This window comes from Oncorhynchus keta, chromosome 28 (genome assembly GCF_023373465.1).
Source record: "Oncorhynchus keta strain PuntledgeMale-10-30-2019 chromosome 28, Oket_V2, whole genome shotgun sequence".
Lineage (NCBI taxonomy): Eukaryota > Metazoa > Chordata > Actinopteri > Salmoniformes > Salmonidae > Oncorhynchus > Oncorhynchus keta.
In genome coordinates, this window is record NC_068448.1 from 67742861 (window position 1) to 67814949 (window position 72089).

The 72089-nt window shown below is 42.1% G+C and overlaps 1 protein-coding gene and 1 long non-coding RNA gene across 2 annotated transcripts; both read left to right on the forward strand.

Annotated features, from left to right (window-relative positions):
- Positions 1-38725: 38725 nt before the first annotated feature.
- Positions 38726-41902, forward strand: LOC127913005 (uncharacterized). Its single transcript, XR_008084347.1, has 2 exons — positions 38726-38900; positions 41026-41902. It is a non-coding gene; the product is annotated as an uncharacterized LOC127913005 (long non-coding RNA).
- Positions 41903-59306: 17404 nt separating this feature from the next.
- On the forward strand, positions 59307-61508 carry LOC118373707 (class E basic helix-loop-helix protein 22-like). Its single transcript, XM_035759917.2, has one exon. The coding sequence runs from the start codon at positions 59726-59728 to the stop codon at positions 60551-60553; it is 828 nt and encodes a 275-aa protein (XP_035615810.1). The 5' UTR covers positions 59307-59725; the 3' UTR covers positions 60554-61508.
- The last annotated feature ends 10581 nt before the right edge of the window (positions 61509-72089 follow it).

Sequence of the window (72089 nt, forward strand, 5' to 3'; positions counted from 1 at the left end):
CCCCAGCCCCTCGCCCCTCCCTCTCAAATCAGGTCTTTACCATGCCTAGACCACCCTCCCCCTACCAGTGTGACACACATACACACACACCCCACTGCCTTCCTGCCTGCCTGAACCATCAGAGAGCCACTGCTTGTGTCCATGTGTATTGTGTCAGATAATTCTGCAGCAGCAAATCAATAATACAACAGTACATTTTATTTAAATAAACATTAGCGGCCTACTTAATTAATGAAACCTCGTCTGCAATTTGTCAGTGTCAGGAGCACAACTCCTTGATGTTGGTATGAATATTCCTTTTTAGACAATGAGCCTCTCTGACACTATTAGTGCTCATTGTATCGCTAGCTCCGTTTTCTCCCCCTCGCTGTATGAATCTGTGCAGGGCTTATCGAGTGCAGCCTGTACAGCATAACCAGATTAATATAAGTTACCGTGTGGCCGAGGTCAATGAGGGCTGGTAAAATGAATGTGGAGGAAACACAGTGAATAATAGTGAAGGGAATATCTAATGAGTTATGCGCCATAAAAGCCACCTGATCAAATGTTTGGGCAACTTCAAAGAACATACATCTAAACACTACATGACATTAACATCAAATCAATATCGGGACAGTCTACGCCCATAAGCCATAATGCAGTAGCGTTAATAACCAAGAGGGTTATTAACACAAAGATAAATAATCACGACAAGTGTAAAACAGCATTGTACATGGTAATGTTAGATGACATTCTGGAGCCTGACCTGTCCTTGCCTGTTTACCAGTGTACTTCTGGCCTACATTCTATGATTCATCCATTTTTCAGTGGCTATATGTGACTTTCGCTACGACGCTGCAGTACAGCTAAAGTCGAACCACAGTTCATTCCTCATACAGTCTCTATGGAGACAGAGCAGAGTTGGCTCCTGACAGTTTATCATGTCACGTTATGGGAATGTGTGTTGCTCTGCCTTCAGAGAGATGTGCATGTACTCACACACACGCACGCACGCACGCACGCACGCACGCACGCACGCACACACACACACACACACACACACACACACACACACACACACACACACATCAAACAGAAATAAGCATTTTTTTGTGAGACTCAGTAACTGCAAGTGTCACAGTGATATTGTTGATGCATGATGTCAACACCTGCCAAGGTGACGTATGATCACCTGCCACATCAGATCAGCCTGTGTTCCAACAGGACCAGGCTGCACCACAGATAGTTAACACCATCCACATCCCTGTATCTGGGACACCTGAACTAGGCCAGTCTGATCCACTCCTGCTGCACATCCCCCTAAGCCTGGGAGACCCGAGAGAGGGAGAGAGGGGGAGAGATAACGAGGGAACGGGAGAGAGGAGGGAGGAAGCGGGGGATACAGCAGCACAGCATAGCAGCCTTAAGTGTGCTATCATAGGCGTCTCTTGTGCCTGCCTGCTTTATTTGTGGTAGTCAGGTTAATGAGTCCACCAGCCCACTTCATGTTGAGATGCCTGTCACAAAGAGTTTCCTCATTAGAGCTAGCCTGGCACGCCGCTCCCAGACAAAGGCACATTCACTACCAGCTGAATGCCTCCACTGCTCCTCAATACTGCCAGCCTGGAGGGCCCTGGCCATGCCATACCCCCCTGCACACGTCCTGCTGGCGCCTGGCCAGGACAGAGTCACCCTCCAACCCACCATGGCCTGGCTCTGGTTCTGCTTACCTACCTGTCTGGCAAGTAGCCTAGTGGTTAAGAGCGTTGGGCCATTAACCGAAGGTTTTCTGGTTTGAATCCCGAGCCGATTCTGTGACAATAAAACGTTGATGTGCCCTTAAGCAAGGCACTTAATCCTAATTGCTTTGGTACGTTGCTCTGGATAAGAGTATCTTTCAAATGACTAAAATGGATGGCTGGTGGTGTGTATTAAGGAAAAGGAAGACACTGTAGGTTGTTAGGTTTAGAGAAATCTGAGCAAACTCTGTTACAGATATCATTGGTAATACTGTAGTATATTTGACTATATTATTATCTCATTATATGCACCATATACTGAACACCTTACCAATACACACACCATGTACTAGTCCAGTGTATAGGTGTCAGGGTTAGGGTGAATTCTATTTCAATTCCAGTTCATTCCGAAACTTTTTTTGTAAGTCGCTCTGGATAAGAGCGTCTGCTAAATGACTTAAATGTAATGTAAATGAAACTAAACAAGTTTAACAAGAACAAAATGTTCTTCATTGAAAAGTATTGAAGATAATTGGAATTTCTGTGTACTTCCTGAATTGACTAGAATGGACTCCAACCCTGGCAGGTGTTACCAGGCCCGGCCAAGGCCGCATTAATGACATGGTAGGGGTTACCAGGCCTGGCCGCCTATAAGGACCTGCTAGGTGTTACCAAGCCCAGCCCCTTATAAGGACCTGCTAAGTGTTACCAAGCCCAGCCTCCTATAAGGACCTGCTAGGTGTTACCAAGCCCAGCCCCCTATAAGGACCTGCTAGGTGTTACCAAGCCCAGCCCCCTATAAGGACCTGCTAAGTGTTGCCAAGCCCAGCCCAGGCCCCTATAAGGACCTGCTAAGTGTTACCAAGCCCAGCCCCTATAAGGACCTGCTAGGTGTTACCAAGCCCAGCCCCTTATAAGGACCTGCTAAGTGTTACCAAGCCCAGCCTCCTATAAGGACCTGCTAGGTGTTACCAAGCCCAGCCCCCTATAAGGACCTGCTAGGTGTTACCAAGCCCAGCCCCCTATAAGGACCTGCTAAGTGTTGCCAAGCCCAGCCCAGGCCCCTATAAGGACCTGCTAAGTGTTACCAAGCCCAGCCCCCTATAAGGACCTGCTAGGTGTTACCAAGCCCAGCCCCCTATAAGGACCTGCTAAGTGTTACCAAGCCCAGCCCCCTATAAGGACCTGCTAGGTGTTACCAAGCCCAGCCCCCTATAAGGACCTGCTAGGTGTTACCAAGCCCAGCCCCCTATAAGTACCTGCTAGGTGTTACCAAGCCCAGCCCCCTATAAGGACCTGCTAGGTGTTACCAAGTCCAGCCCCCTATAAGGACCTGCTAAGTGTTACCAAGCCCAGCCCCCTATAAGGACCTGCTAGGTGTTACCAAGCCCAGCCCAGGCCCCTATAAGGACCTGCTAAGTGTTACCAAGCCCAGCCCAGCCCCCTATAAGGACCTGCTAGGTGTTACCAAGCCCAGCCCAGCCCCCTATAAGGACCTGCTAGGTGTTACCAAGCCCAGCCCCCTATAAGGACCTGCTAAGTGTTACCAAGCCCAGCCCCCTATAAGGACCTGCTAGGTGTTACCAAGCCCAGCCCCTTATAAGGACCTGCTAAGTGTTACCAAGCCCAGCCTCCTATAAGGACCTGCTAGGTGTTACCAAGCCCAGCCCCCTATAAGGACCTGCTAGGTGTTACCAAGCCCAGCCCCCTATAAGGACATGCTAAGTGTTGCCAAGCCCAGCCCAGGCCCCTATAAGGACCTGCTAAGTGTTACCAAGCCCAGCCCAGCCCCCTATAAGGACCTGCTAGGTGTTACCAAGCCCAGCCCAGCCCCCTATATGGACCTGCTAGGTGTTACCAAGCCCAGCCCCCTATAAGGACCTGCTAAGTGTTACCAAGCCCAGCCCCCTATAAGGACCTGCTAGGTGTTACCAAGCCCAGCCCAGGCCCCTATAAGGACCTGCTAAGTGTTACCAAGCCCAGGCCCCTATAAGGACCTGCTAGGTGTTACCAAGCCCAGCCCCCTATAAGGACCTGCTAGGTGTTACCAAGCCCAGCCCAGGCCCCTATAAGGACCTGCTAAGTGTTACCAAGCCCAGCCCCCTATAAGGACCTGCTAGGTGTTACCAAGCCCAGCCCAGGCCCCTATAAGGACCTGCTAAGTGTTACCAAGCCCAGCCCAGCCCCCTATAAGGACCTGCTAGGTGTTAGCCCAGCCCAGCCCAGGCCCCTATAAGGACCTGCTAAGTGTTACCAAGCCCAGGCCCCTATAAGGACCTGCTAGGTGTTACCAAGCCCAGCCCCCTATAAGGACCTGCTAGGTGTTACCAAGCCCAGCCCCCTATAAGGACCTGCTAAGTGTTACCAAGCCCAGCCCCCTATAAGGACCTGCTAGGTGTTACCAAGCCCAGCCCAGGCCCCTATAAGGACCTGCTAAGTGTTACCAAGCCCAGGCCCCTATAAGGACCTGCTAGGTGTTACCAAGCCCAGCCCCCTATAAGGACCTGCTAGGTGTTACCAAGCCCAGCCCAGGCCCCTATAAGGACCTGCTAAGTGTTACCAAGCCCAGCCCCCTATAAGGACCTGCTAGGTGTTACCAAGCCCAGCCCAGGCCCCTATAAGGACCTGCTAAGTGTTACCAAGCCCAGCCCAGCCCCCTATAAGGACCTGCTAGGTGTTACCAAGCCCAGCCCAGGCCCCTATAAGGACCTGCTAAGTGTTACCAAGCCCAGGCCCCTATAAGGACCTGCTAGGTGTTACCAAGCCCAGCCCCCTATAAGGACCTGCTAGGTGTTACCAAGCCCAGCCCAGGCCCCTATAAGGACCTGCTAGGTGTTACCAAGCCCAGCCCAGGCCCCTATAAGGACCTGCTAGGTGTTACCAAGCCCAGCACAGGCCCCTATAAGGACCTGCTAAGTGTTACCAAGCCCAGCCCCCTATAAGGACCTGCTAGGTGTTACCAAGCCCAGCCCAGGCCCCTATAAGGACCTGCTAAGTGTTACCAAGCCCAGCCCAGCCCCCTATAAGGACCTGCTAGGTGTTACCAAGCCCAGCCCAGGCCCCTATAAGGACCTGCTAAGTGTTACCAAGCCCAGGCCCCTATAAGGACCTGCTAGGTGTTACCAAGCCCAGCCCAGGCCCCTATAAGGACCTGCTAGGTGTTACCAAGCCCAGCCCAGGCCCCTATAAGGACCTGCTAAGTGTTACCAAGCCCAGGCCCCTATAAGGACCTGCTAGGTGTTACCAAGCCCAGGCCAGGCCGGTATAAGGACCATATATAACAGGCAGTAGGAGAAAGAAAAAAGCCCTGGCCCAGAGCCAAGGGAGCTGCATAGTGTACAGACTTTGAACTGTACTGAAATGTACTGTCACTGTACTGAACTGTAACTGTACTGAACTGTACTGTCACTGTACTGAACTGTACTGAAGTGAACTGAACTGCACTGTCACTGCCCTGAACTGTACTGAACTGTACTGTCACTGTACTGAATAGTACCATTATTGTACTGAACTGTTCTGAACTGTACTGAACTGTACTGAACTGTACTGTCACTGTACTGAATAGTACCATTATTGTACTGAACTGTACTGAACTGTACTGTCACTGTACTGAATAGTACCGTTATTGTACTGAACTGTTCTGAACTGTACTGAACTGTACTGAACTGTACTGTCACTGTACTGAATAGTACCGTTATCGTACTGAACTGTTCTGAACTGTACTGAACTGTACTGCCATTGTACTGAACTGTTCTGAATTGTACTGAACTGTACTGTCACTCTACTGAATTGTACTGTCACTGTACTGAATTCTACCGCCATTGTACTGAACTGTTCTGTACTGTACTGTCACTGTCACTGTATTGAACTTGGTCACTGATATTTGGTCACTTCTCCAAACAATCATTTTTATTTAATATTGATTAATTATTACAATAATGAGGCTGGTCGACCCCCCACCCTTCAGAGTTGGACCGAGTAACCTAACTTTAACACAAATGCAGAGTACTATATATAGCTGATACTAACAATGCTTAGTCATGATTGGTTCAACCCCCATTATGCTGATTGAGGCATCATAAGCCACTCTGGCTTCATCCTGTCATTATCTGAACGTGGGTTGTTGTCTTAAACCCATTTTGAGAATTCTCTCAACTTAAAAGTACATTTACAAGGTTTTAAAATACATTTCTTCCGTTTAGATCTTAATGAACATGACCCAGACCAGCATTATGATTCCACTATGTATAAGGCATCGCCTATGGACTCTATTGGCCAATAACATAAACCTGCTATAGTTCCTGAGCATTATCATTAAACATTTACATTTGGTAATGGATATAAATCACTTAGATTAGGATCAGTTTCAGTCTCAGGATCAGAGTTCACCCCTCCATTCACCAAGGCATGCTGAGAATAGTCTCAACACAGTACACAACTTCTATATCCATATCATAATTAGCATTACAACAATCAAAACAATCAATCCATAATACATTCATTGCGCCACTCATATAGTTATTATTAACATACTAAAACTTACTCAAATAAATCAGTCAGTTTTAAAAATCATTCAGTTTACAAACCATAATTCAAAACCCAATTAATTATCCTACCAAAAATGTAGAATGACATTGCTCTGTGATTCACATTGGTTCTATCACTCAAAATTAAAACCCTCAATTTAACATATATCAATACTGGCAGAATGTACATCCATATTAACATACAATATTTTCACCTTATAATTAACCCAATTACCACTCTCATCCGGTTTATAATTACAGATCAGTATCTCAATGCATTTTTAGCCTAAATCACCATAAATTCAGCAGTGTAGACCTCCCCATCAACCTGATACCCCAAATAACAATTTTAGACAAGTCTAAGTCAATTACGGGCACAGTTGACCAACCCCCTCCCTTCTCCGGCACGCAATCTTCTGGCATTTCTTCATTTTTCTTCTTCAGATAGCTTCACAGTTCAAAGTGGATGGCCCATGATAACATCCCAATTTCAATGTCTCACCTGAACCCCACCACAACTCCTATTATGTCTTGTCCATTTGCCAACCAGTATTCCAGCAACAGGAGAAAACTGGATGCTGTACACTGGTTGCTGGCTCCGACTCAGGTCTCTCGATAGAGGTGGTGCAGGATAGACCCATAGTGAACACCATTTCTTCAGCCAGTTAGAGGGGATTTTGAGGTCCACACCCTGTTCGGTCAAATGATCCCTTTCATGCATCTAGATACCATCTCCACCATAACCTCAAGAAGACAAATCAAAACAACCATTCAGTTCAGTTCATTTCTGATCCAGGAAATCAAGACAAGCATTGACTATATGACAAATTATTACTTCTACCAATATTCTTAATGCACATTTCTAAAACAAATGTTAAAGAAAATAACACGTTCTGTTGAAACAACTTTTCCCAAATGAGCTTAATTGAGGTTGACCTACCTCACACGATCAACCTCATAGGATCAGGAAATTGTCCCGATCATCCAGCAGATCCAATCTGGTGAGATTTATCCAACTGAAACAGAACAAACAATGCAACAATACACTCCTTCCTATACAGTGGGGCAAAAAAGTATTTAGTCAGCCACCAATTGTGCAAGTTATCCCACTTAAAAGATGAGAGGCCTGTAATGTTCATCATAGGTACACTTCAACTATAACAGACAAAATGAGAAGAAAAAATTCCAGAAAATCACATTGTAGAATTTTTAATGAATTTATTTGCAAATGATGGTGGAAAATAAGTATTTGGTCAATAACAAAAGTTTATCTCAATACTTTGTTATATACCCTTTGTTGGCAATGTAAGGGATTTCCTCCTCTTCTTCCAAAGAGGAGAGGCGAAAAGGATCAGAGGACCAATATGCGGCGTGGTAAGTGGTTCTTTTTAATACGTAAAGGTACACATGAACAACTGACTACAAAAACAAGAAATGTGAAAAACCCCAAACAGTCCTATCTGGTGCAGACACAGAACAGAGACAGGAACATCAGGACACTAAGGACAATCACCCACGAAACACTCAAAGAATATGGCTGCCTAAATATGGTTCCCAATCAGAGACAACGATAAACACCTGCCTCTGATTGAGAACCACTTCAAACAGCCATAGACTTAACTAGAACACCCCACAAAGCTACAATCCCAATACCAACACACCACATACAAAAACCCATGTCACACCCTGGCCTGACCAAATAGATGAAGATAAACACAAAATACTTCGACCAGGGCGTGACAGGCAATGACAGAGGTCAAACGTTTTCTGTAAGTCTTCACAAGGTTTTCACACACTGTTGCTGGCATTTTGGCCCATTCCTCCATGCAGATATCCTCTAGAGCAGTGATGTTTTGGGGCTGTTGCTGGGCAACACGGACTTTCAACTCCCTCCAAAGATTTTCTATGGGGTTGAGATATGGAGACTGTCTAGGCCACTCCAGGATCTTGAAATGCTTCTTACGAAGCCACTCCTTCATTGCCCGGGCGGTGTGTTTGGGATCATTGTCATGCTGAAAGACCCAGCCACGTTTCATCTTCAATGCCCTTGCTGATGGAAGGAGGTTTTCACTCAAAATCTCACGATACATGGCCCCATTCATTCTTTCCTTTACACGGATCAGTCGTCCTTCTCCCTTTGCAGAAAAACAGCCCCAAAGCATGATGTTTCCACCACCATGCTGCACAGTAGGTATGGTGTTCTTTGGATGCAACTCAGCATTCATTGTCCTCCAAACACGACGAGTTGAGTTTTTACCAAAAAGTAATATTTTGGTTTCATCTGACCATATGACATTCTCCCAATCTTCTTCTGGATCATCCAAATGCTCTCTAGCAAACTTCAGACGGGCCTGGACATGTACTGGCTTAAGCACGGGGACACGTCTGGCACTGGAGGATTTGAGTCCCTGGTGGCGTAGTGTGTTACTGATCATTCACTAGGTCCCCCCGTGTGGTTCTGGGATTTTTGCTCAACGTTCTTGTGATCATTTTGACCCCACGGGGTGAGATCTTGCGTGGAGCCCCAGATCGAGGGAGATTATCAGTGGTCTTGTATGTCTTCAATTTCCTAATAATTGCTCCCACAGTTGATTTCTTCAAAACCAAGCTGCTTACCTATTGCAGATTCAGTCTTCCCAGCCTGGTGCAGGTCTACAATTTTGTTTCTGGTGTCCTTTGACTGCTCTTTGGTCTTGGCCATAGTGGAGTTTGACTGTTTGAGGTTGTGGACAGATGTCTTTTATTACAAGTTCAAACAGGTGCTATTAATACAGGTAACGAGTGGAGGACAGAGGAGCCTCTTAACTTCTTGCGACTCCAAACCCATATCCGGGAGCATCATCATAGCCTCAAGCTCATTACCATAACGCAACGTTTCCTATTCATGAAAATCGCAAATGAAATGAAATGAATATATTGAAACACAAGCTTAGCCTTTTGTTAACAACACTGTCATCTCAGATTTTCAAAATATGCTTTTCAACCAAAGCTACACAAGCATTTGTGTAAGAGTATTGATAGCCTAGCATTCAGCAGGCAACATTTTCACAAAACCAAGAAAAGCATTCAAATAAAATCATTTACCTTTGAAGAACTTCGGATGTTTTCAATGACGAGACTCTCAGTTAGATGGTAAGTGTGTGTGACCCTTTAAGAGACTAACCCATACTCATAACCAGTCAGTTGTGTGGGCCCCTTTAAGATACTAACCCATACTCATAACCAGTCAGTTATGTGTGTCCCTTTAAGATACTAACCCATACTCATAACCAGTCAGTTGTGTGTGCCCCTTTAAGATACTAACCCATACTCATAACCAGTCAGTTGTGTGTGAGTGACCCTTTAAGATACTTACCCATACTCGTAACCAGTCAGTTGTGTGTGTCCCTTTAAGATACTAACCCATACTCATAACCAGTCAGTTGTGTGTGTCCCTTTAAGATACTAACCCATACTCATAACCAGTCAGTTGTGTGTGCCCCTTTAAGATACTAACCCATACTCATAACCAGTCAGTTGTGTGTGCCCCTTTAAGATACTAACCCATACTCATAACCAGTCAGTTGTGTGGGCCCCTTTAAGATACTAACCCCTACTCATAACCAGTCAGTTGTGTGTGTCCCTTTAAGATACTAACCCATACTCAGAACGAGTCAGTTGTGTGGGACCCTTTAAGATACTAACCCATACTCATAACCAGTCAGTTGTGTGGGCCCCTTTAAGATACTAACCCATACTCATAACCAGTCAGTTGTGTGTGTCCCTTTAAGATACTAACCCATACTCATAACCAGTCAGTTGTGTGTGAGTGACCCTTTAAGATACTAACCCATACTCATAACCAGTCAGTTGTGTGTGTCCCTTTAAGATACTAACCCATACTCATAACCAGTCAGTTGTGTGTGCCCCTTTAAGATACTAACCCATACTCATAACCAGTCAGTTGTGTGTGAGTGACCCTTTAAGATACTAACCCATACTCATAACCAGTCAGTTGTGTGTGTCCCTTTAAGATACTAACCCATACTCATAACCAGTCAGTTGTGTGTGCCCCTTTAAGATACTAACCCATACTCATAACCAGTCAGTTGTGTGTGCCCCTTTAAGATACTAACCCATACTCATAACCAGTCAGTTGTGTGGGCCCCTTTAAGATACTAACCCCTACTCATAACCAGTCAGTTGTGTGTGTCCCTTTAAGATACTAACCCATACTCAGAACGAGTCAGTTGTGTGGGACCCTTTAAGATACTAACCCATACTCATAACCAGTCAGTTGTGTGGGCCCCTTTAAGATACTAACCCATACTCATAACCAGTCAGTTGTGTGTGTCCCTTTAAGATACTAACCCATACTCATAACCAGTCAGTTGTGTGTGAGTGACCCTTTAAGATACTAACCCATACTCATAACCAGTCAGTTGTGTGTGTCCCTTTAAGATACTAACCCATACTCATAACCAGTCAGTTGTGTGTGCCCCTTTAAGATACTAACCCATACTCATAACCAGTCAGTTGTGTGTGTCCCTTTAAGATACTAACCCATACTCATAACCAGTCAGTTGTGTGTGAGTGACCCTTTAAGATACTAACCCATACTCATAACCAGTCAGTTGTGTGGGCCCCTTTAAGATACTAACCCATACTCATAACGAGTCAGTTGTGTGTGTCCCTTTAAGATACGAACCCATACTCATAACCAGTCAGATGTGTGGGCCCCTTTAAGATACTAACCCATACTCATAACCAGTCAGTTGTGTGGGCCCCTTTAAGATACTAACCCATACTCATAACCAGTCAGTTGTGTGTGAGTGACCCTTTAAAATACTAACCCATACTCATAACCAGTCAGTTGTGTGTGCCCCTTTAAGATACTAACCCATACTCATAACCAGTCAGTTGTGTGGGCCCCTTTAAGATACTAACCCATACTCATAACCAGTCAGTTGTGTGTGTCCCTTTAAGATACTAACCCATACTCATAACCAGTCAGTTGTGTGTGTCCCTTTAAAATACTAACCCATACTCATAACCAGTCAGTTGTGTGGGCCCCTTTAAGATACTAACCCATACTCATAACCAGTCAGTTGTGTGGGCCCCTTTAAGATACTAACCCATACTCATAACCAGTCAGTTGTGTGGGCCCCTTTAAGATACTAACCCATACTCATAACCAGTCAGTTGTGTGGGCCCCTTTAAGATACTAACCCATACTCATAACCAGTCAGTTGTGTGTGAGTGACCCTTTAAGATACTAACCCATACTCATAACCAGTCAGTTGTGTGGGCCCCTTTAAGATACTAACCCATACTCATAACCAGTCAGTTGTGTGGGCCCCTTTAAGATACTAACCCATACTCATAACCAGTCAGTTGTGTGTGATACTAACCCATACTCATAACCAGTGACCCTTTAAGATACTAACCCATACTCATAACCAGTCAGTTGTGTGGGTCCCTTTAAGATACTAACCCATACTCATAACCAGTCAGTTGTGTGAGAGTGACCCTTTAAGATACTAACCCATACTCATAACCAGTCAGTTGTGTGTGTCCCTTTAAAATACTAACCCATACTCATAACCAGTCAGTTGTGTGGGCCCCTTTAAGATACTAACCCATACTCATAACCAGTCAGTTGTGTGGGCCCCTTTAAGATACTAACCCATACTCATAACCAGTCAGTTGTGTGTGCCACTTTAAGATACTAACCCATACTCATACCCAGTCAGTTGTGTGTGAGTGACCCTTTAAGATACTAACCCATACTCATAACCAGTCAGTTGTGTGGGTCCCTTTAAGATACTAACCCATACTCATAACCAGTCAGTTGTGTGGGCCCCTTTAAGATACTAACCCATACTCATAACCAGTCAGTTGTGTGGGCCCCTTTAAGATACTAACCCATACTCATAACCAGTCAGTTGTGTGTGCCACTTTAAGATACTAACCCATACTCATAACCAGTCAGTTGTGTGTGAGTGACCCTTTAAGATACTAACCCATACTCATAACCAGTCAGTTGTGTGGGTCCCTTTAAGATACTAACCCATACTCATAACCAGTCAGTTGTGTGGGCCCCTTTAAGATACTAACCCATACTCATAACCAGTCAGTTGTGTGTGTCCCTTTAAGATACTAACCCATACTCATAACCAGTCAGTTGTGTGTAACCAGTCAGTGACCCTTTAAGATACTAACCCATACTCATAACCAGTCAGTTGTGTGGGCCCCTTTAAGATACTAACCCATACTCATAACCAGTCAGTTGTGTGTGCCCCTTTAAGATACTAACCCATACTCATAACCAGTCAGTTGTGTGGGCCCCTTTAAGATACTAACCCATACTCATAACCAGTCAGTTGTGTGGGCCCCTTTAAGATACTAACCCATACTCATAACCAGTCAGTTGTGTGTGCCACTTTAAGATACTAACCCATACTCATAACCAGTCAGTTGTGTGTGAGTGACCCTTTAAGATACTAACCCATACTCATAACCAGTCAGTTGTGTGGGTCCCTTTAAGATACTAACCCATACTCATAACCAGTCAGTTGTGTGGGCCCCTTTAAGATACTAACCCATACTCATAACCAGTCAGTTGTGTGTGTCCCTTTAAGATACTAACCCATACTCATAACCAGTCAGTTGTGTGTGCCCCTTTAAGATACTAACCCATACTCATAACCAGTCAGTTGTGTGTGCCCCTTTAAGATACTAACCCATACTCATAACCAGTCAGTTGTGTGGGCCCCTTTAAGATACTAACCCCTACTCATAACCAGTCAGTTGTGTGGGTGTCCCTTTAAGATACTAACCCATACTCATAACCAGTCAGTTGTGTGGGACCCTTTAAGATACTAACCCATACTCATAACCAGTCAGTTGTGTGGGCCCCTTTAAGATACTAACCCATACTCATAACCAGTCAGTTGTGTGTGCCCTTTAAGATACTAACCCATACTCATAACCAGTCAGTTGTGTGTGAGTGACCCTTTAAGATACTAACCCATACTCATAACCAGTCAGTTGTGTGTGTCCCTTTAAGATACTAACCCATACTCATAACCAGTCAGTTGTGTGGGCCCCTTTAAGATACTAACCCATACTCATAACCAGTCAGTTGTGTGTGTCCCTTTAAGATACTAACCCATACTCATAACCAGTCAGTTGTGTGTGAGTGACCCTTTAAGATACTAACCCATACTCATAACCAGTCAGTTGTGTGGGCCCCTTTAAGATACTAACCCATACTCATAACCAGTCAGTTGTGTGTGTCCCTTTAAGATACTTTAAAATACTAACCCATACTCATAACCAGTCAGTTGTGTGGGCCCCTTTAAGATACTAACCCATACTCATAACCAGTCAGTTGTGTGGGCCCCTTTAAGATACTAACCCATACTCATAACCAGTCAGTTGTGTGTGAGTGATACTAACCCTTTAAAATACTAACCCATACTCATAACCAGTCAGTTGTGTGGTGCCCCTTTAAGATACTAACCCATACTCATAACCAGTCAGTTGTGTGGCCCCTTTAAGATACTAACCCATACTCATAACCAGTCAGTTGTGTGTGTCCCTTTAAGATACTAACCCATACTCATAACCAGTCAGTTGTGTGTGTCCCTTTAAAGATACTAACCCATACTCATAACCAGTCAGTTGTGTGGGCCCCTTTAAGATACTAACCCATACTCATAACCAGTCAGTTGTGTGGGCCCCTTTAAGATACTAACCCATACTCATAACCAGTCAGTTGTGTGGGCCCCTTTAAGATACTAACCCATACTCATAACCAGTCAGTTGTGTGGGCCCCTTTAAGATACTAACCCATACTCATAACCAGTCAGTTGTGTGTGACCCTTTAAGATACTAACCCATACTCATAACCAGTCAGTTGTGTGGGCCCCTTTAAGATACTAACCCATACTCATAACCAGTCAGTTGTGTGGGCCCCTTTAAGATACTAACCCATACTCATAACCAGTCAGTTGTGTGTGCCACTTTAAGATACTAACCCATACTCATAACCAGTCAGTTGTGTGTGAGTGACCCATTTAGTCAGATACTAACCCATACTCATAACCAGTCAGTTGTGTGGCCCCTTTAAGATCCCCAGTCAAGATACTAACCCATACTCATAACCAGTCAGTTGTGTGAGTGACCCTTTAAGATACTAACCCATACTCATAACCAGTCAGTTGTGTGTGTGTAACCCTTTAAAATACTAACCCATACTCATAACCAGTCAGTTGTGGGCCCCTTTAAGATACTAACCCATACTCATAACCAGTCAGTTGTGTGGGCCCCTTTAAGATACTAACCCATACTCATAACCAGTCAGTTGTGTGTGCCACTTTAAGATACTAACCCATACTCATAACCAGTCAGTTGTGTGTGAGTGACCCTTTAAGATACTAACCCATACTCATAACCAGTCAGTTGTGTGGGTCCCTTTAAGATACTAACCCATACTCATAACCAGTCAGTTGTGTGGGCCCCTTTAAGATACTAACCCATACTCATAACCAGTCAGTTGTGTGTGTCCCTTTAAGATACTAACCCATACTCATAACCAGTCAGTTGTGTGTACTAACCCATACTCATAACCAGTGACCCTTTAAGATACTAACCCATACTCATAACCAGTCAGTTGTGTGGGCCCCTTTAAGATACTAACCCATACTCATAACCAGTCAGTTGTGTGTGTCCCTTTAAGATAAGATACCAGTCAACCCATACTAACCCATACTCATAACCAGTCAGTTGTGTGGGCCCCTTTAAGATACTAACCCATACTCATAACCAGTCAGTTGTGTGGGCCCCTTTAAGATACTAACCCATACTCATAACCAGTCAGTTGTGTGTGTGCCCCTTTAAGTAACCCTTTAAAATACTAACCCATACTCATAACCAGTCAGTTGTGTGTGCCCCTTTAAGATACTAACCCATACTCATAACCAGTCAGTTGTGTGGGCCCCTTTAAGATACTAACCCATACTCATAACCAGTCAGTTGTGTGTGTCCCTTTAAGATACTAACCCATACTCATAACCAGTCAGTTTGTGTGCCCTTTAAGTAACCCTTTAAAGATACTAACCCATACTCATAACCAGTCAGTTGTGTGGGCCCCTTTAAGATACTAACCCATACTCATAACCAGTCAGTTGTGTGGGCCCCTTTAAGATACTAACCCATACTCATAACCAGTCAGTTGTGTGGGTGACCCTTTAAGATACTAACCCATACTCATAACCAGTCAGTTGTGTGGGCCCCTTTAAGATACTAACCCATACTCATAACCAGTCAGTTGTGTGTCCCCTTTAAGATACTAACCCATACTCATAACCAGTCAGTGACCCTTTAAGATACTAACATACCATAACCAGTCTGACCCTTTAATAACCAGTCAGTTGTGTGGGCCCCTTTAAGATACTAACCCATACTCATAACCAGTCAGTTGTGTGGGCCCCTTTAAGATACTAACCCATACTCATAACCAGTCAGTTGTGTGTGCCCCTTTAAGATACTAACCCATACTCATAACCAGTCAGTTGTGTGTCCCTTTGTGACCCTTTAAGATACTAACCCATACTCATAACCAGTCAGTTGTGTGGGTAACCCATACTCATTCAAGATACTAACCCATACTCATAACCAGTCAGTTGTGTGAGAGTGACCCTTTAAGATACTAACCCATACTCATAACCAGTCAGTTGTGTGTGTCCCTTTAAAATACTAACCCATACTCATAACCAGTCAGTTGTGTGGGCCCCTTTAAGATACTAACCCATACTCATAACCAGTCAGTTGTGTGGGCCCCTTTAAGATACTAACCCATACTCATAACCAGTCAGTTGTGTGTGCCACTTTAAGATACTAACCCATACTCATACCCAGTCAGTTGTGTGTGAGTGACCCTTTAAGATACTAACCCATACTCATAACCAGTCAGTTGTGTGGGTCCCTTTAAGATACTAACCCATACTCATAACCAGTCAGTGGGCCCCTTTAAGATACTAACCCATACTCATAACCAGTCAGTTGTGTGGGCCCCTTTAAGATACTAACCCATACTCATAACCAGTCAGTTGTGTGTGCCACTTTAAGATACTAACCCATACTCATAACCAGTCAGTTGTGTGTGTGACCCTTAAGTGTCACCCTTTAAGATACTAACCCATACTCATAACCAGTCAGTTGTGTGGGCCCCTTTAAGATCCCTTTAAGATACTAACCCATACTCATAACCAGTCAGTTGTGTGTGAGTGACCCTTTAAGATACTAACCCATACTCAAAACCAGTCAGTTGTGTGGGCCCCTTTAAGATACTAACCCATACTCATAACCAGTCAGTTGTGTGTGCCCCTTTAAGATACTAACCCATACTCATAACCAGTCAGTTGTGTGGGCCCCTTTAAGATACTAACCCATACTCATAACCAGTCAGTTGTGTGGGCCCCTTTAAGATACTAACCCATACTCATAACCAGTCAGTTGTGTGTGCCACTTTAAGATACTAACCCATACTCATAACCAGTCAGTTGTGTGTGAGTGACCCTTTAAGATACTAACCCATACTCATAACCAGTCAGTTGTGTGGGTCCCTTTAAGATACTAACCCATACTCATAACCAGTCAGTTGTGTGGGCCCCTTTAAGATACTAACCCATACTCATAACCAGTCAGTTGTGTGTGTCCCTTTAAGATACTAACCCATACTCATAACCAGTCAGTTGTGTGTGAGTGACCCTTTAAGATACTAACCCATACTCAAAACCAGTCAGTTGTGTGGGCCCCTTTAAGATACTAACCCATACTCATAACCAGTCAGTTGTGTGTGCCCCTTTAAGATACTAACCCATACTCATAACCAGTCAGTTGTGTGGGACCCTTTAAGATACTAACCCATACTCATAACCAGTCAGTTGTGTGGGCCCCTTTAAGATACTAACCCATACTCATAACCAGTCAGTTGTGTGTGCCCCTTTAAGATACTAACCCATACTCATAACCAGTCAGTTGTGTGTGAGTGACCCTTTAAGATACTAACCCATACTCATAACCAGTCAGTTGTGTGGGCCCCTTTAAGATACTAACCCATACTCATAACCAGTCAGTTGTGTGTGTCCCTTTAAGATACTAACCCATACTCATAACCAGTCAGTTGTGTGTGTCCCTTTAAGATACTAACCCATACTCATAACCAGTCAGTTGTGTGTGAGTGACCCTTTAAGATACTAACCCATACTCATAACCAGTCAGTTGTATGTGTCCCTTTAAGATACTAACCCATACTCATAACCAGTCAGTTGTGTGTGTCCCTTTAAAATACTAACCCATACTCATAACCAGTCAGTTGTGTGGGCCCCTTTAAGATACTAACCCATACTCAAAACCAGTCAGTTGTGTGGGCCCCTTTAAGATACTAACCCATACTCATAACCAGTCAGTTGTGTGTGCCACTTTAAGATACTAACCCATACTCATAACCAGTCAGTTGTGTGTGAGTGACCCTTTAAGATACTAACCCATACTCATAACCAGTCAGTTGTGTGGGTCCCTTTAAGATACTAACCCATACTCATAACCAGTCAGTTGTGTGTGAGTGACCCTTTAAGATACTAACCCATACTCATAACCAGTCAGTTGTGTGTGTCCCTTTAAAATACTAACCCATACTCATAACCAGTCAGTTGTGTGGGCCCCTTTAAGATACTAACCCATACTCATAACCAGTCAGTTGTGTGTGTCCCTTTAAGATACTAACCCATACTCATAACCAGTCAGTTGTGTGTGTCCCTTTAAGATACTAACCCATACTCATAACCAGTCAGTTGTGTGTGCCCCTTTAAGATACTAACCCATACTCATAACCAGTCAGTTGTGTGGGCCCCTTTAAGATACTAACCCATACTCATAACCAGTCAGTTGTGTGTGTCCCTTTAAGATACTAACCCATACTCATAACCAGTCAGTTGTGTGTGTCCCTTTAAGATACTAACCCATACTCATAACCAGTCAGTTGTGTGTGAGTGACCCTTTAAGATACTAACCCATACCCAAAACCAGTCAGTTGTGTGGGCCCCTTTAAGATACTAACCCATACTCATAACCAGTCAGTTGTGTGTGCCCCTTTAAGATACTAACCCATACTCATAACCAGTCAGTTGTGTGGGCCCCTTTAAGATACTAACCCATACTCATAACCAGTCAGTTGTGTGGGCCCCTTTAAGATACTGACCCATACTCATAACCAGTCAGTTGTGTGTGTCCCTTTAAGATACTAACCCATACTCATAACCAGTCAGTTGTATGTGAGTGACCCTTTAAGATACTAACCCATACTCATAACCAGTCAGTTGTGTGTGTCCCTTTAAGATACTAACCCATACTCATAACCAGTCAGTTGTGTGTGTCCCTTTAAGAAACTAACCCATACTCATAACCAGTCAGTTGTGTGTGCCCCTTTAAGATACTAACCCATACTCATAACCAGTCAGTTGTGTGTGTCCCTTTAAGATACTAACCCATACTCATAACCAGTCAGTTGTGTGTGTCCCTTTAAGATACTAACCCATACTCATAACCAGTCAGTTGTGTGTGAGTGACCCTTTAAGATACTAACCCATACTCATAACCAGTCAGTTGTATGTGTCCCTTTAAGATACTAACCCATACTCATAACCAGTCAGTTGTGTGGGCCCCTTTAAGATACTAACCCATACTCATAACCAGTCAGTTGTGTGTGTCCCTTTAAGATACTAACCCATACTCATAACCAGTCAGTTGTGTGGGCCCCTTTAAGATACTAACCCATACTCATAACCAGTCCGTTGTGTGTGCGTGCTGGTTTGTGTGTGGTAAACCATATCTCAAAAACAAATTTAAATGGACAGGTCTTATTTAATTTGGTAACTCCTCTTTACCACCGAATCCGGATACCTTTATACCTATAAAACTGCTGAATTTCACTAACCCCTCTCCCAAGACCATAGCCACAGGAAACATTTCAAATAGAGAGAAAATTACTATACCCATTCTCTTGGAAGAGAAATGTCCATTTCTTTAGCATTCACTATTCTAATATAATAATCAGTAACTCAAAGGTTTTAACTCCAAACAAAACATGATAATGATAAGTCCATTGTACTCCCTCAAATCATGAATCGATTGTTTTAATGTACCCCAATGTTTATGTGCACTTTATTTACCATGCAACATGTATCTCTCCACCGAGTCTAACAATTCACTCCCATATCGTATTATATGAATGGTCTCTCTTTTCCATAAGCATGTCAAATTATCCTGGTATCATTACCAGACCAATGTCCAACAACATACGTAATAGCTGATTCACCTTAGATTGCTCCTGTTAACCTTTCTTTAACTAGGCAAGTCAGTTAAGAACAAATTCTTATTTACAATGACAGCCTACCAGGCCAAACACAGACGACACTGGGCCAATTGTGCGCCACCCTATGGGACTCCCAATCACAGCCAGATGTGATGCAGCCCGGATATTCAATACTCATTTCAATCTACATTAAACAGATTATCATTTTAGAATACATTAACTTCCCGCTCAAATTCACTGGTGTTACCTAACTATAAAACCAAGAAACTGTCAAAGAATGTTTGTCATACCTCTACTTCAAATGTCCCACTGCCTGCTCGCTGTCAACCGCAGCTAATCTTTTTACAATCTCAAGGCTCAATCCCTCTACTCATCATTTAGCCTTGTATTGAGAACTCAGTTTTTCCAATTACTAAAATATTGCACCATTAGAGTGCTATCAACAATAAAAAAAAACACTAATAACATATTACCATTCACAAACTATCAACACTCATTAAGTTTACATCAATCCTTCTTATCAATATTCATTTATATTTTGAATACCAACCTCTGCTGGATATTTCCTTTCTGCTTCACACTCATTAAACGTCTATTATTTTAAGATTAACCTGTAATGCGCCAAATGTAGAAAATACATCAGCCAATTCTTACTCAATCCAAACAATTCACATTCAGAATTATATATTTATATTAGCACATTTTTTCAAATTCGAGCCTAATTGGTATAATGCTCGTGTGCTTCTATTAGTGTCTTTGTGGCTTTGCTATAGTGTACCTCAATACATTTATTTCCACTCCTCTCTCCTCGCGGTTTAAATATATGCCAATCTTTTTCTGAGACTATCTCCCAGATCCTGTAGACAGTCATATACTGCTTTAACCTGATCTCTAACAAATGATCCATAAAAACCCTACGTATGTCTATGTATGGGTTGTTTAAGTTGCATCTCATATTTCCAGTATTACTTTATAAAATCTCTAGTCATCGATAATGCACACATACAATTTCTCATTAAAAATTGTTTTATGTCTTCACAGAATCAATATATAACGTAGGAAATCTTAGGTACTCACATTAATGAATCCCTCCGTTTCCAACCACTCTTCATACACTCACTCCCAGCGGAACCCAAAAACGTTAGTTTCTCGGACGCTGCCCTATGGGAATAATGCTCAACGGTTCTCTAGTCTTCCAGAAATGATAGAATAACATCTAGCACTTAATAAAACACCCCGCGATATTCTATGATGGGCAGTGTTGAACGGAACCCCAAGATAACGCTCCATATCAAAAAATCAGCTTCCAAACATCAGATTGACACTTACAGTTGAAGTTGGAAGTTTACATACACCTTAGCCAAATACATTTAAACTCAGTTTTTCACAATTCCTGACATTTAATCCTAGTAAAAATTCCCTGTCTAAGGTCAGTTAGGATCACCACTTTAAGAAAGTGAAATGTCAGAATAATTGTAGAGAGAATTATTTATTTCAGCTTTTATTTCTTTCATCACATTCCCAGTGGGTCAGAAGTTTACAACACTCTACTCAGCAAATTGGATGCAGTCTATCACAGTGCCATTAATTTGGTCACCAAAGCCCCATATACTACCCACCACTGCGACCTGTATGCTCTCGTAGCCTGGCCCTCGCTTCATATTTGTCGCCAAACCCACTGGCTCCAGGTCATCTATAAGTCTTTGCTAGGTAAGGCCCCGCCTTATCTCAGCTCAATGGTCACCATAGCAGCACCCACCCAAACCAGAGGAAATTTCTCCAAAAAGTAGGATCTTTGTCCCTATGTGCAGTTGCAAACTGTAGTCTGACTTTTTTATGGCGGTTTTGGAGCACTGGCTTCTTCCTTGCTAAGCGGCCTTTCAGGTTATGTTGATATAGGACTCGTTTTACTGTGGATATTATCACGTTCTGACCTTAGTTTCTTTGTTTTGTCTTTGTTTTAGTTTTAGTATGGTCGGGGCATGAGTTGGGGTGGGCAGTCTATGTTTGTTTTTCTATGTTGGTTTTTGTGTTCGGCCTACTATGGTTCTCAATCAGAGGCAGGTGTTGTTAGTTGTCTCTGATTGAGTATCCTACTTAGGTAGCCTTTTTCCACCTGGGTTTCGTGGGTGTTTATTTCCTGTTTAGTGTTTTGTCATTCACCTTCCGAGACTGTTCGTTTGTTGTTTTTGTTCAGTGTTTATTTTTGCCTCATTAAATTATGGACACTTACCACACTGCGTTTTGGTCCTCCGATCCTTCTCGCTACTCCTCCTCAGAAGAGGAGGACGAGATCCCTTACAGATATAGATACTTTTGTACCTGTTTCCTCCAGCATCTTCACAAGGTCCTTTGCTGTTGTTCTGGGATTGATTTGCATTCTTTGCACTAAAGTACACTCATCTCTAGAACTCTACTGAACTTTACAGTTACTGTACTGCACTGTACTGGACTGTACTGAACGGTACTGAACTGTACTGTCACTGTACTGAACTGCACTGTCACTGTCACTGTTCTGAATTGTACTGTCATTGTACTGAACTATTCTGGACTGAACTGTCTCTGTACTGAGCTCTACTGAACTGTACTGTCACCGTGTCGAACTGAACTGTACTGCCACTGAACTGTACTGTCACTGTACTGTCACTGTACTGAACTGTATTGAACTGTACCTAACTGTACTGAACTGTACTGTCACTGTGCTGAACCGTACTGTCACTGTACTGTACTGTACTGTCACTGTGCTGAACTGTACTGGCACTGTGCTGAACCGTACTGTCACTGTACTGTACTGTATGTACTGTACTGTACTGTGTACTGTACTGTCACTGTACTGTACTGTCACTGTGCTGAACTGTACTGTCACTGTACTGTACTGTCATTGTGCTGAACCGTACTGTCACTGTGCTGAACTGTACTGTCACTGTACTGTACTATCACTGTGCTGAACTGTACTGTCACTGTACTGTACTATCACTGTGCTGAACTGTACTGTCACTGTACTGTACTGTCACTGTGCTGAACCGTACTGTCACTGTGCTGAACTGTACTGTCACTGTGCTGAACCGTACTGTCACTGTGCTGAACTGTACTGTCACTGTACTGTACTGTCACTGTACTGTACTGTACTGTCACTGTGCTGAACTGTACTGTCACTGTGCTGAACCCTACTGTCACTGTACTTTCACTGTAGTTTTACCATGCTGTACTGAACTTTACTGTACTGACCTGTACTGGCAATGTACTGCCACTAAACTGTACTGAATTGTCCTGAACTGTCCCTACTGAACTCCACTGAACTTTACAGTTACTGTACCAAACTGTACTGAACAGTACTGAACTGTACTGTCACTGTACTGAACTGTATTGAACTGTACTATCACTGCAGTCACTGTTTCTGCATTTTGAGCTGCTACACCTGCTGAATCTAACCCCTTCCTTTCGTCCTTGTCCGCTAAAACCTTTCTCCTACACCCATCGTATCTTCCCGCTTCTCTCACTTCTGCTAGAGACATCCTATAACTTCTACCTCCCTCTCTCCTACACCCATCGTATCTTCCTGCTTCTCTCACTTCTGCTAGAGACATCCTATAACTTCTACCTCCCTCTCCTACACCCATCGTATCTTCCTGCTTCTCTCACTTCTGCTAGAGACATCCTATAACTTCTACCTCCCTCTCTCCTACACCCATCGTATCTTCCTGCTTCTCTCACTTCTGCTAGAGACATCCTATAACTTCTACCTCCCTCTCTCCTACACCCATCGTATCTTCCTGCTTCTCTCACTTCTGCTAGAGACATCCTATAACTTCTACCTCCCTCTCTCCTACACCCATCGTATCTTCCTGCTTCTCTCACTTCTGCTAGAGACATCCTATAACTTCTACCTCCCTCTCTCCTACACCCATCGTATCTTCCCGCTTCTCTCACTTCTGCTAGAGACATCCTATAACTTCTACCTCCCTCTCTCCTACAACCATCTAAATGTGTCCATTAACCCATTCCTTTTCTTAATTCAAAGCCATCCCAATGTTTTGTTTAATCCTTGTTTTCCTTACTACTGAATGTGCATGCGTCGGTTAAACACTCTTCTTCTTCAAACCCGCTTCTGTGTCAGATATTGTCTTAGAAGAAAAGGTGTTATCTAGAACCTAAAAAGGTTATTTGGCTGTCCCCATAGGAGAATGCTTTGAAGAATTTGTTTTGGTTCCAGGTAGAACCCTTTTCACAGTGTTCTACATGGAACCCAAAAGGGTTCTACCTGAAACCACAGAAGGTCCTACCTGGAACCAAAAAGGGTTCTCCTATGGGGACAGCAGAATAACCCTTTTGGAACCCTTTTTTCTAAGAGTGTAGAACAATTTTCCTCCCTCCTATGCTCCCATGCTTCACCAACCTCCCATTGTTTGCCTTGTTACATCACATTTAGAAAGGTATTTATTTTCACCCTGCCTATAATAAAACAGTTAATTACACTCTTAGAAAAAAAGGTGCTATCTAGAACCAAAAGGGGTTATTTGGCTGTCCTCATAGGAGAACCCCTTGAACAACCCCTTTTGGGTCCACGCAGAACCATTTTGGGTTCCATGTAGAACCCTTTCCACAGAGGTAAAGGAACCTAAAAGGGTTCTCCTATGGGGTTCTCCTATGGGGAGAGCCGCAAAACCCTTTTGGAACTTTTGGAACCGTGTAGGACCTGCAGTGACTTTCCTATGAATTATCAGTAGACAGGTTCTGTGGAGGACTACTGTCTGTGACACACACCAGGCTGTTATCAGCCACCAACCAGGTGCACCACTTTAATAGGAATCTTGCAAGGCATCCTGGGAAGTCGGCCATCATCTTGAAGTCCTATGGTCGCCTTTGCTCGTCTGTGCTATTCATAAAATTACGTGTATCACAGCTGCATGAGTGCAGCTCTTTTGAAATCAAATCAAATTAGCAGAGGAACTATAATTTTTTCAGACATGTACAATTGTGTGGTTCAATATAGAGTAGATTATAACACATTTCCTTTCCTGTATTTAATCTTTTTGCATTACTCTAATAATTTGTTTCACATAATCATATGAAACATAATGTGTGTACTACTATAATACATGTTTTTATGTCCTCAGAATCTGTATGGTTGCAAAGCGAAACATCACTGCTGTACAATATCAGAATCTGTATGGTTGCAAAGGGAAACATCACTGCTGTACAATATCAGAATCTGTATGGTTGCAAAACATCATTGCTGTACAATATCAGAATCTGTATGGTTGCAAAGGGAAACATCACTGCTGTACAATATCAGAATCTGTATTGTTGCAAAGCAAAACATCACTGCTGTACATTATCAGAATATGTATTTTTGTAAAGCGAAACATCATTGCTGTACAATATCAGAATCTGTATTGTTGCAAAACATCACTGCTGTACAATATCAGAATCTGTATGGTTGCGAAGCAAAACATCACTGCTGTACAATATCAGAATCTGTATGGTTGCAAAACGAAACATCATTGCTGTACATTATCAGAATCTGTATGGTTGCAAAACATCACTGCTGTACAATATCAGAATCTGTATGGTTGCAAAACATCACTGCTGTACAATATCAGAATCTGTATGGTTGCAAAGCGAAACATCACTGCTGTACATTATCAGAATCTGTATGGTTGCAAAACGAAACATCATTGCTGTACATTATCAGAATCTGTATGGTTGCAAAACGAAACATCATTGCTGTACATTATCAGAATCTGTATGGTTGCAAAACATCACTGCTGTACAATATCAGAATCTGTATGGTTGCGAAGCAAAACATCACTGCTGTACAATATCAGAATCTGTATGGTTGCGAAGCAAAACATCCCTACTATACAATACCACACAAAACACAAGCCAAACAAGACAACAGCATAATACAAAATCTAAGCCTATAGTTATTTTATGTTACAAAATGTTTAAAAATGTTTTCCTTTATTTGCATGATTCTCAGTGTTCTCCTCACATATACCTGATATTTATACCACAATCTACAGCACTATTTCCTAAACCTGTGAACTAATCCAAAAGACATACATACTGTATATACACAGAACACACACAAAACACACTCATGATTCGTGCACATAGCTACATCACTACATCTCCTAAACACAGGAGAAAACTGTTCAGCATCTCACAAGGCATTGATGGGGTCAGGGAGTTAAATATTTTCTGCATAGGCAGTTCTCTCTCTCTCTCTCTCTCTCTCTCTCTCTCTCTCTCTCTCTCTCTCCTCTCTCTCTCCCTCTCCCCCTCTCTCCCTCTCCCCCTCTCTCTCTCTCTCTCTCTCTCTCTCTCTCTCTCTCTCTCTCTCTCTCTCTCTCTCTCTCCCTCTCCCTCTCTCTCTTCCTCTCTCACCCTCTCTTTCTGCCATACTATTTATAGACTGGGCAGAAACAGCTGAGCTGACTGCAGTGATGTCACTTGGTGCTGATGGAATGCTTTGTTCCACAGCGTGTGCACATGCCACCTGGGTCTGAGGCTGAGGGAGCTGCAGGGAGAAGGGAGCTACGCTGTGGGAGCCAAGATGGACGACAGTTTTCCTTGCCATGTTATTGGAGTCTAAAAAACCCAATGCTACTGTATCTACAGTATCTGATGTGGTTAGGTAGGCAGCTCACTGAGACCTGATTCCACAATCCATCTACTCCCTTATGAAAGCACTGACTCATTTGTCTAGAATGTATTTTTGCTCTCACAAAATGCATATTTATTTGATGTAGTGGTTTAGAAATTCCACCATATAGACAGCGATGCCAAGGTACCACAAAAGACACCATTTCACTCATTTCAATTGGTACAAATGTGTGTCTGCCAGTGTATTCCATTGTTTGCCGTTTGCTGGCATATATAGCATGAGCGCAGCTGAGGCGTTGATGGAGTATTATATACACCCTTATATATTTTTAGCAAGCCTTTGGGCACTTTCGGTGTCCCTAAAAGAACAGGGTTGCCTGGCAACCCCTTATTGTTGCCATGGAGATTCATGTGTTGGCAGCTGCAGCAATCAGCATTAACTCAAGGCACATATTCTCATTCCGATAGTCAGGTGATGGGGATGGGATGGGGATGAGGAAGGGATGGGGAAGAGGAAGGGATGGGAGGGGAAGAGGAAGGGAAGGGAAGGGAAGGGAAGGGAAGGGAAGGGAAGGGAAGGGAAGGGAAGGGAAGGGAAGGGATGGGAAGGGAAGGGAAGGGAAGGGAAGGGAAGGAAAGGGAAGGAAAGGAAAGGAAAGGAAAGGAAAGGAAAGGAAAGGAAAGGAAAGGAAAGGAAAGGAAAGGAAAGGAAAGGAAAGGAAAGGAAAGGAAAGGAAAGGAAAGGAAAGGAAAGGAAAGGGAAGGGAAGGGAAGGGAAGGCAAGTAGGACACTGCAGTCAGAGAGGGATAGTAATCAGTGTGAAACATATTGTCATCCATTACTATCTGCATTAATACAATTACATTGTTTTTAAATGTACTGCTGTGCTTGGTGCAGCCAGCAGCAGCATATCATTCCTCTCCCCTCTTGATGGCGGATGCCTAGATTCAGTCAAGGATTTGTATGCATTACAAATGCAGCTGCATGCAATGGCGGGTGATGCCTTCAAAAATACATTTAAATTAAGACATTCAATGCATATAGGTGCACATTCATATTAGTCAAATGTGGTATTCATTTAAAAAGGTGTAGGTTAGTCCATATGATAAATAGACCCGATTTTCATAATGGCATATCTGTTTAGCTGACATAAACCAAACAGTTTTGAATAACAACATCTTTATGTATCAGGTCTTAGGAGATCATGGGACATAATACCATATTCTATATTAGAAAACATTTAACATAATTTACCAACACTAGTCCATATAGAATGTCATCACTTTATTTTCAGAGCTGAACTGAAATTTGGAGTCAATCCTCTTGCTCCCTTATTTCAACCGAAATGATCTTCTTTGCAATAAGCTTGACGTATATACTTTTCTGACAGTATTTTCAAGAGCTCTGTGGCAGCCTTTCATTTCAAAAGCTGTGAGTGATAACTGATATTTTCCTCTTTCCAAATGTTGCATGGGTATGCAATGCAACACAGCCCTCTATACTCATTGGAACAATCACAGCCCTGTTGTACAGAGACTCTACTCTATTACGAGTAGACACACACACAGATAGATCCTAATAACAGGTATTTCCTCTCTGGGTTTTCAGGGCTCTCCGACTCTCTCTCTCTCTGTCACTTCACAGCTGACATCACAGAGAAGAGCTGGGATAAAGGCAGTGGAAAAAAATAAAAGACCTGTTGACCCCCATTTCACAACCCTTGGGGGTATATGGGCGAAATCTACTTACAGACGGGAACGCACGCGCGAACACGCACGCGCGAACACGCACACACATCAGCCCCACTAATTGGGCTTCAATGGACACTAATAGACACAGTGGAAGTTCTAGGTGTTGAACTGTGGCAGTTTGAGTTGTTAAGAGTATTGCAAGACGATCGTGCAAATGTCCAATCTGCATAACTTTCCAGCAGTATTATTAAAGCAGAATATGGTGTAATAACTCATGTAAATACACACCATCTCTGAGCAGAACATTAACACTACATTACATTGGGGTCAAACTGCACTATCAATCGAATAGGTATGTGATATTAAATACTTTCAAAGCACACTACTCTGCGCAAAACCAATGACTCTGGTGTTGCTGAAAACGGCATCTGCGTTTAGCCACTGGAGTGCTGCAGCCTGAAAATACCATCGTTATCAGAGCAGGAAGAACAAGCTCACATACGAGCACCTGGGTGCACAAGGAATTCATCCATTTGTTTAATTAAATGAATGAACTTTGTTTGAACAACAAGATGAATGTGTGGCTGCAGGCTGCATTCTGAAGTGCTGCAGGTAGGTGATCGTACATATAGCTGAACTATAAGGTGCAGAAACCTCCTGTAGGGCATGCTGTAGTTTAAACTGTGCTCGGTAAAGAACAGGTTTCTCTGATGGGGAAGATTAACACAATGCTGAGTCTACTATTACAGCATTTACAGTCAAATGTTTTACATTTCTCCAACTACTGTATGACACCAAAAGAGTTCATGTAATGTGTAACATTTCATTTCCCCTTGGCTTTTAATTGCCCTACTAAAGAGAAAAACGGCTTCGGGAGTCAAATGTGATCATCTCTCCACATCAGCATTAGAATGGAGCAGGGTTTTTCCTGGTTCAGCTGACATTCAGCATCACAAAGAGAGAGAGGATGAGATAGGAAGAGGAGGAGGAGGTGGAGGAGGAGGAGGAGGTGCCCTTACATGCACATTTGACCCCCCTGTGATGTACTGTAAGAGGAGGAGAAGGTCCCAAGCGCAAGGCCCTGGGCTGGGTCTCTCTCTCTCAGAGAAATAGTGGAGAAAATGATTTATTTCAGGGTGAAATAGAAACTATACTGTTTATGACTACTCGAGGCAGTGTTTTGTATTTTCAAATCCATTTAAGTTATGGTAGTGAAATGTTATCGGAGTGATTGGTATTTGGTGGGGTATCTTGAACAGCAATTCATTATGATTCCAAATGTATAAAGCATTTGAATAGGTAACAAATAGGTGTATCTTTACTACATCGTCTATGTAGCCTATACTTAAATAACTACTTTATGACTTTATCAAATAATAGTTCAGCCCATTGATAATACTACGGTGTACAATAAGTATACCAAATATTATGAACACATTCCTAATATTGAGTTGCACACCTACCCCTTTTGGCCTCAGAACGGACTCAATTTGTTGGGGCAAGGACTCTACAAGGTATTGAAAGAGTTCCACAGGGATGCTGGCCCATGTTGACTTCAATGATTCCCACAGTTGGCTACATGTCCTTTGGGTGCTGGACCATTCTTGATACACACAGTAAACTGTTGGGTGTGAAAAACCCAACAGCGTTGCAGTTCTTGGCACAAACCAGTGTGCCTGGCACTTACTACCATACCCCTTTCAAAGGCACTTCAATATTTTCACCCTCTGAATGGCATACAAACACAATCCATGTATTAATTGCCTCAAGGCTGAAAAATCCTATTCTACACTGATTGAAGTGGATTTAACAATCAGTAAGGGATCATATCTTTCACCTGGATTCACCTGGTCAGTCTATATCATGGAAAGAGAATGTTTTGTATACTCAGTGTATATGTTTTGATATATGCTGAACACAAATCTAAACACAACATGTGACAATTTCAAAGATTTTGCTAAGTCACTATTCATATAAGGAAATCAGTCTATTTAAATAAATCTGGTAATACTTTACATGACACCCAGCGCCATAACACGTCATGACATGACATAGCAGCACACATAACTTGTCATAACGGCGGCAGCGTAGCCTAGTGGACTAGTAACCGGAAGGTTGCGAGTTCAAACCCCCGAGCTGACAAGGTACAAATCTGTCGTTCTGCCCCTGAACAGGCAGTTAACCCACTGTTCCCAGGCCGTCATTGAAAATAAGAATATGTTCTTAACTGACTTGCCTGGTTAAATAAAGGTAAAATAAAATAACCTGTTGCCAAATACTTTAATACAAAGAAAATTCCAGAATTCTATACCAAAAATTACAAATATTTTTGATTAAATTGAATCATCTTGTTAATTATCCATAGTAAATAACAACAAGAATGAATCCTGAATCATGATCATGAGATTTTTTAAAACGTGAATACAATTGCACAAAAATTGTGTTTTTTAAAATGATGATTCATTCTATACTTTCTTTCTTGTATGTATTTAGTATTTTCTTTTTTATACCTGTGTATTGTTTTGTTAGACGTGTTTGATGTAGCGATGCAAGTTGTTGGATAATTTTGATGGACAATTCTGATGGATACTTTTGATGGATTATTTTGTATCATGAATTTAAAAAATACATAATAATTTTTTAAAAAGGAAGAACTTGTCATAACCTGTTATAATATGGTCATAACACTGTAATGACATATATTTAGACCTGTTGTGACATATAAACCTACCACACAAGGAAAAACATTCTATTACACTATAGCCTACTTGTCAACAGTATGTTTATGTTATATGTTTTAATGGACCATATTAAAGTATCATTGTAATTGTGCAAACATTGATGTCAGACATGCGCCTACCCCAATGCCCTGTTGCTGATGACTGGGGATGAATGTAGGAGCAGATTTCAGGAGCAGGAAAAAGACACACTCTTTTTGACTTTTTTTAAAATTTGACCTTTATTTAACTGGGCAAGTCAGTTAAGAACAAAATCTAATTTTCAATGACAGCCTAGTGGGTTAACTGCCTGTTCCGGCTGCAGAACGACAGATTTGTACCTTGTCAGCTCAGGGGTTTGAACTTGCAACCTTGCGGTTGCTAGTCCAACGCTCTAACCACTAGGCTACCCTGATCTAAGGGCATGTAAGTGATTGGCCTATCTGGCTTGTCATAATGCTTCTTGACAGTGTCATAAAATGTATTTTCTACAAGTTATTTAAAATATGATTAAAAAACACATGACTGTGAAGATTTCATTACAACAACAAAAAGGATTTCAGAAACAAACATTCAAACGAAAGGAAAAGTCTCGGTAGGGGAAAAATGATTTGAATAAATGTGGGTTTTGACACTCTTATGTAGGTGTCATAACCAGCCATAACATAACCAGCCATAACATTTGTCACAACTGGTGTAAATATATGGGTCATGACAGTGGTATGACCATATTATGAGTTTTCAGCTGTTATGACATATTATGACATGGTTATGACCGTGTCATAACATGTTTTGACACTGCGTGTCAAGTGTTACTATAAATTAGGCCCTGATCTATGGATTTCCCATGACTGGGCAGGGGCACAGCCATGGGTGGGCCTGGGAGGGTATAGGTCCACCCACTTATGAGCCAGGCCGATCCACCAGGGAACCAGGCCCAGCCAATCAGAATGAGTTTTTCCCCACAAAATCTCTTTATTACAAACAGAAATACACCTCCGCAACTCCACCCTCCCGCCTCTGACGATTCCGCAGGTGAAGAAGCCGGATGTGGAGGTCCTGGGCTGACGTGGTTTCACATGGTCTGCAGTTGTGAGGCCAGTTGGACGTACTGCCAATTTCTCTAAAACAATGTTGGTAGAAACATTTACATTCAATTAATTCAGCTCTGGTGGAAATTCCTGCAGTCAGCATGCCAATTGCACGCTCCCTCCAAACTTGAGACATTTGTGGCATTGTGGTGTGTGACAAAACTGCACATTTTAGATTGGCCTTTTCTTGCCCCCAGCACAAGGTGCACCTGTGTAATGATCATGTTGTTTAATCAGCTTCTTGATATCCATACCTGTCAGGTGGATGGATTATCTTGACCAATAATAAAATGCTCACTAACAAGGACGTAAAGACATTTGTACATTTGAGAGAAATAAGCCATTTGTGCATATGGAACATTTCTGGGATCTTTTATTTCAGCTCATGAAACATGGGACCAAAACTTTATGTGTTGCGTTTATATTTTTTGTTCAGTGTATATATGTACTAAACGACTCCAGAGTGTCAACCCCTGAAGGTATCATGGTGCTATTCAATAGTCTTTGAGGACATAATTATTGACATGCTTTTTAGAGCAGATTTAAGAATGGCCCCTTTAAACTACAGCTGTCTGAAACTAAATTAATGAATGGCACAAATTGTGGGATGCTGGAACTGGTACCGTTAATTACTTTTAACCTAGAGTACATGGATTTATGTGTTTTATTTGTATTTTTCATAGTTCAGATACATCTATTTCATTCTGATATAGTTTACCACTCAGAATAAACATCTGCACATAGCCTTGCACTCAAGATATTTTATTTAGCATTAACAATTGAACACCATTCAACTTTGTATTTTAAGATTCATTTGAATTTAAAAGCAGTCCTAAAACGGAGGAGAGACATGATTGTGATTGTGGTTGTACATGGAGGATGCTACAGATGTAGGATCTTAATTTGATCACTCTGTTGCAGGAGAACTTTATATTTTTGGGTTTAAAAAGGTTTGTAATTTTCACTTCGAAATATCAGACTTGATTTTCCCTTACGAAAAATATGTCAACCCCTACAAAAAAGGTCCATTAATTAAAATCCACATAATTAAAATCCAACATTTCCTGTTGCTGCAGGATTATTTTCATGCTGTAGCAAACAGGCTCAAATTAAGACCATACATCTGTAGAAACACAGCCTGAAGGTCTGTACTGCAGATGACCTGGTTCAGCTCGCACGCAACCAACAACAACACAACAACTGTTTGGTGTTTGGTGTTACACTGCCCTGCCTGGGATAACATCCAGGCCCATCTGGGCTAAATATAGGGGGACAACTCAGATCAGAATTTCATTGAAATACAGTTGTGATAAGAAAGACATCTAGGTATATCACCCAAAACAAAACAGAATACAACTGGTGATATTGGATGCCAGTACTGTACAATAATGATACATTGCATTAGAGTAGAGTAGGCCTAGCTATAGTGCAATATTGACCTATGTAATTACATACTTTATTAACAGACGAGTATGAAGCACACATACATTGCTTGTGGGAAGAACACTGCTCATTATGTGTCCTAGTAATAAAAAAATGAAAACAACATTCTCTCATAGTCTGTATACTAATATTTACTCCATTCATTACAATGATCTTCTCATAAATACCAGAGCCATACATATATAATATCTTCATTTGACCACTCTTTTGTTGCTGAGAATGTTTGTGCACCACAGGAAATGGATACGAGCTTGGTGATTTACATGAGTTCACTGAAAACCCCCACTAACACAAGGTTATATTAACAGTTATATTAACGGTTATATTAACAGTTATATTAACAGTTATATTAACGGTTATATTAACAGTATTCCACTTTTCATGTAGCCTACTTTTGGCCAGCTAATAGCCTAACCACCGATCAAGCAACATCATGGACTAAATGTTCCAATTCTGTTGATGCATTTTGCTGTGACAGTATAGGTCAAATGAGGATCCTACATCTGTATAGACATCCATATATGGCTCTGGGAAATACTATCTATGGGTAGGATGCATAAACACAAATGGCAGAGCAACCTCAAGAAGGATTGTATATACTAATGATCACATTGTCATGGCTACAGAACTGAACATGACAGGCAATAAGATTCATTGACCAAATCTATATATTTTGACTTACTCTGCATTGTTGGGAAAGGGCTCGTAAGTAAATGTTTCACGGTAAAGTCAACACCTGTTCTATTCGGTGCATGTGACAAATACAATTAGATCTGATGACTGCAGCAATCTACCTGACATCACTGAAACACTACCTTATCCTGCCATTGACTTGTATCATGTCCACCATGACTATTTGATCATGCTTCCATACAGTATTTCCCAGATACAATCTCATACTTTCTGTTAATCAAAAATTCACTAAACTAGAGCATGGTGGATACATCTTGGTTATCATTGACAACAATACAATTATTAACAATAATTGTCACCTCTATTTGAATAGCAAAATGGAATAATGGAGCTTCACTTGGCTGATTCCATTAATTTAGCTTTGAATGTGTTTGTATGTTATTAGTATATTGAAATATAAAATATAAGGTTATTACAATGGATATGTATTCCTTAATTAAGCAAAACATGAGATGTATTTTGAAAGTATATTTATATAATCAGACACCTCATCCCCCACTTCCTACTGATCAACATTCTCAGGGTTCAAACAACAGGAATCTTAAGTCCATCTCTGGGTCTCAAATATTTACATTATGATTTGTACAATAATACAATCCAAATTCCATGATATAATTGAGTGGTTGATCAATGCAATATATGAATAATCATATTGCTAATATTGACAATGAGTTTCACATTGAAAGATTGATGTCTGAAATCTAAAGATTGTGATATGGGTTGATGCAGTCAAATGTTCTTACTGAGTGGTTAATTAATTCTAATATGGATAATGCTATTGATAATATGAATTGGCCTATCAAAGTGGTATTAATAAGATCCATGCCATTGCTTCTACAACCTTTGAGGTAACCTATTTTATGTGTCAAGTATTTCAGTGAGGCTCTGATGCTACAAGGTTAGGGGATAGAAGCCTATGGGTCTTTGTGTCTGTATAGGCTAGGAAGGAGGAGGGGTCATATAGGCTACATTATACCCCGTTGTTAAATTCGATATACAGAAAACCACAACGCTTATCGACTGTAATAAGGAGAATGCTATAAGCGTTTATAACAGCACATTTACACCGCGACTATTTGACATGTCCGTTGTTTTATCGTAGTCTATGTATCATACTACATCAGACAACAAACGAATTTGTTTACATGAGAGAGTTGTGTCTGGATGTTGCTAAAATGTCCCCACATTTCGGCTGGGACACGCCGGATAGATTGCTATTAAATTGAATATGAATATTCTCAGACTGATACCACGACTTTAAATAAAGTTCGATTTGTTTAGATTTGAACCTATTTACATGCCTATTAACATGCGTTAGCCTACTACAAACGCATGTTATATGGAGCCTATTGTTACACAAATAGACCACAATCGGTAAAGTACTTACATTTCGAAAGATACATGCCTGCTGTGCGTGCCTGTATAACCCATAGTAACGGTTTCCTGAAATAATCAATAATTCATCAATATTCTATGCTAGATACATTTTTATTCAAGTACAACTAGAGGTTACTTCATTTAGAGACAGGCTACATTTAATGACCAATAGCCTGACAAACCACTTGACTTTGATTTAATTCAGCCTTTCATGATATTGTGTTTATGTTTTACGAAAAATGGTAAATTATTGAACTGGCATAGGCTTCTTTTTGTGTCACTCAGAATATGTAGCGACCAATTTCAGCTGCACATGACTAGTTATACACAACCTAAACCAATGTTTGTCAAGTAATATGTTCGAATATTTTGTAAACAATTAGGTCAAATTTGAGAAGAATGACGTGTGAGCAAAGCACCACTTTCCATTATGGCCCATTTGATATCTAGTCTAGGCTACACAATGACCCTTAGGAAATAGTTAAACCGAGCACTACAACCTCACACCGAATTGACCATGGCTATTCTGCACAACACAAGCCAATGTCAAATTGAACGAAATGTAAAAAGTAAATAAAAAAATAAAAAAAGTAAAAGTCGAAATTCTGTCTTACTTGAGAGGCCGTGCTTTAGCAGTATCACCATCCTCCGATTAATAGCCAGATCAGTCTGCAGACATTTCTCTACACCGACTGTTGGACTTGGGCTTCAAGGTTTCAAACTTTATAAATCCCACCTCTGGCCTAACTGATGGTGGAATTTGCATCTGCAGGGAGAAGTCATTTTAGGGAGTAGTCCCCCCCTCTAGGTATTGTTTTCTCTGTTTTAACCCCTTCCATTGTGTTGACCCTCCGTTCGGCCATTGGTTAATAAATGTTTGTCTGTTTTGAAGGGCCGGACAATAAGGGATGGCCTGTGACCCCGCAGAGCCCAGACTTCGCGCTGGCTCATTGTGACGCGCTGGGAAAGGGGCTTTGGGAGGGGGACCCCGGGCACTGACCCGCGCACATCCCGTAGCCTCGCCATTCAATGCTCGCACTGCTGCATGTCGCCCGCAGCTTCCATTGTTTCAGGGGGAACAATAGTTTTTTTCTACGCCCTCGCAGATAAAATATGCGGCTTTAAAATGTCGCTCTGAAGTGGCAGCAATCCAGATATGTAGCCGCATGTAGCTTGGCCTGAATGGCTTTGTCCATTTAGCTTTAAATAACCTGTTTCGCACTATACCACTCTGCTACAGTAATACGTTTTCACATATTGATTTATCCATTCTAAAACTGTAGAAACAAATAAATTATATTCCATGCCTTCCAGATACGGTATTAATATTTGCAGCGGCCAATGTGGTATCATCAAACGATAATTGAATTCTCACAGCAATCGCGTGTTTAAAGGCCCGTTGTAGTATAATGTAGTAGTAGCCTATAGTACAATTCTATAGAGGGCAGGCTGGGAGGTAAATGTCCTATGGATGGAGAGGAGAAGGCCTGCAGCCTCCACGCGTCAAGAGAACAGTGGGAAAGCAGATGGAAAAGAAGCAGAGAAATAGAGGGGGTGTTGTGTTCTTAAAGGCCGGTGCATTTTGAACATGCAGCAGCTTATGTATTCAGAGCAAGTGGAGGACACACATTCTAAAGCGACATATCAGATGTTCAAATCAAGTCAACTGAAATATATTTATTTCTAACACTTTGCTTTTCTCTCTGTGTATGTGTGTGTGTGTGTGTGTGTGTGTGTGTGTGTGTGTGTGTGTGTGTGTGTGTGTGTGTGTGTGTGTGTGTGTGTGTGTGTGTGTGTGTGTGTGTGTGTGTGTGTGTGTGTGTGTGTGTGTGTGTGTGTGTGTGTGTGTGTGTGTGTGTGTGTGTGTGTGTGTGTGTGTGTGTGTGTGTGTGTGTGTGTGATTCACTGTATGCGGGTCATTTCATTGAGCCTATAGGGCTTTAGTGAGTTTAGACAGGCTAGAGTGACATCATCTTTCCATGGGGCCCAGTGTGGGGATCCATACTGTGTTGTGTTTCGATTGGATATTTTGCCCCTGCGTCGACCTCCACAGGAACTGAAGAGAATACAAACCAGTAGCACAGAACACATGGGTGGCACTTACTCCAATGAATTATTCATTCGATATTGAATAGCTCGCACTGTATTGGCCTCGTGGATTCTTCACACCCATTTCAAATTTGTTTAACCAAAATCGCAGGCCTATAGACCTAGAAGTAGGCTAGCTACTATCCATAATGTGACTGACATGAATGTTTCTGCGTTTTTCATATCAAGTCAGACATTGACCGATGACGCGTTTGGAGAATTATAGTCGCCCATGTACCCTCACATTTTACTGGCCTTGGGTCTACAATATTTGACATTCTCAAAAATCTGGTGTGCTATGAAGCAGAAATAGCCTTTTGCCATATTTGATGGTACTGTAAGTGCTGAATCCACCTTATATCATCTGACCTCATTAGGAAAGCTGCAGCAGTTTGCCGAACTCGACAATGGAGAGTTACATGCGCCGAAATATCCATGACATCTGCGCTTGTAACATGGTGCTAAGCAAGATTTATCCAGAGAAAATTCAAGCCTATACAACATTATAGTGTTTTAGAAATATAGGAAGAATAGTATGCATGTAAATAAATGCACTTGCGTGAATAAGGCCCCTCTTTATTTACAATAGGCTACCTACCTGTATTTACAATAGGCTACCTACCTGTATTTACAATAGGCTACCTAGAAGACCATCATGCATAGGTTAAGTGTATAACGATACACCGGGTCGAGGGGTATGCTTAAACATCTACAATCGTTATAAGTTATAAATATGAATTTGTACTTATTTTAAGGTCGTGAAATAAAATGACATTTATATATGGCCCATGAATCACGTGCGGTCTGATGGCTCACCATCTCACAGGATCAAATGCAGTGAGACTGAGCTGCGGTCCAGAGCTATAACTATAACGTAGTGATGGAGCTCTCAGGACAAACGGTATTAAACATGACAAATTGCGCCCAGCACATGGAGACGACGATTCAATGCTGTACCGTTATTACACACACTCCTAATCTAGGTTCAGATTATAGTTGATTCCATATATCTTGTCCATTATGATTTAGTGCACTGCTAGGCTATATTTAACACCATGAAAGATACAAACACGACGAACAACATGGGTAGATGACTAACTTAACCAAATTATTTTCATGTTATATTGAAATTTGATATTAAAAACAGTGTGTGTGTGTGCGTGTGTGTGCGAGAGAGAGAGAGAGAGAGAGAGAGAGAGAGAGAGAGAGAGAGAGAGAGAGAGAGAGAGAGAGAGAGAGAGAGAGAGAGAGAGAAATATATATAGAGAGAGATAGAGAGAGAGGGGGGAGAGAGAGGGGGAGAGGGAAAGAGAGATTTAACTCATTGTAATGCACAGAACGACCTGCCCTCTTGAAAAAAAGGAAAAAACGCAGCCATGCTTTGCAGAAGCTAGAGCATTGCTCATACTGGTATCCACTACTCGCCTGCCGGAGTCGTCTGATTGTCCATCGCTACACCGAAATAACCGGGAATACAAGTTGCTTTGCTAAGACCAAAAATAACCACACCATACAGTAACGTGAAAGACAACACAAACGAATGGATACACGAAAATACTATAAGATGGACCATATGGCGAGAGATGGTGAGTATGGTCCATGTTTCGACTAGGTCCGTGTCTTATATAATAATTAGATGAAAATAAATGTGATTTTTAAGTCTGGTCACTGTGTAACATAAAAGCGGACCATGCACTAGGCCTGTATGGGGTCGTGGTGTCGGCATGGTTCGCTCTAGGCATATTATCAAAGATAACGGACATTCCTTCCAACGTTGCACTTGCCATTGTTATTGCGGGCGTTCAGAAAAAAATACCTCAAGTAATCATGGATATGAATAAGGCTGACAAAGAGCCAGACAAATCTCTATACCGAAAACATTACAGTGCGACTGGACACATATGAATACAGTTATTTAATCGATAACAACGATGGCATGGATGCATGGTCATTATGCACTTGTTTATTTGTTCGTCGCGCAGCGCTTGAAGACAATAGGTCCGCGCACATTGGGTCAACTGGGTTGCGTTCCCAATGGCTGTGAGATGCGAGGACTGTCATACGGTTTGTCATACACTCCAAATATCGGTTCATAAAGGACGGCTTCATTTAGATATTTCATACGATAGATGGGATTTTCCCCCCATCTAAAATGGCGTTTCCCTTTGTTTCTCCATTGAATGGGTGATGAGGTTCAATAATCATATTCGGTAGCCTTCAGGACCCACACTGCATCCTAGCGTATGTTTATGAATGAATATAATCTGTGTAAAGGCAGAAATAGTCCCCAAAGTCTAGTGGATCGCTTAGAAGCACTGTTGTAGCAGTAGCCTACTTGCTGTAGTAGATAGGCTACTCGTAATATTAGTGGCGGAAGTAATAGCAGTATAGTAGCAGTGACTCAATCATTGATTATTGAAATGTCAGTATACTTTGCACTGGTTCACGAGGTAAATTAATGGACATAAAGACTGAATTCAACACAATCAGAGATTTCATCTGATAGCCTACTGGCATACAGTTTCAAACACGTTTATAATGCGCAATAAACACTATGCCTTTGATATGCTATGCACATGGCTAGGCCTGCTGTGCACAATTAATTGAATTAATGCACACATTATCTTGCTTTCAAGAGAAAACGTAAAATAGTTTGCAAGGTGCATGCACCTGTTTCAAAACCACCAACAGCAGATAGGCTCCAGCATTGGACTAAAACAAATTGTTTAACGAAATTGTTGTAAATGGCTGACAGATATTAAACAATTCGGCAAAATGTAAAAAATAAAAATAAAAAAAAAACTCGCTCTCTGCTTAACTCGGAATCGGAATGTGTGCGTATATGTACGTATGCGTGTGTGTGCGTTCATTTTTAGAATAGTATAATAACATTTTATAAGTGTCAAACCTTTCATTTAGTATAAATCAATAACTAATGTTGTGATATTATCAAACTACTCATCCAGATCACTGTGCACTGAAATGCAAAAACAATATTTAAAATCCTCTATTTCCATTATGTCCATCACCATGACATTTTAACGAGGTGCGTTAGGTAGCCTAATTGCAACAGCTAAGAAACAGGGAGATTATAGGTTTAAACTAGGGTTGAAGTGCTTTTTCCTTAGTTTCAAGGGCACAGGAAGCTGATCGGGGACGTTGGCTATAGAGAGAGAGAACATCTGTTTGCCCAGTGACGTCACTGCTCCCCATGCAATCCTCTTTTGCGCTGAAGGCAGATGCCTTATTTGTTTGGCTAGAGCGCCATTAATCCTAAAGTTATCCAGCGAGTGGAAAAGACCGGGCGGAGGGAGATCAGTCACATTTAGCGGTGTTGGAAACGGGATATGTACAACTCAGCTCAGCTCGTCCTCGGTCCCAGATGGATTAGTGAGGAGAGGAGCCTATATACCTTTGCCTTCGGTGGTTCCACGGTGCGTTGATGGAATACAGTATGCGGGAGGGAAGCAAGCTTTTCAATTGTCCCGCTCGCGCTTTGCGGCGTCTCTCTTTAAAAAAAAAAAACTTGACCTGCGAGTAGACTTGTGCGGTGCTATGCGTTCTCTTATAAAGGGCCATCCATTTTTTTTCTACGCAGACAGCGACTTGTATGGATCTCTATATGATTATTGTCAAAAATAAGATGATTGCTGTATAGACTGTCTAAGAAGGTTTGTGACGCATTTTGTGTTTTCTTCTTTTTTTTGGTAGATATTTGATGTACGAATACGACGACGTTGAAGTCTACAACTGTCCGAAGCTTTTTTGACGAGACGATCAAACGGTCCGTCTCTCTTTTTTTGCCACCCAAGATGAATTCGGACTAACCATAATTTTGAAACTTGCCACCAAAAAACAGCGCGAGTGACGACTTTAACCCATTACGCGCCAAGTTCAATGGCCGCGGGCCTTCAATAGGCTTAGCCTATTGCAAACATTTTTCAAATTTTGCCAAATTACATTCCGTTTTCACGGTGGGGTAATGTATATACATTTATCAACAACTTTGTCTACCATTACAGAATGATTGGCTGTTTTGGGAGTCCAACTTCAAAGAACAACGACATCGACATTGACAACTAATCGCACTGAAGGTCTGAAGGAACGGGTGGGTACATTGAACAAGGAATGGTATGGGTCGAAGTGGTCAACTCCGATTTCAATGGCAAAATGTAGCTCACACACACACACACACACACACACACACACACACACACACACACACACACACACACACACACACACACACACACACACACACACACACACACACACACACACACACACACACACACACACACACACACACACACACACACACACACACACACACAGAGAGAGAGAGATCTGAGATTCTGGTTCAGGCTTTCCGTGTTCACAGCGGACCTTGATTTAATGTCTTACAATTAAGGCACGCGGTGAATGCCAAGAGCGGAGCCTGCTATCGTCGGCGCGAGAGCACACAGCCTTCATTAAAACAACACGCTAAAGGGATAACGGAAAGCTTTGTGTGTCTGCAATTGTTGTCCGTAAATTGCCCTCTATTTTGTATTGTTTTCTTTTTTCAGAATAAAGAAATTGTACCCAATATTACCAGCTCATGTCTTACTTTTTTGAGAACGGATGTCATTTCAAAGGCATGTACACGGTCGATATGCAACATGATATGCTTAAACACATCCATCTTAAACATATGCAGCTTAAAATAGATGGGATGAAGTTGTGAACGTGCGCTGTGGTCGAGTGTCTATAAATGATGACCTTTGGCTGAGGCCTTGCTTATTCACGACCTGCTCTGAAGGCGCTGTCCACCTCTACTGGTGCTGAAACCAGCTAGCCGCCGAGACGAGCAGGCCTTTGTTTTAGTAGGCCTGCGCAACGCAAACGCACCAGAAGAATATTATACACGAAATATACAGTAAGCTCAAACAAATGCAATACATATTCTATTGAATACACGAAAGTATGGCACAACCGGATTTATTTACACAAAGACACTGTATGCATGCATCAGCACTCACAAACAGGCACAGAAACACACGCCACAAGAATGCACGTAGGGACATGTATAGCCACAGTTCTACATTGCATCGTGTCTAATTCTGAGGTTTACGTGTAAGCTTAATGATATAAGCCTCGTCGAACAAGATTACTTGACATTTGCAAGCAGTGAAAAAAAAAATCTAAAACATAGCCTAATGTAACGACCAACTAATTTGTAGCCAGCCAAACACCGGATAGTCCTAACCTACATACACTAATCCGTAGGCCAGCATGTTCAACCGTCCATTCTATGATCATTTGACTAAGAATCTGAACAGATAATTCAGATTCAAATATATAGCGCATCTCCACAATTTCGAAGAGATATTGATATGCATTGGTCAAAAGCATTTATTCAAATTCAATCAAATCTAGGTCTATGTTGAATCGTTTCTTCCCTGTTTGTAGATTTACAATCATTCCCATAGGATTGCTCTGCCACCTGGTGGCCATTGCATACATGGGCAGGCTTCAATACATTGTATACCACTGTAGGCAACACGCCACAGAGCGAGTGAGGGTCAACATACATGGTTCATGTCGAATCCTTTTATCAAGTTGACAAGGTTTCAGGGTAATCACTAACAAATAAATATACACTACAAATTTGAAATAGTATTAAGTTTGCTGTATCTTTATCTGACAATCACAAAGCACCATAGGAAGAAGAGAAGGCCCCCTCCTAGGTGATGCAATACCCATTTCACTACCCATGGGTACCAGTGGTTTGCCCGTTTTCCTGAATTAAGTTAGGATTCCTCCCCCTCCTTTGGTCAGCATTACTAAATAACAGGATCTTGGCTGATAGGTTTTCAGACACACGTCATTATAATGAGGTTGAGAAAGATAAGAGAAAGGGAGGGATGGAGGCAGTGAACAAAGGAAGAAAAATAGATTGTGCATAGTGTGGAGAGATAGTCATATAAAAGCCTATACTGAGTTATCTCTCGTAGGGCAAGGGTCAATTTGAACTGAAGGCCATTCAGGAAGGTAGCTTAAATAACTATTAAAATAAAAAATAAAAAATAAAAAACATGTATTTTTAATGATTTATCAATAAACTGAGGAGTAGAAGCCATTTATTTCAAAAGTTATTCCATTTTCGAATTTTAAATTAAAATCACTTCCTGAATTGATCCCAGCCCTGGTCTGTAGTCACCCTGGTGTATAATGTATGGGTGTTGCAAATAATGTCACATTTTCTGAGTACTTTTAGGTCATTATACCGCTGTAGAAAATAATGGCATATTTCCTGAGAACTTTTAGGTAATTATACTGATATAGAAAATAATGGCATATTTCCTGAGAACTTTTAGGTAATTATACTGATATAGAAAATAATGGCATATTTCCTGAGTACTTTTAGGTAATTATACTGATATAGAAAATAATGGCATATTTCCTGAGTACTTTTAGGTTATTCTACTGCTGTAGAAAATAATGGCACATTTCCTGAGTACTTTTAGGTTATTCTACTGCTGTAGAAAATAATGGCACATTTCCTGAGTACTTCTAGGTTATTCTACTGCTGTAGAAAATAATGGCACATTTCCTGAGTTCTTTTAGGTTATTCTACTGCTGTAGAAAATAATAGGCCTCTATGAATGACCTCAGCAACATAAAGATAGCCTATATATATTCTTACTCTTAATAGTAAGTTAAGACCCCGACTGAGTTACAATATGGCTGTGTGCTCGATATATACAAAAGTATGTGGACACCCCTTTCAAATGAGTGGATTCGGCTATTTCAGCCACACCAGTTGCTGACAGGTGTATAAAATCGAGCACACAACCATGCAATCTCCATAGACAAACATTGCAGTAGAATGGCCTTGCTGAAGAGCTCAGTGACTTTCATTGTGGCACCGCCATAGGATGCCACCTTTCCATCAAGTCAGTTCATCAGATTTCTGTCATGCTAGAGCTGCCCCGGGACAACTTTAAGTGCTGTTATCGTGAAGTGGTAAAAATTGTCTGTCCTCGGTTGCATCACTCACTAGAGAATTCCAAACTGCCTCTGGAAGCAACTTCAGCACAATAACGGTTTGTCAGGAGCTTCATGAAATGGTTTCCATGGCTGAGCAACCGCACACAAACCTAAGATCACCATGGGCAATGCCAAGTATTGGCTAGTGTGGTGTAAAGCTCGTTGCCATTGGACTGTGGAGCAGTGGAAAAGCATTCTCTGGAGTGATGAATCACAATTCACCATCTGGCAGTCCGTCAGACTAATCTGTTTTTGGCAGATAGATGCCAGGAGAACGCTACCTGTCCCAATGCGTAGTGCCAACTGTAAAGTTTGATGGAGAAGGAATAATGGTCTGGAGCTGTTTTTCATGGTTCGGGCTAGGCTCCTTAGTTCCAGTGAAGGGAAATCTTAATGCTACAGTTTACAGTGACACTCTAGACGACTCATCTAACTTTGTGCATCTAACTTTGTGGCAACAGTTTGGGGAAGGCCCTTTCTTGCCCTTGTGCAAAAAGCAAGGTCAGCACAGAAATTATTATTCCTCAATTATCGGTGAGGAAAAACTTGACTGGCCTGCACAGAGCCCTAACCTCAACTCCACCGAACACCTTTGGGATGAATTGGAACACTGACTGTGAGCCAGGCCTAATCGCCCAACATCAGTGCCCAACCTCACTAATGCTCTTGTGGCTGAATGGAAGCAAGTTCCCACAGCAATGTTCAAATATCTAGTGGAAAGCCTTCCCAGAAGAGTGGAGGCTGTTTTAGTAACAAAGGGGCAACTCCATATTAATGCCCAAGATTTTGGAATGAGATGTTCAACAAGCAGGTGTACACATACATTTAGTCATGTAGTGTAGATTGTAACTCAGTCGTGGTCTCAAGCTACTACTATGGGTAAGAATAGTAGAAAACACCAGGTGCAATTTCAAAATGTTGTTGGTCATCAGCAGCTTTTTCCTTTGTGTCAATCAGTGACAGTCACTCAATTAGCCATGTCAGCTAAGCATTTTTAGATTGGTAGTTAGCCTAGCCAGCTATCTAAACTGGTAGTAATCCACTGATTTTTTTTGCCGCAAGGTGGGTGGATCCACGACCAAATCTCACTTAGGGCCACCAAAAGGCTCTTGTAGGCCCTGCACTCAGGGCAGGACCTGGCACAGAGAACAGCCCCACTGACTTAACATTACCTACTCTAAGATGAGAAGCACAAACAGTAATTGGTCTGAAGTGACCACTTGGGGAAATTGCTACTCAATAGAAAATAAATATCTTTATGTGATGGTGTTGCCATGCAACAAAACATTTGTGGATGACACAACAGACATGAAAGTGATTTAAAAAAAAAATCAAATAAGTATAAACACTTATATCAATTGATATTCATGGCTGGACATCAGCAGTTCCATTTCAACTCAGAAAATTGAGGAAGTGAAATATAATTCAGTTCATGAGTTGGAAAATCATCATGCAAACTAGACAATTGTCCATTCATGAATTTCTATCTCCTCTAAATTGCATAGAATTATGTTGGATTTATATAATTCCTAAACATGCCTACTCTTACTAAGATCTCCAGTGGTTTATTCACCATTGCACCATACATACATACATACAACATAAGTACATACATACAACATAAGTAGCTGTCCTCAGACTAGGTGTTGTCTGCCACCTTGTGGTAGACATTACTTACTACAGTACGACTCAAAAAATACTCAAAATATTGGCAATGGGTTTTCCCTCAGCAAAGGAAACAATGTATGTGAGATGACAGTTACTTAGTAGTCGATGTAGAGTGATCAATTGGAGGATGCAGACAAAACCAAAACACAGTCTGAAGAGTCAATTTGTACCTATTGTGTGTAACTGAAATAGTGACTACTATGGTCCACTATTGAGGTATGAACGTTTCTGACAAACTTTGATTTGTGGGTGAATTGCATATATATATATATACAGTACCGGTCGAAAGTTTGGACACACTTATTCATTCAATTTTCTACATTGTAGAATAATAGTGAAGACATCAAAACTAGGAAATAACAGATATGGAATCATGTAGTCACAAAAAAGTGTTAATTTAAAAAATATATATTATACAATTGAGATTCTTCAAGGTAGCCACCCTTTGCCAAATTTCTTTCCTTCTTAATGCACTTGAGCCAATCAGTTGTGTAGTGTGTTGTGTTGTGTATACCAGTTCTGTTTTATACAGCAGACAGCCCTATTCGGTAAAAGACAGAGTCCATATTATGTCAAAAACTGCTCAAATAAGCAAAGAGAAATGACAGTCCATTGTTACTTTAAGACATGAAGGTCAGTCAATCTGGAAAATGTCAAGAACTTTGAACATTTCTTCAAGTGGAGTCACAAAAACTATCAAACGCTTTGATGAAAATGGCTCTCATGAGGACCACCACAAGACAGGAAGACCCAGAGTCATCTCTGCTGCAGAGGATAAGTTCATTAGAGCCTCAGAAATTGCAGCCCAAATAAATGCTTCAGAGTTCAAGTAACAGACACATCTCAACGTCATCTGTTCAGAGGAGACTATGTGAATCAGGCCTAAATGGTCAAATTGCTGCAAAGAAACAACTACTAAAGGACACCAGTAAGAAGAACAGACTTCCATGGACATTAGACTGGTGAAAATCTATCCTTTGGTCTGATGAGTCAAAATTTGAGATTTTTGATTCCAATCACCGTGTCTTTGTGAGACGCAGAGTAGGTGAACGGATGATCTCTTCATGTGTGGTTCCCACTGTGAAGCATGGAAGAGGAGGTGTGATGGTGTAGGTTGCTTTGCTGGTGACACTGCCAGTGATTTATTTAGAATTCAAGGCACACTTAACCAGCATGGCTACCACAGCGTTCTGCAGCGATACACCATTTAAAAATAACAAAAAATTAAAACCTTTATTTAACTAGGCAAGTCAGTTAAACCATCCCATCTGGTTTGCGCTTAGTGGGACTGTCATTTGCTTTTCAACAGGGCAATGACCCAAAACACACCTCCAGGCTGTGTAAGGGCTATTTTACCAGGAAAGAGAGTGATGGAGTGCTGCATCAGATGACCTGGCCTCCACAATCACTCAATCTCAACCCAATTGAGATGGTTTGGGATGAGTTGGACCGCAGAGTGAAGGAAAAGCAGCCAACAAGTGCTCAGCATATGTGGGAATTCCTTCAAGACTGTTGGAAAAGCATTCCACGTGAAGCTGGTTTTGAGAATGCCAAGTGTGTGCAAAGCTTTCATCAAGGCAAAGGGTGGCTACTTAGAAGAATCTAACATTATTTTGATTTGTTTAACACTTGTTTTGGTACTACATTATTCCATATGTGTTATTTCATAGTTTTGATGTCTTTGCTAATATTCAACAATGTAGAAAATAGTAAAAATAAAGAAAAACCTTTGAATGAGTAGGTGTGTCCAAACGTTTGACTGGTGCTGTATATACACTGAACAGAAATATAAACATAACATGTAGAGTGTTGGTCCCATGTTTCATGAGCTGAAATAAAAGATCCCAGAAATAGTCCATACGCAGGAAACATATTTCTCTCAAATATTGTGTACAAATTTGTTTAAATCCCTGTTAGTGAGCATTCCTCCTTTGCCAAGATAATCAAATCAAGAAGCTGATTAAACGGCATGATCATTACACAGGTGCACCTTGTGCTGGGAACAATAAAAGGCCAGTCTAAAATGTGCAGTTTTGTCACACAACACAATGCCACAGATGCCTGAAGTTTTGAGGGAGCTTGCAATTGGCATACTGACTGCAGGAATGTCCACCAGAGCTGTTACCAGATAATTTAATTTCAATTTCTCTACCATTAGCCCCCTCCAACATCGCTTTTCAGAATTTGGCAAAACGACCAACTGGCCTCACAACCACAGAACACGTGTAACCAAGCCAGCCCAGGACCACATCCAGGTTCACCTGCGGGATCGTCTGAGACCAGCCACCTAGACAGCTGATGAAACTGTGGGTTTACACAACTAAAGAATTTCTGCACAAACTGCTAATCTCTGTGCTCGTCGTCCTCACCAGGGTCTGGACCTGACTGCAGTTCGTTGTCGTATCCGACTTCAGTGGGCAAATGTTCACCTTAGATGGCCACTGGCACGCTGGTGAAGTGTCCTCTCACGGGTTGAATCACGTTTTTAACTGTACTGGGCAGATGGCAGACGTTGTGTTAACGTTGTGAGTCCACCATGGTGGCGGTGGGGTTATGGTATGGGCAGATATAAGCTATGGATAACGAACACAGTTGCATTTTTTTGATGGCAATTTGAATGCACAGAGATACACAATTCCTGGAAGCTGAAAATGTACCAGTTCTTCCATGGCCTGCATACTCACCAGACATGTCACCCATTTGGCATGTTTGGGATGCTCTGGATTGACGTGTGTGACAGCGTGTTCCAGATCCCGCCAATATCCAATATCTTCGCACAACCATTGAAGAGGAGTGGGACAGCATTCCACAGGCCACAATCAACAGCCTGATCAACTCCATGCAAAGGAGATGTGTCGTGCTGCATGAGGTAAACAGAGGTCACACCAGATACTGACTGGTTTTCTGATCCACGTCCCTACCTTTTTTCTTAAGGTATCTGTGACCAACAGATGCATATCCGTATTCCCAGTCATGTGAAATCCATAGATTAAGGCTAGTGCATTTATTTCAATTGACTGATTCCCTTATATGAACTGTAACTCAGTAAAATCTTGTTGCAAATTGTTGCATGTTGCGTTTATACTTTTTTTCCCAGTATATACACTGAGTATACCAAACATTAGGAACACCTTCCTAGTATTGAGTTGCACCTCCCCATCCCTTCTTTTGCCCTCAGAACAACCTCCATTCATCTGGGCATGGGCTCCACAAGGAGTCAAGAGCGTTCCAGAAGTATGCTGGCCCATGTTGACTCTAATGCTTCCCACAATTGTGTCAAATTGGCTGGAACTCCTTTGGGTGGTTGACCATTCTTGATACACACAGGAAACTGTTGAGCATGAAAAACCCAGCAGGGTTGCAGTTCTTGACGCAAACCGGAGCACCTGGCACCTACTACCATTACCCCATTCAAAGGCATGTAAATCTTTTTGTCTTGCCCATTCACCCTCCGAATGACACACATACACAATCCATGTCTCAATCGTCTGAAGGCCTAAAAATCTTTATTTAACCTGTCTCCTCCCCTTCATCTAAACGGATTGAAGTAGATTTATTAACAAGTGGCATCAAGAAGGGATTATAGCTTTCACCTGGGCAGTCTATGTCATGGAAAGAGTAGGTGTTCTTAATATTTTATACACTCAGCACCCTAGTAGCAGCCTAAGAAGAGAGCTACTGTAAATATGTCATATTATAATATTTTTAAGTGATTGTCACGACTTCCACCGAAGGTTGTTCCTCTCCTTGTCCGGGCGGTGCTCGGCTGTCATCACCGATCAATTTTAATTTTTCCATTTGTTTTGTCTTTGGTTCATTCACACCTGGTTTTCATTTGCTTTAATTTCTGTGTGTATATTTACCCCTGTTTCCCGCTTAGGTTTATGCGGGATTATTTTTCATGTTGCTCGTTGAGTTTATTCTCTTGTGTACAGTGTTGTAGAATAGTTAGGAGCGTTGTTTTTCTCCCTCCGTTAGTGACTGCGTGTTTCTTGTCTTGGGCGTTTATTGGTATTGTACCTGACCCATTTTTTGGACTTGTCTATTAAAGAATGCTAATTTGACACATCTGCTCTCCTGCGCTTGACTACCTTTACTACCTCAAGTACAAAGTCACAACAGTGGTTTTAGCTTTAGGTTTAGGTTTAGGTTTAGGTTTAGCTTTTAGCTTTTTTATCAGCTGCTTTGTTTTTCTTAACATTGAGTTTTGTTTCATTATTTTATTTTATTTGTATGATTTCATTGTTTTTTTAAAATAATGTGTCTGGACACTATACCAGCTTCTTAGTTTTACCTGGCTGCTGGTTCCGGATCTTTTAAAAACATAAATTGAAGAGTCACCTGAAGCTTGAGGGGAATGGGATATGCAGTAGAGGAATGAATTGCTGAGGCACAGGGCTCGTAGTGAGGATGACTGGCTACAACTATGAACTGTTTGAGTTTGAGTTTATTTTATTTTTACAGGGACAGTGCACATTAATTAACGGTTCAGTAAAAGTGCCGGTTTTAGCCAGCCGGCTAATTTTCAACCGCAGTCCCTTGGGCAGGTTATTAAAAACAATTACAATATAGACCATCATTGAGCAGTGAGCACACGCAGAGTAACATAGGACAAGCAAGACATAGCATACAGACAGAGCAACATAGGACAAGCAAGACATAGCATACAGACAGAGCAACATAGGACAAGCAAGACATAGTATACAGATAGAGTAACATAGGACAAGCAAGACATAGCATACAGACAGAGCAACATAGGACAAGCAAGACATAGTATACAGATAGAGCAACATAGGACAAGCAAGACATAGCATACAGATAGAGTAACATAGGACAAGCAAGACATAGCATACAGACAGAGCAACATAGGACAAGCAAGACATAGTATACAAATAGAGCAACATAGGACAAGCAAGACATAGCATACAGACAGAGCAACATAGGACAAGCAAGACATAGCATACAGACAGAGCAACATAGAACAAGCAAGACATAGCATACAGACAGAGCAACATAGGACAAGCAAGACATAGCATACAGACAGAGCAACATAGGACAAGCAAGACATAGCATACAGACAGAGCAACATAGAACAAGCAAGACATAGCATACAGACAGAGCAACATAGAACAAGCAAGACATGGCATACAGACAGAGCAACATAGAACAAGCAAGACATAGCATACAGACAGAGCAACATAGGACAAGCAAGACATGGCATACAGACAGAGCAACATAGGACAAAAAGCAGCAAGACAAAATTCATAAAAGCAACAGTGTTTCCACACCTCACAAGCTACAGACAACAGACAACATGGAAAGTGGCAATACACAGTTAGGGCTTATGTTCACAAATCTGATTGACCTTTAGCCATGTCTTCATGCATTTTGTGAAAGTGTGATATGTGGTGCAGTTATGTTTGTCTGATGGCAGTGTATTCCAGACATGGGAAGCTCTCACAGAGAAAGTGGATTGACTAAAGGTGCTTTTCCTTAAGGGAACTATACAGTCACCTCTCATGGCAGACCTTGTGGATCTGCTGCCATATGTTTGGGTTTTCTGTTTAACAAAAATACTGAGTGGAGGGGGAGCCAGGCCATTTAGGATCTTGAATACAAGACATGCGTCGGTGTATTGCACAAGATTTTCCCAACTCAGGAGCTCATGCTTTCTGAGGATGTAACAGTGATGATGGGTATTGGGCTTCCTATCAAGCACTTTGAGAGCCTGTTTGTAGACAGACTGAATAGGTTTTAATGTTGTACAGCAAGCTTGGGCCCAACTAGTCAAGCAGTATGTTAAGTAGGGGAGTATCATAGATTTGAAGTACAGTTTTGCTACCTCTGTAGTCAAACAATTTTGTATAAATCGGAAATTAGCTAGGTTGAATTTGGTTATCTGAATGACCTTTTTCACATGTTTTTTGAAAGAGATGTTGGAATCAAGGATGTTGCCAAGGTACTTAAAATCAGATACCACCTGGAGCTTCTCCCCTGACACATATACATCTGACTCAGTAGCATCTGTTGCCCTCTTTGTGAAGAACATGCAAACAGTTTTTTTTCACATTGTGGGGTGTGCTTTCTAGCCACCAGAGCTGTTGAAGCATAATCCAAGTGGGTGCCATACATTGTGAAGGAGAAGTCCAGTGGCTACACTGGTTCCTAGAGTAGCCCTCTACAAGATCATCACCAGACTCTTCATCAACCATCTCCCTGACCAACTTACTCTGATCAAGCCATGAACTGTCCCTCTCCATCTTTGGGGGATGCATGCACTCAAAGACTTGACCTCTTGACCTCTTGACCTATTAGTTGACCTAGCTACCTATAGCTAGGCTACTCATGATGTATTGGTTGTTCATTTTTTTAAAGCATTTTGAGATTGTAATGAATAACGCTATAGAAATGTAATACATTATCATTATTATCCCCTCAGGAAACATCAAGAGCTGAAAGTGTCATTAGACCCCTCAAGATATTTCTCACATCTTAAAGGCTCAATGTGCGTTGGCTACATCCAATTTTTCATTTTTTATGAACGATGTTATCAGGATAAGGTAAGACCCAGATGCAGACCAAGTCGAAGTAACAATGTTAATTACAGCAACAGGGGCAAAGGTACAGGACGGCAGGCAGGCTCAGGGTCAGGTCGGGCAGAGGTTTGTAATCCAGAGGTGGGGCAAAGGTACTGGACGGCAGGCAGGCTCAGGGTCAGGTCAGGCAGAGGTCGGTAATCCAGAGACGGGGAAAAGGTCAAGGACAACAGGCAGGCTCAGGGTCAGGTCAGGCAGAGGTTTGTAATCCAGAGGTGGGGCAAAGGTCAAGGACAACAGGCAGGCTCAGGGTCAGGTCAGGCAGAGGTTTGTAATCCAGAGGTGGGGCAAAGGTACTGGACGGCAGGCAGGCTCAGGGTCAGGTCAGGCAGAGGTCGGTAATCCAGAGACGGGGAAAAGGTCAAGGACAACAGGCAGGCTCAGGGTCAGGTCAGGCAGAGTGGTCAGGCTCAGGGCCAGGACAGGCAAGGGTCAAAACCAGGAGGAATTACTGGGGAAAAGTAGGAGCTGATACAAAAACACTGTGGTCGCCTTGACAAACAAGACAAACTGAAAACAGACAAGCAGAGAACGCAGGTATAAATACACAGGGGATAATGGGGAAGATGGGCGACACCTGGAGAGGGGTGGAGACAATCACAAAGACAGATTAAACAGATCAGGGTGGGACAGTTATGTACCCATTGATTCTTGAAGAATATAATTTATATATGCCTCATTAGTTAAAATCTATTACCCCATCAGAACCCAAAATATAAGCTTGTTTACTCCTTTGTTGGTAAACAATGTAATTCTAAACAAACACTGTATAGCCTTAAAACACAATAATTCTGTGACCTCCTGGATGGTCAATCCTTCCATCCATAGCTCTGTCTATGATTTTGAGAATGGTTACATTTCTGCAGCCCCATCACTCAGCTATTTACCAAATCAGTGGCCTCTTTATTGTTTGAACTGCAGATTGATGCTTTAAACTTCTATGAAAGTGTACTACATACTCAGTCAAGAGGTCTGGCCCTTTAGGGCAGAGGAGGAAATGCACCTGCCCTGAAACCACAATGACTGGATCAAACCCTGTTCTAGATAGTCCTTCCATCGCTACACTCTCCATGATCTCTCTCCAAAATCTTGTCTCATTAGCCTGGTACTGCTGTTTCTACATCCAGCCCCATCATGTCTCATTAGCCTGGTACTGCTGTTTCTACATCCAGCCCCATCACATCTCATTAGCCTGGTACTGCTGTTTCTACATCCAGCCCCATCATGTCTCATTAGCCTGGTACTGCTGTTTCTACATCCAGCCCCATCATGTCTCATTAGCCTGGTACTGCTGTTTCTACATCCAGCCCCATCATGTCTCATTAGCCTGGTACTGCTGTTTCTACATCCAGCCCCATCATGTCTCATTAGCCTGGTACTGCTGTTTCTACATCCAGCCCCATCATGTCTCATTAGCCTGGTACTGCTGTTTCTACATCCAGCCCCATCATGTCTCATTAGCCTGGTACTGCTGTTTCTACATCCAGCCCCATCACGTCTCATTAGCCTGGTACTGCTGTTTCTACATCCAGCCCCATCTTGTCTCATTAGCCTGGTACTGCTGTTTCTACATCCAGCCCCATCATGTCTCATTAGCCTGGTACTGCTGTTTCTACATCCAGCCCCATCATGTCTCATTAGCCTGGTACTGCTGTTTCTACATCCAGCCCCATCATGTCTCATTAGCCTGGTACTGCTGTTTCTACATCCAGCCCCATCATGTCTCATTAGCCTGGTACTGCTGTTTCTACATCCAGCCCCATCACGTCTCATTAGCCTGGTACTGCTGTTTCTACATCCAGCCCCATCACGTCTCATTAGCCTGGTACTGCTGTTTCTACATCCAGCCCCATCATGTCTCATTAGCCTGGTACTGCTGTTTCTACATCCAGCCCCATCATATCTCATTAGCCTGGTACTGCTGTTTCTACATCCAGCCCCATCATGTCTCATTAGCCTGGTACTGCTGTTTCTACATCCAGCCCCATCATGTCTCATTAGCCTGGTACTGCTGTTTCTACATCCAGCCCCATCTTGTCTCATTAGCCTGGTACTGCTGTTTCTACATCCAGCCCCATCATGTCTCATTAGCCTGGTACTGCTGTTTCTACATCCAGCCCCATCTTGTCTCATTAGCCTGGTACTGCTGTTTCTACATCCAGCCCCATCTTGTCTCATTAGCCTGGTACTGCTGTTTCTACATCCAGCCCCATCATGTCTCATTAGCCTGGTACTGCTGTTTCTACATCCAGCCCCATCTTGTCTCATTAGCCTGGTACTGCTGTTTCTACATCCAGCCCCATCTTGTCTCATTAGCCTGGTACTGCTGTTTCTACATCCAGCCCCATCATGTCTCATTAGCCTGGTACTGCTGTTTCTACATCCAGCCCCATCTTGTCTCATTAGCCTGGTACTGCTGTTTCTACATCCAGCCCCATCTTGTCTCATTAGCCTGGTACTGCTGTTTCTACATCCAGCCCCATCATGTCTCATTAGCCTGGTACTGCTGTTTCTACATCCAGCCCCATCTTGTCTCATTAGCCTGGTACTTCTGTTTCTACATCCAGCCCCATCATGTCTAATTAACCTGGTACTGCTGTTTCTACATCCAGCCCCATCATGTCTCATTAGCCTGGTACTGCTGTTTCTACCTCAAGCCCCATCATGTCTCATTAGCCTGGTACTGCTGTTTCTACATCCAGCCCCATCATGTCTCATTAGCCTGGTACTGCTGTTTCTACATCCAGCCCCATCATGTCTCATTAGCCTGGTACTGCTGTTTCTACATCCAGCCCCATCTTGTCTCATTAGCCTGGTACTGCTGTTTCTACATCCAGCCCCATCTTGTCTCATTAGCCTGGTACTGCTCTTTCTACATCCAGCCCCATCTTGTCTCATTAGCCTGGTACTGCTGTTTCTACATCCAGCCCCATCTTGTCTCATTAGCCTGGTACTGCTGTTTCTACATCCAGCCCCATCTTGTCTCATTAGCCTGGTACTGCTGTTTCTACATCCAGCCCCATCATGTCTCATTAGCCTGGTACTGCTGTTTCTACATCCAGCCCCATCTTGTCTCATTAGCCTGGTACTGCTGTTTCTACATCCAGCCCCATCTTGTCTCATTAGCCTGGTACTGCTGTTTCTACATCCAGCCCCATCATGTCTCATTAGCCTGGTACTGCTGTTTCTACATCCAGCCCCATCTTGTCTCATTAGCCTGGTACTGCTGTTTCTACATCCAGCCCCATCATGTCTCATTAGCCTGGTACTGCTGTTTCTACATCCAGCCCCATCATGTCTCATTAGCCTGGTACTACTGTTTCTACATCCAGCCCCATCATATCTCATTAGCCTGGTACTGCTGTTCCTACATCCAGCCCCATCATGTCTCATTAGCCTGGTACTGCTGTTTCTACATCCAGCCCCATCTTGTCTCATTAGCCTGGTACTGCTGTTTCTACATCCAGCCCCATCTTGTCTCATTAGCCTGGTACTGCTGTTTCTACATCCAGCCCCATCATGTCTCATTAGCCTGGTACTGCTGTTTCTACATCCAGCCCCATCATGTCTCATTAGCATGGTACTGCTGTTTCTACATCCAGCCCCATCATGTCTCATTAGCCTGGTACTGCTGTTTCTACATCCAGCCCCATCATGTCTCATTAGCCTGGTACTGCTGTTTCTACATCCAGCCCCATCATGTCTCATTAGCATGGTACTGCTGTTTCTACATCCAGCCCCATCTTGTCTCATTAGCCTGGTACTGCTGTTTCTACATCCAGCCCCATCTTGTCTCATTAGCCTGGTACTGCTGTTTCTTCATCCAGCCCCATCTTGTCTCATTAGCCTGGTACTGCTGTTTCTACATCCAGCCCCATCTTGTCTCATTAGCCTGGTACTGCTGTTTCTACATCCAGCCCCATCTTGTCTCATTAGCCTGGTACTGCTGTTTCTTCATCCAGCCCCATCTTGTCTCATTAGCCTGGTACTGCTGTTTCTACATCCAGCCCCATCTTGTCTCATTAGCCTGGTACTGTTGTTTCTACATCCAGCCCCATCTTGTCTCATTAGCCTGGTACTGCTGTTTCTACATCCAGCCCCATCATGTCTCATTAGCCTGGTACTGCTGTTTCTACATCCAGCCCCATCTTGTCTCATTAGCCTGGTACTGCTGTTTCTACATCCAGCCCCATCATGTCTCATTAGCCTGGTACTGCTGTTTCTACATCCAGCCCCATCTTGTCTCATTAGCCTGGTACTGCTGTTTCTACATCCAGCCCCATCATGTCTCATTAGCCTGGTACTGCTGTTTCTACATCCGGCCCCATCATGTCTCATTAGCCTGGTACTACTGTTTCTACATCCAGCCCCATCATATCTCATTAGCCTGGTACTGCTGTTCCTACATCCAGCCCCATCATGTCTCATTAGCCTGGTACTGCTGTTTCTACATCCAGCCCCATCTTGTCTCATTAGCCTGGTACTGCTGTTTCTACATCCAGCCCCATCACGTCTCATTAGCCTGGTACTGCTGTTTCTACATCCAGCCCCATCATGTCTCATTAGCCTGGTACTGCTGTTTCTACATCCAGCCCCATCATGTCTCATTAGCATGGTACTGCTGTTTCTACATCCAGCCCCATCTTGTCTCATTAGCCTGGTACTGCTGTTTCTACATCCAGCCCCATCACGTCTCATTAGCCTGGTACTGCTGTTTCTACATCCAGCCCCATCATGTCTCATTAGCATGGTACTGCTGTTTCTACATCCAGCCCCATCTTGTCTCATTAGCCTGGTACTGCTGTTTCTACATCCAGCCCCATCTTGTCTCATTAGCCTGGTACTGCTGTTTCTTCATCCAGCCCCATCTTGTCTCATTAGCCTGGTACTGCTGTTTCTACATCCAGCCCCATCTTGTCTCATTAGCCTGGTACTGTTGTTTCTACATCCAGCCCCATCTTGTCTCATTAGCCTGGTACTGCTGTTTCTACATCCAGCCCCATCATGTCTCATTAGCCTGGTACTGCTGTTTCTACATCCAGCCCCATCTTGTCTCATTAGCCTGGTACTGCTGTTTCTACATCCAGCCCCATCTTGTCTCATTAGCCTGGTACTGCTGTTTCTACATCCAGCCCCATCTTGTCTCATTAGCCTGGTACTGTTGTTTCTACATCCAGCCCCATCTTGTCTCATTAGCCTGGTACTGCTGTTTCTACATCCAGCCCCATCATGTCTCATTAGCCTGGTACTGCTGTTTCTACATCCAGCCCCATCTTGTCTCATTAGCCTGGTACTGCTGTTTCTACATCCAGCCCCATCTTGTCTCATTAGCCCAGACTGATTGGGCATGAAGGTGTTCCTTCGCTGTCTCAGGATAAAGTGAGTGTCGTCGCCAGACCATAGTTCTTTAATATTCCAACGTCAGTGCAAGCTGAGAACCCCTCACAGACACCACAGTATATCATTACCAGAGGCTGTGTAGGAAGCCTAAGTGACCTGGTTAAAAAGCAGAAACATTGACCTTGAGGTGTGCGTGCGTGTGTGTGTGTGTGTGTGTGTGTGTGTGTGTGTGTGAGAGAGAGAGAGAGAGAGAGAGAGAGAGAGAGAGAGAGAGAGAGAGAGAGAGAGAGAGAGAGAGGGAGAGAGAGAGAGAGAGGGAGAGAGAGAAGTGTTCCTAATTGGTGATAAAGGAAGGCATTAAGTTTTCTTGGACAATATTTTGTCATAGATGTAGGATCCACTTCTTGACAGTAGATGGCAATGTCAGCACAAGTAATGGCTGTAGCCAGCTTGACTTTTTGGATGGGTTGGTTCTTTCTGATTTAAATAAATCGATTTTACTCAGTCAATGAATGTGTACAGTTAGTTTACTGACAATTATTAAATGTCAACAAAAAAGTTACGTTAGTGCATTAATAGCTCAATGTTGCCTTGCAAAGCTTATTGTAAGACGCATTGACGTTGTAGCCCACAGCTGTGCAAATGTATTTTCACGATAATATGAGCCCTTTAGGGAGAGACACACGTTATAGAGAGAGGCTCGCATCCAGGGGCTATCAACGACATGTACAATGAAACCAGAAACGTTACATTTGACAAAACATTTGGCATGACACGTAGTACAACGCATGGAATGTTAGTAAAACAGGTTCTGGATTTTAGGCTAGAAACTGTAGACTATTGCCTGTGTTTTCTATTCCCAGTAGTACACAGTTTGAACAGGATTAAAATAGTTATACATTTTAATCAACAGCCAAAAGATGCGTGAACTTTGAGTAGAATCAATATCATATTGGTATACAAATTAAGCGCTTCTTATTAAGACAGAGGAGAAGTCAGGGAAGGAAAAAAAAGTCACACTTGAGGATAAAGACAGTGTCGTGTCTCAATAGTCAATAAAGAGGAATATTATCCCTACGACGTATTCATCATTCTGAAATAGAGAGGCGCATTTAGATTGCCTACTGACGGGTGAATGTCGCTTGGCATGTCACTTTTAAAAGCAGTTGGTTGGGGCTCCTAATAGGAGCAGCACCTTGCAAACATGTACTCGAGCTTTTATACAGACGGTAACTCGTATAATAAACCCCAGCGCCCCATTATAAAGCTGTAGGCAGCTCCTCACAACATGTGTGCACACGGAGCTACTATACCCAGACTGAGAAGGACAGAGAGATACAGAGGGAGGAGGTGGAGAGCACTCGGGACTGTTTGTTAAAATCCCATTAATTACATCGTTAACCTGATTGGGTAGACAGAGGGGGCAGAGAGAGTGCGAGAGAGCGGTATCCCAATAGGCAAATCCTCTTCATATTAACCCGCCTCGAGATAATGATGTAAAAGACTCCCCCGTTTTTGCGCGTGATGCTGATCGCCGTGGAGATCTGCTGAAGGTGAATCAGAGCGAATAAGCAGCGTGAGCGCAGAGAGGGAGAGAGAGAGCCGATGCGTCTCCACATCTCAGTTGACAAGTCGAGCAATAATAAGGCATCAAGACCAACTCACTCTCTCTGACAGCGCACAAAGCAAGAAACTTATACAAGAACCGTCGCCGGGAGAGAGTCTCCAGAAACTGCCACCCACTAAAGCAGAGTCTGGAGGAGAGGACAAGTGCTATGGACAGGAGAATGAACTTGAACGGACCGGGAGATATTTTCCACAAAACACTCAGTGCTGTCTCCAACAGAAAGATGGACTCCTTCAGGTCAGCGGCTGGTGTTGACCTGCCGGGGTCCAGGGACCGCCAGTCACCGATCAGCTGTTTCGACCAGACCGACTCAGACCCGATTCAACCCGGTGGGCTGGCTGGCGGTCGAGGGGGACCGCTGGGTCTGCCAACCGGGTCTTTGTGCGTCAAGTTCGGCGAGAGCAGCAACAGGACCTCGGCGGCCGAGAGCAGTGGCGGGGAGCAGAGCCAGGACGATGACAGCGACGGCAGATGTGAGATGGTCCTCCTGGCCGATGGGAGAACGGTGGCCGCCGGTAAACCGGAGGGAGGTAAGAAAAATAAAGAGCAGAAAACACTCAGACTAAACATCAACGCGCGGGAGAGACGAAGGATGCACGACCTGAACGACGCGCTGGACGAGCTGCGCTCTGTCATCCCGTACGCGCACAGTCCCTCAGTGCGGAAACTCTCCAAAATCGCCACTTTGCTACTCGCCAAAAACTACATCCTCATGCAGGCACAGGCTCTGGAAGAGATGAGGAGGCTGGTGGCCTATCTGAACCAGGGTCAGGCCATCTCAGCGGCGTCCATACCCGCCACAACGGCCCTTGCAGCTCCGGGTCTACCGGGTCTGAGCGCAGGGATAAGTGCATACGACCAGCCGCCTGTGTACCCCTTCACCACCGGATTGGCCGGGTCTTCCTGCCCCGACAAATGTGTCCTTTTCAACAACGTCACCTCGAGCCTGTTTAAACAATGCACTGACAAGCCTTAACAGCATCACAACAACGAGCCGGTACCAGAGACTCAGAGAAGCACATGCAAGAGAAAAACAACACCACTTTTTAAAACACATGGCGACTTTGGAAAGGTTGCAAGTCAGTGTAGACCATGAAGTAAAGATGATGATCAGTAGGCCTCTACTTTTATAACATTTACAAATGCATTCAAAGAAGCGCTTTTTTTGTTCAGACAATACTTGATTGTGTATATAAAGCATCATTTAAGTGCTGGTATGAATGAAAGTGAAAAACCAAACAGAAGTTTAGGAGCGCAAGTGGTGCTGGATTGACAATTGTTAATTACTTGCTCAAATATGGACGTTGTATGGAGTGTTGACCTGACAACATGCGACCATTTCACTTGAATAGACGGAAAATTAGTTAATATAAGAAACCACAAACTTGCTGCTTTATGAACTTGATTTATATGAAGGCGTTTGCTTATTGGTCGTTATTTGGTGAACTTTTGAGAATTCACTGAGCATCCCATAGGCATGTCCTGAGGGAAAGCAAAGTGAACTGAGTTGAATACGAAATATTTGTTTTCATCTCTCACCCCAAAGTATATTGTCATTTAAATACTTTTTTTAATGAAACACTTGTGCTACATTGACAGTTTCTTTGGCACTGTAATATAATGGCATTTGAGTCTCTAATGGCCTGTATCTTCAGTTTACGTCCTTTTCGATTTCTTTCCTTTTATTTGTTGATTTGAAACATTTTATTTGCATGGTGGTACACTGTATACTGCATAGCGACGTGTCGGATTTGCGTCATTTCTTATACACTCTTGCAATAAGGCCGAGGTCTTGAGGGATCAGGCACGCTGTCAGGTCAAGCAGTGCATTATTGTAGATACATTAGTTACTGTACTATATGAATAAAGAGGGCCATTTGTATGTGTTTATGTGTTGGAAAGCTTTATTAAAATATTTTGAACATAACGAATTCCTTCGTCTGCTCGTCTGATGTGTAGTCACTGAAAATTGAGAAATGTAAGAAAACGAAGCCGGGACTGAATTCTATTTTTCAGAAGATCGACGTTATTTTGCCTCATTCCTCTTCGAAAAATCTGAACGAGGCTATTTTAGCATATTTTCAAGGAATTGTATTTGCACGTGATTATCGAGTTATTATTCTAACTTTATTTTATATTCCATGCATATTTCTATATTCCTGCATCAAAGCCTAAATAACAATGCATTTTAATTTCTCATTTTCTCAGGTCATGTCTTAGCCTACTAAAACCAAAAAGTGCTTGTTTATCCTCGGAACCTCGCCATATGCCAAGCATGTTGTGTAAGAATAATGAGTTGATCATTTTCTGCTCCATCAAAAGCGGCAACTTTTCTGGACGTTGAACTGTAAAGTAACACGAAGCCTTGGGAGCAGAGGCCAGACGTGGTGGGTGTTGTTGCCCTCTGGCTAGAATGACATGTCTGTTAGTATTACTTTACAAAGCTCAGCCAGGCTTCATTACGATTATTACAACAATTTCCACGACGGTGTCTAATAATATGTTAATTAGACAACAACTGTGTATGAAAACTGTCGACTTTAATACCTACATTCGTTTAATGAAACACATCGTTAAGGCAATTAGACCTCCAGAATGTGATTAAGGAACGTAATTACGACACTGTTCAGTGCCGTAATTGGGTGTCTTTAATAACGACGTAGCACAGTGATCAGCAGCATTGCCGTAGGTGTGTATTGTCCTGTATTGTACTGTTTATCTTGTCCATCAGCAGGACTGAGAGTAAAAGACAGGGCCAAAGGGCAACCTAGTGAAATTGTATTTAAACTGGAGCAATTGTGTATAATCCTAGAAATCACACACTTAATCCAATTAATGAAGGACAGACTACAATAAGAGCTGGTCGAAGAGGAAGACAGGAAATAGGACACATCTTTTGATCTACTTTTCTAGCTGGTGCAATTCATTGCGACAACAATATGAACTAGTTTTGATAATGTAATGTTTTCCAATGAGTAAAAATTAATAACAAAATGAAAACAAAACCAAATTACACCAAGATAGATATTAACAACAATAATACTATTGAAAAAATAATGGTAATTCAAGATAATATAGGCCAAAAAGATTACCGTTTAATTTATATTTTTTAAATATTTGGTGCTACTATAAAATCTCGAAAATATTTTCGTTCACATTCACATTGAATAGTTGATTGAGCCACTTAGTTGAGTCTTCACAGTGACAGTAAGCTATTTGATGTCAGTCGTCATCAATGCGAGCATTTCAGAACCGTGGACAGCGCAAGTCCTCATTTTCAGACGTTTTCAGGGGTGCTTAACTGAAGACAACTGCAGAATGTTTGTGCCAACTGAACAACTACTTTGGGACCAGGTAAACATGAATTGACACAGTTCTCTCAAAGACCTTGTTCTCAGCAAAATATGGGATAAGTCTGGTCCCTCTGGCCCATAGACAGAAAACTAACTTGCTGCATTTAAGGATGAATTATTATTTCTAGTAAGCCTTTAAGGCACAATCATGGGGGAAATACTTATCATTTTCTTTGATTCATCTTTGAAATAAACAAAATAAATGGAAGTATAAAATACACAATACTCGTTTTAAATTAAATTACATTTCATATTCATTTTAAATACACCAAACATATTGTTTCTAAAGCAGGAACCTGGACTTCATCATATTAATGCCAGTGAAATATTGCTCACAATGGCATGCCTTTAAATGCTGTCCGTTTAGAGCATTTTGTGTCTGATTCTTATTCAAGTCTAGAGGCTCAGGAAACGGAGGATATTGCCCTCTGGCATCGTGCACCATAGTAGAGTATCCTTGATTTTAATACATAAAAGCCACATATATAAGCAAAGGGTTTCCTTCAAGTCATCGCTAAGATCATACACAGTCCTGTGTGTTTGCCATCATTATTTTAAGGATCTGAATATCCATCTGACATTATCTACCCTGTTCACGGCTTTGTCATATTTCTGTGCCAGTTTCCAATCTAGGGCCCAGTGTGTGTATATGAGCCATTTACACAACAGGGTCATTACACTGTCCTATCTAATCCCATCAAGCGCATAAACGGCTTGAATCACCACACAATGAACCTTAATCAGGAGGGGAAATAATCAGGCACACATCAAGAATGTCTCTGGCATATAAATACTGTCAGCAATTACTTCTAGAAGTCAACTACTTTCAGGAGCTGACACACAAGACTGGATTGTTTCAGCTTTCAGTCCTCTTTCCAGTATTAAAATAACTAGTGCACAGTTTTACACCAATAGTAATGGCAGACATATAACAGTACTAGGGGCCATTGGAAACTGAGACTTCACAAAAACATAAATTATGCAATTGGCATTAATGCATAAATGACGGGAGCATTTAACCCATACTAATACTCACATTAGCCCAATAGAGCCTCCTCCCCTGGGGTGAGAAAGAGCCATATGTGTGAGGAAGAACCAGAACAATGGCAAAAGGAAATATGAACAAGGCACATATGGTACAAAGCAGCTAAAACTGTCATTTGAGAAAATGTTTTTTCAGAACATGAAGACTTCCACTTTGGTAAACTGTGTCAGTTAGTTTGATATGTGTTGTCTTATTCCGAGTTTCATGTTGTTTTTTGCTTCACTGATTCAGACCTGCAAGTCTGTTGAAGAGGGATCTGGAGACGGTTTGAATGGAATGTTTTTCACCATCAGTTCCTGTATAGCTTCAGATAGATGATAGTAGCTATTTATTGACTGAGCCAACATGAGGACAGTTTCCCAAACTCTGAACAGTACATCTATGGTTCTCTGGCAACTGCATGATGGGGCAGTGGTACACTAAAAAGAATACAGGTAGGTAGGTTCCTAGCTGTACCACCAGTGCTCAGCAGCCAGCCGGCTAACAGTAGCCAATAGCCATAATCAACAGCATCGTTTTTATTCATGAATCTAACAAAGCCTAACCTGTCTTAAAGGCGTTTATGGCTAGACTCAGAGGTCATGAATAAAAGGGGAAAGATAAAAAAATGCTCCCTTTTCATTAAACCATAAAATATCCAATTTACCATATCAAGAGCCACCAGGGTACCTATCCATAAAATAAATGTGATGTATGCTAAGGATGATAAACATGGAAAATACATTCAACTGTCCCCTTCATATCAGTAACAGGCTAAAACTCTGGGAATTGAATGACCCACGTCGGTTCATAACAGAGGAACAAAGATACAGTATATGCCCTGCATTGGGCTCAGCCAACCAATATCAACTGCTGGGATACAACGCTCTTTGGTCAGGCACATGATACCATTATGTAATGTAGGGGACCTGCAGACTACACTGTTCAATGCAGATTGATACAGTAAAATGAAAATGTGGGGCAAAACTGAAACAAGGACTCAGAGGGGCTTATCGAAACAAACCAGAAAGTTAACACAGAAAATGAGATCCGATTAGGATTAAATATACCGTATATATATAATTAAATATATATGTAATATATACAGTATCAGTCAAAGCTTTGGACTCATTTACTCATTCCAGGGTTTTTCTTAATGTTTACTATTTTCTACATTGTAGAATAATAGTGAAGACATCAAAACTATGAAATAACACATCTGGAATCATGTAGTAATAGTAGCCACCCTTTGCCTTGATGGCAGCTTTGCACACTTGTGGCATTAATATATGCCATTTAGCAGACGCTTTTATCCAAAGCAACTTACAGTCATGTGTGCATACATTCTATGTATGGGTGGTCCCGGGGATCGAACCCACTACCCTGGCGTTACAAGCGCCATGCTCTACCAACTGAGCTACAGAAGGACCGCATTCTCTCAGCCTGCTTCATGAGGTAGTCACCTGGAATGTGTTTCAATTAACAGATGACCCTGATTAAATTTTAATTTGTGGAACTTCTTTCCTTCTTAATGTGCATGAGACAATCAGTTTTGTTGTGACAAGGTGGTGTACAGAAGATAGCCCTTTTTGGTGAAAGACCAAGTCCATATTATGGCAAGAGCAGCTCAAATAAGCAAAGAGAAATGACAGTTCATCGTTACTTTAAGACATGAAGGTCAGTTAATGCGGAACATTTCAAGAACTTTGAACATTTCTTCAAGTGCAGTCACAAAAACCATCAAGCGCTATGATGAAACTGTCTCTCATGAGGATAAGTTCATTAGAGTTACCAGCCTCAGAAATTGCAGCCCAAATAGATGCTTCACAGAGTTCAAGTAACAAACCCATCTCAACATCTGTTGAGAGGAGACTGCATGAATCAGGCCTTCATGGTCAAATTGCTGCAAAGAAACCACTACTAAAGGACACCAATAAAAAGAAGAGACTTGCTTGGGCCAAGAAACACGAGCAATGAACATTATACCGGTGAAAATCTGTCCTTTGGTCTGACGAGTCCAAATTTGAGACTTTTGGTTCCAACCGCCGTGTCTTTGTCAGATGCATAGTAGGTGAACGGATGATCTCTGCATGTGTGGTTCCCACCGTGAAGCATGGAGGAGGAGGTGTGATGGTGTGGGGCTGCTTTGCTGGTGACACTGTCTGTGATTTATTTAGAATTCAAGGAACACTTAAGCAGCATGGCTACCACAGCAATCAGCAGCTATACACTATCTCAAAGGGTGGCTACTTTGAAGAATATAAAATATATTTAGATTTGTTTAACACTTTTTGGTTACTACATGATTCAGTATTTGTTATTTCATAGTTTTGATGTCTTCCCCATTATTCTACAATGTACAAAAAAAAGAAAGAAAAAAAAACAACCCTTGAATGAGTAGATATGTACAAACTTTTGACTGGTTCTATATATACAGACCATTCAGAAAGTATGCAGGCCCCTTGACATTTTCCACATTTTTTTATGTTACAGCCTTATACTAAAATGCATCAAATAGTTTTTTTCCCTCCTCAATCTACACACAATACCCCATAATGACAAAGAAATACAGGCCCTTTACTCAGTACTTTGTTGAAGCACCCTTGACAGCGATTACAGCCTCAAGTCTTCTTGGGTATGACACTACAAGCTTGGCACAACTTTATTTGGGGAGTTTCTCCCATTCTTCTCTGCATATCCTCCCAAGCTCTGTCAGGTTGGCTGGGGAGCGTTGCTGCATAGCTATTTTCAGGTCTCTCCAGAGATGTTCGATCGGGATCAAGTCTGGGCTCTGGCTGGGCCACTCAAGGACATTCAGAGACTTGTCGGGAAGCCACTCCTGCGTGGTCTTTGCAGTGTGCTTAGGGTCGTTATCCTGTTGGAAGGTGAACCTTCACCCCAGTCCAAGGTCCTGAGCGCTCTGGAGCAGGTTTTCATCAGGGATTTCTCTGTAGTTTGCGCAGTTCGCCTTTCCCTCGATCCTGACTAGTCTCCCAGTCTCTGCTGCTGAAAAACATTGCCACAGCATGATGCTGCCACCACCATGTCAGGTTTCCTCCAGACTTGGCATTCAGGCTAAGGGTTCAATCTTGGTTTCATCAGGCCAAAGAATCTTGCTTCTCAAAACAATATTCTTGTTTTCTTTCCCATCTAAAGACTCATGGTCTGAGAGTCTTTAAATGTCGTTTGGCAAACTCCAAGTGGATTGTCATGTGCCTTTTAGTGAAGAGTGGCTTCCGTCTGGCCACTCTACCATAAAGGCCTGATTGTTGGAGTGATGCAGAGATGATTGTCCTTCTAGAAGTTTCTCCCATCTCCACAGAGGAAGTCTGGAGCTCTTTCAGAGTGACCATAGGGTTCTTGGTCACCTCCCTGACCAAGGCCCTTCTTCCCTGATTGCTCAGTTTGGCCAGGCGGCCAGCTCTAGGAAGAGTCTTCGTGGTTCCAACCTTCTTCCATTTAAGAATGATGGAGGCCACCGTGTTCTTGGCGACTTTCCATGCTGCAGAATTTTTTTTGTACACTTCCCAAGATCTGTGCCTCGACACAATCCTGTCTCGGACCTCTATTGACAATTGTTCGACCTCATGGCTTGGTTTCTGCTCTGACATGCACTGTCAAATGTGGTACCTTACATAGACAGGTATGTGCCTTTCCAAATCATGTCCAATCAATTGAATTTACAACAGGTGGACTCCAATCAACTTGTAGAAACATCTCAAGGATGATCAATGGAAACAGAATGCGCCTGAGCTCAAGTTTGAGTATAAAAGGCCAGCATCCCGGAGTCACCTCTTCACTGTTGACGTTGAGACTGGTGTTTTGCGGGTACTATTTAATGAAGCTGCCAGTTGAGGACTTGTGAGGGGTCTGTTTCTCAAACTAGACACTATAATGTACTTGTCTTCTTGCTCAGTTGTGAACCGGGGCCTCCCACTCCTCTTTCTATTCTGGTTATAGACAGTTTGCTCTGTTCTGTGAAAGGAGTAGTACAGAGCGTTGTACGCAATCGTTCATTTCTAGGCAATTTCTCGCATGGAATAGCCTTAATTTCTCAGAACAAGAATAGACTGACGAGTATTCGAAGAAAGTTATTTGTTTCTGGCCATTTTGAGCCTGTAATCTAACCCACAAATGCTGATGCTCCAGATACTCAATTAGTCTAAAGAAGGCCAGTTTTATTGCTTCTTTTATCAAGTCAACAGTTTTCAGCCGTGCTAACATAATTACAAAGGGTTTTCTAATGATCAATTAATTAGCCTTTTAAAATTATACATTTGGATTAGATAACACAATGTGCCATTGGATCACATGAGTGATGGTTGCTGATAATGGGCCTCCGTACACCTATATAGATATTCCACAACACATCAGCCGTTTCCAGCTACAATAGTCATTTACAACATTAGCAATGTCTTCACTGTGTTTCTGATCAATTTCATGTTACTTTTAATGGCCAACAAATGTGCTTTCCTTTCAAAAACAAGGACATTTCTAAGTGACCCCAAACATTTGAACGGTAGTGTATATTCTGTTTTTTCTCCCTCATGAGGTGAGAAGATAATGAGAGTTTACAGAAGTAACAAGTAATGGTAAACCTACTAGACAACAGAAAGACCAAGAAACAGTTATCAGCTGAACATAACAGTATGCTAGTGGAAGGGAGGACAGTAGCAGGTGATCCAACTGTGGTTTGTGACTGTTATTATTTCCCATTGTAACCAATTCAGTTGCAGTAATTATTTTACAGATTTCTTTGCATTAATGTATGCTTATCCCACGACTCTGTTTTCAATTGGAATGTATTTTGCTCATTTGAAGGGAGTCTCGGGTCACAGGGAGGATGTTTTTGGCTGGACCTGGGGGAGTTCGACAACTAAGACGTCATTCCTGTGGCCTAAAATGACCTGCTGTGTGGTTTCTCTGACTTAATAATAAATAATATAATATATGAGATGAATAAGTAACACAGTCATTTTTCTACAGTGTCGTTTTCTACTGTCCTTTGCTTTTACTCTCATTTTCATTCATGCATTATACATTATTTATGATGAGCATTTCTGCATTTTTATACACATTAGTTACACATAATTATCTAATGGTAACAGTCAGTGATGGCTACATTAAATAATATATTTTTCATATTTGCTTGTCTTTGTGTCGTGATCTTTAGAGTGACTGTAGTAAAGAGGATGTTTGTGTGTGTCAGTCTTGATGTTTGTGTGTGTCAGTCACACCACGTTTATCCATGACTTGTTAACTGACTGACTGACTGACTGCTCTGACTGACTGACTGGTTGACTGATTGACTGGCTGGCTGACTGGCTGATTGACTGGCTGGCTGACTGGCTAGCTGTCTGATTGGCTGACTGACTGACTAATTGACTGGCAGACTGATTAACTGACTGGCTGACTGGCTGATTGACTGGCTGGCTGACTGGCTGGCTGGTTGACTGGCTGACTGATTGGCTGGCTGTCCAATATGTGACCTAGTAATGTGTGAATATCATCTCATCTGAAATATGCAATTATGGAGTAAAATCCAGAAGCCTTCTCCCTCCCCTCCATATTAATCAGATTAAGCCCTATTCTGCGTAATCTCCCAATCCCAATTTACCAGTGGCATTTTCCTTTGTGGCGTAATCTGATGTTCTTTTATTCCCCTGGGATTACAAGGCACCATCCTACAGACACAGCAGGGCATTTCCATGTGAAAGGACCCATGAGCACCAACATGTGAAGTTTATCGGAGTATATCACATTAGGTGTCAAATGAAAGTTAACAGTCTATATTTTGGGGAAATTATGGCATAGATACATTTTTTCATCTTAAAAATTACACATAAGTAAAGGCTTTAATTTCTGGATAAACAGATGGAAAAGGGATCTTGGAAAATATCTATCAGAAAAAGTCTTAAAAAGTATCAGAAAATACACTATGTAAACAAAAGTATGTGGACATCCCTTCAAATGAGTGGATCCGGCTATTTCAGCCACATCCGTTACTGACAGGTGTATACTATCGAGCACACAGACAAGCATTCTACATACATTAACATTGTCAGTAGAAATGCCTTACTGAAGAGCTCAGTGACTTTCAACGTGGCACCGTCAAAGGATGCCACCTTTCCAAAAAGTCAGTTTGTAAAATGTATGCCCTGCTAGAGCTGCCCTGGTCAACTGTAAGTGCTGTTATTGTGAAGTGGAAATGTCTAGGAGCAACAACAGCTCAGCCACAAAGTGGTAAGCCACACTAGCTCACAAACATTTTTACAACATCGGTTGCACCACTCACTACTGAGTTCCAAACTGTCTCTGGAAGCAACTTCAGCGCTAGAACTGTTCGCTGGGAGCTTCATGAAAGGGGTTTCCATGGCCGAGCAGCTGCACACAAGCCTAAGATCACCATGTGCAATGCCAAGCTTCAGCTGGAGAGCTGTAAAGCTATTGAACTCTGGAGCAGTGGAAAGGCGTTCTTTGGAGTGATGAATCACGCTTCACCATCTGGCAGACCAACGAATCTGGATACATTTTTATTTTGTAATTGAACCTTTATTTAACTAGTCAAGCCAGTTGAGAACAAAATCTTATTTACAATGACGGCCTACAATGACGATGTGCCAATTGTCCGCCATCCTATGGGACTCCGAATCACGTCCGGATGTGATACAGCCTGGAATAGAACCAGGGACTGTAGTGACGACTCTTGCACTGAAATGGTGGATGCCAGGAGAATGCTACCTGCCCCAATGCATAGTGCCAACTGTAAAGTCTGGTGAAGGAATAATGGTTTGGAGCTGTTTTTCATGGTTCGGGCTAGGCCCCTTAGTTCCAGTGAAGGGAAATCTTAATGCTACAGCATACAATGATTAAGTGATTAAAATGTGTAATTCCGTTACCAAATTGGTACCGGAATTACACAAAAATCGGTAATGGATTATTGCAACTGAATTTGCTACAATGGGAAATAATAACAGTCACAAACCACAGTTGGATCACCTGCTATTGTCCTCTCTTCCACTGGCATACTGTTATGTTCAGCTGATAACTGTTTCTTTGTCTTTCTGTTGTCTGGTGGTTTAAAAAACTTCTTAGGGATAGCCCCCTTTTTAAAAATGTTCACCTAAAATGTCATACCAAATCTAACTGCCTGTAGCTCAGGCCCTGAAGCAAGAATATGCATATTCTTGGTACCATTTGAAAGGAAACACTTTGAATTTTGTGGAAATGTGAATTGAATGTAGGAGAATATAACACAATTGATCTGGTAGAAGAAAATACAAAGAAAAAACAACCAGTTTTTTTCTACCACCATCTTTGAAATACAAGACAAAGGTCCCAGTTCTAGCCGTCACTCTGGTTCCGATGGTGTCCTCAAGATGGCAACAGTGTATTTGCAGAGTTTCAGATGAATAACTTGAAGTATGATCGAACTACATGACATTTAGTGTGAAGTCACCCAGGTACATTTGGGCAAATCGTGAAGGAGAGATTTGCATTCATATTACATTTTTCTGCAAGAATATCGTCAAATCTGTATACTTGGACGTTGATTTAGTTTTTCCAGTATTAGTAGCCATATTTTAAGTTCAACATTTGCAAAACAACCAGTTTTCATAACTTCACAACTCTGAATATTCTTATAATTTTTGTCCAAAAGGAAAAGGCATGCTGTCATACAAGGTTAGTAGCTTCATTTTATGACATATGCAGGGTTTACAACATATACAGATACTCCCATGAAGCCCAGCTCATTGGCTGTCTAGCTAGCTTTGCTTGACCTTGATTGGTGCTTATTTGACAAAGTCATTCAAGTGAAGGCCGCTTGCGTCATCAGCGTACCATGAAGGTGTCTCTCTCTGACCAGATATGGTGTCCTATAGGATATACTACACCCCTAATGATATAGTGAAGTCTGGTTACGTTCTAGGATCTCTGAGGAATACATACAAATGTTGGTTGAAACAACGTTTAGGTTCAGATTTTCACAGATTTCTTTCTTTGCAAATTGAACGAGTGGAAATCCAAAATCGATTGTGCATGCTATATGGCCCTTTTTAGGATATGAAATATGATTTTATCTAACAAAATGACCCTTCATGGTATCTCTGGGACCGCTTGGATGATAAATCAGA

Excerpts from the sequence above, each read along its gene's own strand:
- LOC118373707 (XM_035759917.2), top strand. The coding sequence starts at position 59,726 with ATGGACAGGAGAATGAACTTGAACGGACCGGGAGATATTTTCCACAAA.